The 72,089-nt window shown below is 40.7% G+C and overlaps 1 protein-coding gene and 1 long non-coding RNA gene across 3 annotated transcripts; one reads left to right on the forward strand and one right to left on the reverse strand.

The window, feature by feature from the left end:
- Positions 1-3,728: 3,728 nt before the first annotated feature.
- Positions 3,729-18,228, reverse strand: VLDLR (very low density lipoprotein receptor). 2 transcript variants are annotated; one of them, XM_031610448.2, is made up of 19 exons: positions 17,966-18,122; positions 14,206-14,325; positions 13,134-13,256; positions 12,147-12,269; positions 10,410-10,781; positions 10,195-10,317; positions 9,992-10,114; positions 9,435-9,554; positions 9,234-9,359; positions 8,662-8,833; positions 8,145-8,369; positions 7,857-7,975; positions 7,337-7,476; positions 7,083-7,224; positions 6,612-6,758; positions 5,609-5,698; positions 5,134-5,208; positions 4,875-5,044; positions 3,729-4,389 (listed from the first exon to the last, which is right to left on the reverse strand). In XM_031610448.2, exons 1-19 carry the CDS (start codon positions 18,099-18,101, stop codon positions 4,354-4,356), a joined length of 2,682 nt encoding a protein of 893 aa, XP_031466308.1. In that variant the 5' UTR covers positions 18,102-18,122; the 3' UTR covers positions 3,729-4,353. The 2 variants fall into 2 exon arrangements, with proteins under 2 accessions (XP_031466308.1, XP_031466309.1); XM_031610449.2 differs by lacking the exon at positions 5,609-5,698 and having other exon boundaries at positions 17,966-18,228.
- LOC149913047 (uncharacterized) lies at positions 17,961-21,593 on the forward strand. Its single transcript, XR_016461815.1, has 2 exons — positions 17,961-18,391; positions 19,326-21,593. It is a non-coding gene; the product is annotated as an uncharacterized LOC149913047 (long non-coding RNA).
- Positions 21,594-72,089: the final 50,496 nt, after the last annotated feature.

Consider the following 72,089-nt stretch of genomic DNA (forward strand, 5'->3'; position numbering starts at 1 on the left):
AAACAAAACCTATTAGATCTGTTTTTCCAAATAATTTGACTTTGTGCCCTGTGTTCAAGCAATTCATTATACATGAGGGAGTGTCCTAGTTAACTTTAGGTTTCTGTAATCAGTTCACAGTTTGTGGAATTTAGATTTTTTTCCACAAATTAGGTCCAATTCAGAGCAAGTTTTTATAACTTGGTAGAGGTATGTACATGTCCGGAATAGGACTGTGCAAGGCAGAATCAAGACCAGTATCATTCAACATGCAATCTGTATTTTAGATTTTTAACTGCCTAGATATGCAGCAAACTGTATGATTTCATAGCCTCTCTCTTTCCCTTCTTAAAGGCTTTTTCATTCAATAGGGGAAATCTGAGATTTTTTTTCAAGAAAATAAGAGTGAAAAACAGTAAACCAGGGATGTGTTTTATTTTGCACTTAAATAGAGCAGATCACTTCATGCCTGTTCTTTCAATACTTGGTAATACCAACCACTTGCGTCAACCAAGGCAAGATGAAGAGGAATGTGTTCCTTTACAGACATCCTGTAGCATGCTGGCAGGCCTTCACTCGCACCCAAGGCTATTGAGGGAAGAGTGCTGCTACAGCTGCAAGAATTTTTTCCTTTATCTGAGGCCTCCCACTACATTTCTTCCAGCCTGAGCCTTTGTCTCTACTTTCCATTTTCCCTAAACTAGCAAGATTCAGCACTCATGTAGAAACAGGTAAGTGTGAAGATAAGTGTATTTTCTCTGTATTTCAGCAAAGATTTGGTGAAAAAGACAGATAGGTACTTTCATTAAGAATGTAAGCAAATACAAGTTGGCTTAGAAAAAGGTACACAGCAGCTATTTTTAGAGAAATGGGATAGAAAAGAGGAAGAAGCGAAGCACTGAGCAACTTCAATTCCCTTTATATTCATCTGCTTTTGCTGGTATTAGAGGTATTTTACATTATTGCTCAAAAGCACATCAAATAGCAGGCAAACAAAGCATGGGAGCAGATTCACTATTAAAAGAAATGTGAGCATTTGTAAGGGAAAGAAAAAAAAGCCTAAAAGTTAGTTCTGCACTCGTACTGGTTAGCAGACACTGAACATAAAATGTATTCAGAACCAGAGGGCTTTGAGTTCAGGTAGGAATCAAGAATTAGACCATTTAAATACTACTTCAATAACCAACTGAAATCATTTATGCATCTGTTGGCAACACATTCTTCAGGAGCCATAGGAAGCCAAGTTATCCGTGAAATCTGACCAAAGACATTGTTAATATCACATTGCTCTGGAAGCCCTTGAGACCACAGCTGGGGAGCTCAGGCAAAGATGAGCTCTGAGAATCCATTTAGCAGCCATCAACACAGACACAGTCTGCTGCAGAGGCAGTGCTCAGTGCAGCTACACCACCTTCATTAGGTGCCAAAAGGGTCACATGACAGAGCAATAAAACAGAGCCAAAGACATGCAGATGGCAGGGGGAAAAAATTGTTCAAAGATAGTAAGGCATTTGTCTATGCAAGTTGGAGTGGTTTATACAGAAGGAATCCCTGACTACTTTACAAGCCTGCAGTAGAAATAAACAATTTCAAAACACACAAAAATGAAGAGGGCAGGGCAGAAAAACCTATGTGAGAGAAAGAGCCAAAAATCATCTGTAATTAAGAGCAGACCATTTTATGCATCCTTAGACCATGTTATGTAACTGGCCGTTATACTCCTTTCCCTCCTCCCTCCAGCTATTTGAAGGTAAAAAGAGTCAGGCCTCCAATGGACTAAGTGTGTGTAAGTACTGTTCTGACAACTTTGTTCAGTATACTGAAATCAAATCAGAAGATAAATCCCTAGAGCTTACAACTCCTGTTTCAGATTCTGAAAAAAGGATTTAAGTTTCAATTTCTACTGAATGTTAACATCAGGAGTAAGTGCCTTTATTGATTATTCCATGTGGTATTTGGTACAACACCAGTGACAGCAAAGAATTTTAGCAAAAAAAAAAAAAGTGGAATTAAACATATTCTGTACAAAGACTGAAAAGGCAAAGCTTTTTGCTTCCATTAGCTGCTGGCTGAGAATTCAGCTTTAGATTTTGTCACATTTCAGCACGCCTACTTCATAGCATTCTGAGTTAGACAGCTAACAGGAAAAACCAAACAACAACAAAAAAAACAAAACAAACGAAGAAACAAAGCCTAACTAATGATTCTCACATATTAGGCTGAAATTAAAGGCACTTTATCTTGCTGAGTAGTTTCTGGGATAAAGATTATTCTTAACCAAAAAACTTCAAAAGTGTCCTTGCACTCCATTATTTGCAAGTCCTCATCTGTCAAGACATACACAGAACAGCATCAAGAAGAGCAGGCCCTGAATGTAAGTGCAGTGAGAATAGGCATTAGAACCAAATCCAGGAACTAATCCAAGTCCTGTCTTGATTTTTATGGTTATTATTTTAGAGTATAATTGATGGAGAATTCTTAACAAGTCATTACTAAAGCAAGACCAAGAAATGTTAGCTTCTTCCAGACCGTGTCTTCTCCTCAAACCTTTATCCCAGCAGAAATAATTTCTTCACCCTGGGAGAGAAGTTAACCATTTCATCACACCTGTATTAAGTTTAGCCACAACAAAGTAGATAACAGTTCATGGGAGTGACAATTCAAGACCAAGATCCAATAAAATGAATTTGGCATGAAGAAAATGACTGAGTAGAAGATGACATCCCTAGCCAGAAGTTGGATTTTACTAAAGTAGTCATAGCATAAACATCAAAATCTTCGTATTTCTTGACTCCATACTTAATCACAGAACAAAATACTTGAACCACAGAACCTGCAAGGTAATTCAGTTGTAGTTCCTTATTGCACTAGTATACTAGATTTGGTGCCACTAAATTGAACACACAAACCAAATGCACTAGACAGCTGCTAGGGGGATGAATTCCACCTTCTAAGGAGTCAGAACAGTTGTAGAGTTTATTATTAATTCTTGTGGTCACCCAGGAGAAAGGCTCCAGCAGTGAAGGTGATCAGAGCCACTACTATAAACTGACAATCTAAGGTGAATTGTTAACTCAGCTTGCATTTTAAGTTAAATTTCCCAAGGTACAAGCAAGTGGGAAAAGCTCAGGAGATTCACCTACTTCATCTGTTGAAGGCAGAGCACCAAAAGTCATAAAGTACAAGGGTCAGCATCACTCACATAATGCCTCAGTTCCTCCCCTCCTACTCCAAATCAGACAGTGCCCTTGCTCCAGAAGGGAAGGGAACACTACCTCACATGTGTAGCAACATGGGCTTTTTGACCCTGAGACTCCCAGAGCAGGCTGCCATGGTGAACAACGAAGCTATCTCTCTGCCATTCCTTCACACAAACATAGGCACTAAGATGCCACCTGCACTGTAGCTGCCATCAAGAATTAGGACTAGTAACTCACATCACTGCTAGCTTGTACTATGCAAGGCATTTACCTGATCACTGCTTTGATACCCACCTCTGGGATGTAGTATCTGTCAATACTACCTCTTACGCATGGAAGTGTAGTTGAGGACTGATAGTAGCTATAAAATACTACTCCAGTTGTGCAGCTGGACTAATAGAAGACAATGTCAGCTGACAGGTCAGGACTGCCTTTACAGTCTAGGTACTTCTGAAATAACTTCAGCCAGCACTTCACACTGACTGACTCTGGAGATAATATGTTCCACTGCAGTAGGAGGAGAATAATGGAGACCAATACTTTGCTTAGTTTTTTTGTTGTTTTTTGTTTTTATTTTCTCCCCCTTCTCTGAATTTCAGATTTACAGTGGTTTCCCCAAAGAGCATTCATACCTGTAGAGCTCTATGAGGTAACAGACAAGATTGTTTCAGTCATACATACAAAATTACTTATGCTTACAAATTTTTGGCAATCATAGTAACCCGTTTTTTCCTATTGCCATTGCCCCAACCATTGAAAAAGAGTGTACAATAATTTACATTTTAAGTATTTCAAAGTGCTTGATAGTGATTTTCCAGAAATATTTACAAGTGGTATATACACATATGTACAGCTGTTATACTATAGCACAAGTTGTGGCTGGAATATGGCTTTCTATGGAAAGTGCTTTGTATTTGGCCAGTGGTGTTACTGACTGACCAATTCAAAGGTTACTGATAAAACAATAACCTCTAAAAGCTGAATTGTTGTGGACAGGTATTTACAGAGTTGATTGTTAAGCTGTATAAAACAGCTAATTATGTAAGTGTTCCATACACAGAGAAAGTTTCTTCATTCTTCCAAGAATGGAGGAAGTCTTTCAGCCACAAGCATGTTAATCATCCCCGTAAGTGTAAAACACAAAGTAAACAGAAAGTGATTGCTGATCCAGTGCTCACAGCATATCATCATCTGTGCTTACAACAGATATCTGTAAAAAGAAAAGCAGTGTGTTAACTACAATTTTACCAATAAAGGACAAAAAAAAAAACCAACAACGCAAATCTTTGCTATAGGGCTGTCTGAAGTAGGTGCTAGTTCTGCAGGCTAGAAACCATACTCAGTACTGGTTTACTCCACCCGAGTAATACAGCAGAAGTTGCCTACAACTTAAATCTTGATTAAAAGTATGAATCTCAGTTGATTCAGCCCAGTAGTTTCTGTGCAGTCAGTATGTCTCTGCTTTCCAAAACAGACACCTCTCCCAATTTACAGAATCATAGAATCCTTAGAGTTGGAAGGGGCCTTTAAAGGTCATCTAGTCCAACTGCCCTGCAATGAACAGGGATATGCACAGCTAGATCAGGTTGCTCAGGGTCTGATCCAGCCTCATCTTGAAAGTCAACTGGCAGTTCTCTGCTACATCCACTCTGAGGACTAGCCTGGAACCTTAGGCATGTCAATCAGTTTACTTACTGCAGGGTAGGTGTGTCCAACTGAACCACCATGTCTGCCAATATCAATTGTGAGATCCTCTTCTGTAGTTTTCAGATAGACGGGATTATCAAAATTCATGCTTTTCATGTTCTTGTGCTGCCAATTACGCCACATGAAGTAGCCAGCCACTGCAGCCATCACTAGCAATACTATAGGAAGAGACATACATTTTAAGTATAGAGTAGCATCAAGTCAAGATGTTATCCCACCAAAAGGGATCTCAACAAATGGTACTCACAGATAGGAATAACAGCCCAAGCTCCTGCTGCTCCTCTTGCAGCTACTTCAGACACCACACTACTGATGTTGAATCCTGCACAAGAATTTATAAAGTAGTGAGCCTGCTTAATCACAAACTAGCAGATTTTTTTCAGATTTCTTACTAAGACATTAAGCCCAAAAGTTGCTCCAACGTTATTAAGTTAATGTTCTACAAGAACAGTGCTAAGAGGCTTCATCTTATCTTAACAGTAAGTTTTTTTGCTACCTTTCTTTGAGCACTCTTGGCATTTCATGGAACCTATAGGTTCCATACAGTCATAAATAAACAAATTCTGTTTATCACATACTCCAGCTGTTGCACTTCTACTACATACATGAAGTAGCTTGTTTTTTCTACTTGCATGCAAAGGAGAAGATTTCAAGTATGCTAGTAGGTCAGTTTGCATTTCTCTTATATTTTGTTTAGCAATCTGAGTTATTGGGACCAGTACCTCCAGGAACTAGTCCAACAGTTGGAGATTTTTCAGTTGTGCTGGTATCTTTAGCCTCAGTGTAAGCCACAGTTGTTCCAGTACCTGAAACTAATTATAGATCAAGAACCCAGTTAATCCTGAAGTTCTGCAATGGCTTAACTATGACAGCCATGGCAGCGAATGTTTAGCAGATGGCAGAATGGTCATGCAGCTTGTTAGCTTTATTGGAAACACTGACATTAGTTATTTCATTAAGTACAGCTTCCAATGAAGGTGTTGATCAAAAGTGATTCCATGAACCAAGTAAGCCAGTTAAACAGGCATAAGCTCTATTTGAATTAACTGAAAATAAGCCACCCTTCTCCTCCTTTCAGGCCCTCTGTATAATATTTGGTTCCATAAAGTCTGCAGGTCAAATACAGCCTTTGACATTCATAGTTATCCTATACAGCAGCCACTACATTCAGCCAATGGAGAACCACGTCCTCACATTCACTGCTTTGACTGGAGCAGTCAATTGACATGCAATTTATTAAGAGACACCTTGGAGATTCTACTGCCACTAGGCTGGACAAGCAAGCCTGCCACACAGCCAGCACTCAGTGTACTAGCAGCAGCAGGTTTGCTTGGAACTGGAAAGGAGGTACATAAACTCAGCATGATTAATCCATGAGCATTTCAAGATAGTGGATTCACTGTAGAGCAATGTTAGTTCATACCCCCTAGTTTTCTAACAAAGGGACCAGATATGCTTTGTGCACATGCCTGCTGTCTGCAGAAAGCTGTGGAAGCACAAGGTCTTATCGCAAACGATGATGATACAGAAGCCAGGCATGGACTTTGAACAGTACCTGCAGACTTGGAGGGCAGCTTAATGCATGCTAGAAGACCACCCTCTCCAAGATATCAGATTTACTCATGCAAATTGTCAGTTTGCACTGTCATGTTTGCCTCTTACAGGTTTAGTATCCTGATTCCCAATTCTTCCCCCATCCATCCTGAAAGAAGTTTGTTACCATACCTGCACATCTCAGACCATCCTCCTGCAAGAAATATCCAGCCGGACATGCACAAGTATACTTCGGAGAGTGTTCATTTATCTGAGGAGCAGGCAGGCACAGGTAGCTACAGCCTCCATTTACCATGTTCTCTTCACACCAGTTCCTGCCTGTTGGAACAGGTTCATTTTAAGTGATTGACAGGATGAGCTTTCATGCTCCAGAAGTACAGCATAATTTTTTTGCTCAATAGTTGCTTTAGTGCGTTGTTTATCTCAGCAGGTTATATCTGCTCTGCCCAAGCAAGAAAAATTGCAACTAGAAAAAAAAAAATTGCAACTCAAACCCAGTGGGGATGCTAGGCTAGCTGAAAGCTTCAAGTGGCAAGTATCAGAATTAGATAGCTATACGGGGGTAGGATACCATTTGCTAACACACAATCACGGCAGGCTTCATGCAAGTATGTTGATTTAACTATAAACTGTAGTAGTTACCTGAAGGCTGAACAAGTTCATGATAAACAATGATGTCCTGTGCATCATTGAGGTTGTTTACTAGGGTGACCAATTCAGCTCCAGTAAATTTGTTGGCACCATAGACTGCCTCATTCTCTCCATCAATCCAGAATACACGATCCTAGAAAACAGTAATTACCTCCCATTATCTCTGTGTTTCTTTCAGCATCATAATTGCTAGCCACGTACTAGGAAGAAGAGCTCTGATAAGTACTGCAGCAAGCCATTCTTACCTCAAATATTGTTAGAGCAAGAGGATGAGGAAGGAACATATGAGACTTTAGCACAAGTCTACGATCCTGGCCATTCAGATCCACACTTGACAGCATATGTAGCTTGGAATCAACCCAATACAGACGGCTTTTTACAAGATCTAGGAGAGGAAAAGAAATACCAACCACCACCACTTATTGGCAACATGGACAAGACTGCCAGTTTCCTGCAAAAGCTGCAACCCCCACAGGCTCAACAATAGTTGCAGTGCTACCATATCATTTCTTATTATATGGGAATACAAAAAACTGCTGCAGTGCTGCCTAAGTGCACTGTGCCTCAGCTAGGATACAGAACAGTGCAGGAAAGGTTACCACTTCAGCATCTGAAGTGCTGCACCTGTTTGTAGCGTCTCTAGGCATGCAAGAACTTCCCAATATCAAAAGCTGAAAATAGTTTTCTGAAGGATGACCTTGGCTTCTGTAGCCGAGGCTGCTAAAGCTCCACACTACCTCTAGCACAGAGACAAACTCAGCATACCTAGAGCAATTCCATTAGGCCACTGGATTTCTGTTGTCACAAGCTGCTGTCTGTCAAATCCATTCATTCCTGCTTTTTCAATTTTTGCTGGCTCACCCCAGTCTGACCAGTACATAAAGCTGTAAAGCAGAATTTATGTTATATAACACAATATAGTACTGTGTGGTATCACTTAAATTGACATTTGCTAACAAGTAGCTAGACAAAGGCTGTGTAAGTCAGCTATCGGAATACACATGGATTAGATAGTAGATTTGTTCTATCCAGAGAACTAGGACAAATACTCACCCAGACAGAGGATCCACAGCAATAGAAGCTGGCTCTCTCAGCTCAGAAAGAAATAAAACCTTTCTTCTCTTGCCATTCAGGCTGGCCACTGAAATGGTCTTTGCAGATGAATCAGTCCAGTAGATATTCTTATAAATCCAATCAACAGCAATTCCTGCAGGGCTGTATACGTTGTCTAGGATTCTAGTGTGTGTACCAACTTTATCACGGGTATCAATAGAGGCACTGGAAAACAAAAATTACTTGCTTTTACTCCTCTTCGTCCCCACAGACTACAGCTTTGCACACTTCAGCAAATGCTGTATGCCCAGGAGCTGCATGCATTCTATAAGATGTACTTGTAAAACAGACACCTTATAAAAAGTCACAAACCTGATACAAGGAAGTGCTACAAGTATACACATGCTAGCTCCAGGAGATTGTACCTGTTCCACTTAGTCATGGACATCAGGAAAATCTTGGGTAAAATGCAGGATGCTAAGGGTAACACTAAGAGTTAGAGGCTAAGTCCATTTACCTGAAAATTGCTTTTTGGCTGAAATCAGCCCAATAAAGCTTTTGTTCAGCAATATCAGCATCTAAAGCAACTGTGTTTCTTAGCTGCTCTACTAGTTGAATGTATTCTTTTCTCTCAAGGCCAATCTTCCTGATATCCCGTCGGTTGGTGAAAATTAGACATGGTTCTTTCCCTGCAGAAAAGAGTATATATTATCTATATTTCTAGACATCAAGTCACATACCAATGGCCTTTAAGACAGTTTTAATGAGTTGTTAATTTAGTATCTGCCATTCCACACCTGGAAATGAATGCTGACAAACATCTTAGCTGTCTCATACCCCATTCTTTTCTTCCTTTATGATAGACACCCTCCTCCCCTGGGAAAAAGTCTGTGAGGTAGACATGGTAGCTTTAAGTGCTGTGTCATAGCATTATTCAGAATGCTAGGACTGCCCAGGCCTGTACAATTTACGTTGTTAAGAGCACAGCCAGTGTCATAACAACAGCAGCATGAAAATGTACATCACTTACTGCCTCACTTCAAAGCAATGACTTCAGGCCTAGGGATATTGTCTTATGCCAATACTTACCCACAGCCTTGCACACTCCTGTAGCAAGATCCATCTGATAGCCACGGCTACATTCACACTTGTAACCCCCTTTCAGGTTGATACAGATTTGGCTACAGATACCAGGATTCTGACATTCATCAATATCTGTAAAGAGAAATTAGTTTTGTTCTCATCTACAGTACTACTAGTAGGTTTACTATTAACTTATTTGATACTTGCCTCCACAGGTTCTCCTGTCTACAAGTTCAAACCCAGCTGGACAGTCACATTCATAGCCAATAACAAGATCTCTGCAGATGTGAGAGCATCCACCATTGTTGACTAAACATTCATTTATGTCTAGAAGAGAAGAATTGGTCATTTCTTAAACAGCATATATATGTAGTCCTGAAAACTTAAGTCATGGAGTGCTGTATCAGATACTCATCTGCTTTCTCACAAGGAGAAAAATCACAGTGGTACTAGAAGTCATTTGCAAGAAAACCACCTCAAGACCACATATGCTCAGCTACCAGCATGCTGCTTGTGTTATAAGTAGGCAGCAGCAGAGTAAGACTGAGGATCCTGTAACCTTCAGAGTTTAATGGACTCATGTATCTTCAGGTCACAAAGTCATTCCAATAGTCAGTTTGGCTATGATAAAGACAGTCCTATTAACTGGGTTACTCTTGTTTATTTTTGCTACTAAGTAAATACACATAAGTATTTCAGCCCAACTTCTGACAGCTGAGAAAGCATTTAGTAGTCAGCATTGCATAAGAAGTTCGTTCACTTACTACATTCCTTGAGAGGCTCATCACTCCAGTCCTTGCAGTCTCCCTGACGGTTACACACTTTATTTATATCTATGCATTCTCCGCTTCTGCACTTGAATTTGCCAGGTCCAGAACACTGAATAACTGAGATAATGAAGACTATGAGGAGGCTGCCAGCTTCAGCATCTCTGCAAGTCTTCAGTCTTACTTAATTGCACGCTTACCATTGTTACAGTTTGCTTCATCAGTGCCATCCAGACAGTCTCTCACACCATTGCACTGCCTAGTCCCATGGATGCAGTTCCCATCTTCACACCTGAACTGGTCTGGTCTGCAGGTCCGAGAAGCTGCGGGGACAGCCATTAAACAGTTTGACTCCTGAAGTCTACCAAAGGAAAAACGGGCCAACTCCTATAGAAGAAGGACCAAGTTAACTTACGGCAGTTGATTTCATCACTTCCATCTTTGCAGTCAGGATCTCCATCACAGCGCCACTTCTTGTGGATACATTCACCCGAGCCACACTGCACCTCACTGGTAGAGCACTTCACAGGAGGTGCAGGCTGTCGGCCACATTGCTCCAAAGACTCATCGGAGTGGTCAGAGCAGTCAGCATCATCATCACACACCCAGCTGATAGGGATACAAGTTGAGCTCTTGCACTGGAACTCATGAACACCACATGTTGGAGGTGCACACTCCAACTCATCACTACCATCACTGCAGTCATCTTGACCATTGCAGACAAAGCTCTTGGAAATACACTGTCCACTACTGCACGTGAACTCTGCTGCACTACAAGTCACATTGCCTGGAGTAACAGGAGTGAAAAATGTTAGCAGGTTATCACAAGGAAGACATTTGAATGAACATGTTTTGCTTTTCAGTTTCTTTGCTCCATCAGCTGTAAGCTGACAGTAGGTCAACATCCTGTACAAAGGCAGCTCTAGGATAACCTGACTGACCACCTACAAGGCACATGCAACATATAAACTGCTGTCCTTGCCTTAAGCATAAGAAGTGAGAAACATCAGTTCTGAGCTACTGAGTGAAAATAACCTCCCTCTGAAGCAGTGAGTTTGTTCTGCTTTAGCATGCTAGCCTTTAGGAAAACAGGCTCAGAACCTGTGAACCAGAGACAGAAGGTAAGAGAATTGCTAACTCTGGAATACAGTCTAAGGTATTGGTAGCCAGATGGTCAGCATGCACTGTAGTTTGAAATTGAAGTGTTTTGTGCAGATCCCCAGGATAGTAGTGGCCCATTTACCTGGGCCACTGAAGATAAGCTGATGAAGATCTTGCAAAAGTTGGTCCTGTGACATTAAGCAGTCACAGAACTTCCATTGGTACAGATAACACTGGTTTTATAGTAATGTAGCTAGCAGCTCAGTATGCCTAGGCTGATAGTTCTATCAACTTTATTAGAAATGCTGTCTGTAGATATACTTGTCAGATTAAATCATTTGCTTGCTGAAAAAGACAGCTACCCCACAGATGCAGAGCACAAGTCCAAAGATACATCGCTCATTAAGCCATCCAGACAAGGTAGCTGTAGTAGAAGCAAGCCCTGTAACTCTGCTTACAGCAAATTTGTCTCAGGACACCTCAGGCAACTCACTTGCAGCAAAAACATTAGAACAAGCCACAAACACTGCACTCTAACTGGCAGCTTTGGCTTCACTTATGGACTGGCTTGAAGTTGCCCCTTAATGCTTGAAACCCAGCTTCCCTAATCTACACTTTGAAATAAGTGTGCAAAATACTGTAAAACAGGGCAATGTAGTAGATTAGCTGCCTCCTTGGCCACAAATCCCAGCTACATTATTAGGAGACAAACTTAATATAAGAAGCAACTAGAGTTACCTGTTAAGAAACCCTGAAAAGAAAAAGTTCTGATGATTTGTCTGACATGTAACACGAGCCTACAGCTTGAGCCAAAACTAGCCAGAGAAAAAAAAAAACAGATGCTGAATAGCTTACACTGTCCTACTTCTTAACTTCAAAGCGTAGAGGACTGTTAGAACGGTCTGCTTTATTAAGTGGGTTGCAATACAGATTAAGTTTAAGGAAATAGTGATATAAAAAAATTTATCTTCCCAGGTATACTGTCCAGCTAGCTCCTTTTCAGACAAGTCAATTTCAAATAGAGTTATGCAGCCACCATTTCACCCCTTACCACAATTCTCTTCATCTTCTCCACTGTCACAGTCTTTTTCACCATCACATTTCCAGGACACTGGGATACATTGGGTTGACTGAGGACCACAGCTGATTTCATTTACCCGGCATGTTCTCATATCTATTGAAAAAAGTTTAAGTTCAATTTAAGAGTTCTAAAATTTAAGAGCTATTGATCTTGGATTTTAGTAGTTGTCCTCAAAGTTGAGTCTGAAATGTTTCTGCTCTAAACACAGCCAGCATCCAATGAAATCATTGGCTCTACCATGGCTCTTCCTCTTGTTATATTAGTCTATAGTATTCAGTTAAAAAAAAAAAAGAACTGGAAGCATCTTTTGCAAGTATCTCTGTCACAGTAGTTTCTGTGATTGAACATCACAAACTGTTAAACTGTGGAAGACTATGCAATACACAGTAGTAGGCAAGAGTAAATACAAAGTGAAGTTAAACTCAGGGCTGAAATACAGTGATTGCACCTTAGCATAGGCCCTACTGATAAAGAATGAGGCTTCATAGGTCCCACAGACCTGTATCCCTTGATTAGGACTGTACTTAGGACCAAGGCTGCTAATCTCATAGTCAGAGATTAATACTTCTGCATCTGTCCCCCCAGCTCAAAGTCAATCGCTCAGTTCCTAAGGCTAGCCCTGGTTAACTCGCAAAGTAGCTGACTTGGAGGATGATGATCACTCCGAACAAGACACAGGCCTGCAATCCTGTGCTTAGCATCTCTAATTGTAACAGAAATATTTGCTATCTTTAGCCAAATACAAGTGCAGACTTCCTAGTTCTGAATCCTTTTAATCAGCAGTAAGTCTTGTCAAGACCTTGATGTAGCCAAAGCCAAGCTAGTCCTTATAGAGGTGCATCTCCAAGACAAGTGAAACTTTTTTTTTGTAGGAAGCAAGCCAGGTGACAAGCAAGCAAGAAGTCAAATGGCTACAACCTGCTGGCTTGCTTGCACTGATGGGCAAGGCACACTTACGGCACAGTTCAGCACTCTCGTCAGACCCATCCTCACAGTCTGGATCCCCATCACACTGCCATCTGTTCGGCACACACTGACCACTGTTACACACAAAGTCAGATTCAGCACATGTCTTCTTCACTGAAAGGGAAAATGACAGGCACTTTTTTTATACCAGATCTCAGATTTTCTGTAGGTAGCTAGAGATTAGCTACCTCACCCCCAGGAAACCTGTGCAATAACCTTAGTTCTTGGATGTCTGGTGTTTCCCTCCACCAGTCTACCACCACTATTTGACACTTCCCAGAGAGCTATACAGAACACAGAAACACACTCCCAAAAGCAGACATTGAAGGACTGCTAGTGTTAAAGAAGAGTAGCTAGGTAGGTAGAAAAGCCACGATTTCTTTACACATGAGTTAAATTGAAGTCTGTTAACAGCTATTCTCAGATATTGAACTTTATGCTCATTATCAAGGCATTTGATTTGCGGTGCCATTACAGAAGCCTGGTACTATGTAACCTAACTGCATAACTCAAGCAGACCAGCAGTCCAGCCATACCAATGCTGGATATGAAGTCTGTTCTGCCTTGTCTCCAAGTACGTCTAGTCATCTGCCCTGGCCTTCATGTCAACAAAAAACCATCAAGTTGGCAGCCAGAGATAGAATCAGTGTTTACATGAAATGCAGCAGAACTGCTTTCACACATAACAGGACTTCTAACCTTGCAATAGCCACCAGCTGCATACTAACAGCAACAAGCTTCTATTGAGTTTTCAAGCAAAAACTGAAAAGAGCGTTGCATTCTAGGCAATTGCCACCCCAGCAAATAAAGTTTCAGTCATGAGCCATTCTCTCAATTTCAGAAGACTTCCAGAAACTAGGAAAATTCAGCTGCATCATACTGATACAGGACATCCAGATAGTCCCCCAGCTTTTCTATGCAATTTTTCCTCTTCTCTGTATTAGAGATGTAAGATCTGCTGGTCAGAATAAACATCTCTCCAGTTACCCACTTTCTGCTGTTAACTCCTACTGCAAACTACTGAATATACCTGCAGAGGGACTACTGCTGCTTGACTACTTACCACAAGCACTTTCATCACTGCCATCTGAACAGTCTTCATCACCATCACATTTCCAGAGTAAAGGAATACAGCGTCCATTACTACACGGGAACTGGGATTCCTCACATTTTGTTTTTGCACCTTCAATGAAAAGAAAAGAAGGTGAGCCCCTGTGCTACTTAGCACTATTTCCTTTGTTTCATCCCAAACTCAATAAACAGATGTTTTCATGCTTATGTCAAGTTCTTAATTATTTTACTGTTGTCACCTTTGTGAATCACAACAGTAGAACCAGAAGCTTTCCTTCACCATACAACTGCAGATGTTAAGCAGTATAACAATTTACCTGTCAGATAGAAGTAAACCAGTCCAATGTTCACAATACTGAGCTTTCATTTTTAAGGCAGGGTCAAGTTTGCAAGGCAAAGCGATGCTCATGAACAGGCTCCTGCTGCCCACAGCCTATCACTGTATTCTAAAAACTCCACAGACTTTAAGCAAGCTGCTTTTGAACATGACTAAATTTCAAACTGGACTGGCATTCCAGTACTCTGAAGCTAATGTAGCTAACGTTTGTAAAGGTGGCTCAGATATCAGCTCTATAACTGAACAACGTTTTTTCATCATGTAAGTTACTTCAGTAATAGCCCCAAAAGTCACAAAAATGACAATAATGGACAGAGTTAGTTCCCACCATCTGACTGTTAACATAGTCCCCACAAACAAGGGCCCATAGCAGCATTCCTTGGTAGACACAAAAGGAAGTGCGATGACATATCCAGATTTTTTCTCATTATTAAAGCTAGGTCAAGCGTAATGCTACGAGAGCAAGATAATTTATCACTTCTTTCTGGAATTAAGTCTCTTGTCTCCAAACTGTTAAGTCTGATTATTAATATGCTTAAGTCAGATACTCTTTTGTGCATGATGCTTGAAGTGAACTCTCCAGAATATCTTCCATCCTGAAATGGTATGTCCCTGTCCCTCAAGGGAATATGCTTTGTCTTGAAGCTCTGCTATAACTGTCAGTGAAAGCAACAGCATGCCTCTTCAGCAGAGAAGCCAGAGCTGTTCCATGTAATGCTTGCAGGCAAGTGTGTGAGTATATGCATGAGTTTTGGCTGCACATGTCTATGGCATGATGCAAAACTCCTGCTCCTCCTTGATCTACTGTAATGGTGCTCCGTTTCAGCCTTCCACGGCTTTGAGAGGGCATCTAATTTTAGTAGAACTCAACTTGCTATTTTATATCTTCTGTGTATGACATGCAATATGCAAGACAGTCTCCAAATGCAGGGAAGCCAATCCACTTTCTAAAACAGATCCATTTCACATTATATTGTGAGCTCTCAGGCATTAGAAAACAGCAAGCACTGGACAGAGCATAAGCAAGGAGAACAAGGGCAGTTTTACTTGCCAACTGTATAATGTAAATTCATGCTGTAAGTAAATGATTTGAAATAGCAGCTTATTGAGCTCTGCTGATGTTTCAGCAGTCTTACTAGTTAAGTAAAACACTGACAGAGTCAAGCTGTAACAATTTGTTTTGTGGGAACTGTTTAAAGAGTGCCAGGACAACTGAACATGGGCACATACACTCTGTACTTCCCTCACTCCTTTTCAGAGTGGGAGTAATACCAGCAGGCAGTTTTTCAACATTAACACTGCTTGGTCAACAGCTGTCAAACAAGCAGCTTGCCTAGTAGTGCCAGAGGGGAGACCTCAGCCAGCTGAGTGGGTATAGAGGCCACAGCTATCAGCTTGCTATTAGTTGGCATCACTCTACTGTCCAATTGCTTCTAACAGAAGTAGACATCTGCTCGCCTGGTCACACAGCATTCTAGTTATTTCTGTATTACTAGCTAAAACATAAAGTGACTGACTCCTGCTAGTTCTGAGACGTTCTTATCCAAGCTTTCGGAGTGGGAACAGCCAACCCTTCCCAAAATAGCACACTAGAGCTATTAGACTAAGCCTGCCACTCAGGAGATCCCAAAATAACTCCCACAGTCTTTAGTTATGCTATTTCAAGCTAGAATAACTTAGTAAAGGCTTGCACAGTATATTGTGACTTACAGTGTAACACCACTTTGACCAAAAACAACAGGGGAGCTACCCACAAAGCTAAATGGAACAAGAGCTGAGCTGGGAGTTAAAGCTATAACTTTACAATCACTACAAGGAGGCATCCCAAAGAGGTGCCATTTCTCCTGCAGCTGATCTACCAAAGCAACTACTTTTCTCAGTCTGTGAACAAATAAGGAATTGTTAGCACCAAACACTCAGCCACCAAGGTTATCATCTGTTGCTACTCCTTTAAGACAGCTCTCGAGTTCTGAAGGCCACACTCAGCAAGCTCCAGCTGATCACGACCTTCAGTCCCATCCTGCACTAAGCACAGTTCTGCAATGCCAGGCAGACATTTAAGCAAGACACTACCACTCTAATTCACCATTCTTTGAAGCAGCCTCATAGCTTGGCTGCTGCTTCTGTCACTAGCCATCTAGTGATTTGCAGATTGATATCAAACAACCATTAATTCAAAAGCTGTTCTGCATGTGCTGGTCATACATCAGAAGCACCTTCATACCTTTCATCCTCTTTAGGATAAGTCTTGGATGGAAGAAGAAGACAAGTAACTACACAGGCCAAGTGTAAGAAACGTCACTGTACTGTTTCCCAGGTTACCCACTTCTGAGGAACTAACTTACAAGCAGGGCGAAGGAACAGCTACCATTACCAACTAAGTTAAAGCATCCAAAGCTTTTTTTCTTAGCTCTGCCTTAACCACTTGTCTCCACTCCTCAAGCAGATAGTCAGTTTGCTTCTCTGAGGCCAGCTAGACATGTGACAGTTGTGTGCTGTCATATGACACCAACTACCAGAAAAGCTTGCAATCGTGATTGGGAAACCCGCACACAGAGGAACAAGCAGAGCCAGCTGCTTTAGGAGGCCACTACCTCAAACTGAATGAAGAAACTCAGAGGACTAGAGCTGCCTGCAATGCCTGACCCCTCTTTCCCGGAGAAAGAGAGAAGTCCGTTCATTAATTATCCCTCCAGCCAAAGGGAAAATGATTTTAATTAACCATGCAGCTAGCTTAACGTTTAAGTTCCACTGCTGCAGAGGTAACCACATCGACACCGGCAACAATCTCCGTCTGAGCTACCTGCGAGGGCCCGCTCCGCGAGGGCTTCAGCGCGGGCAAGGCTCAACCTCGCCGCCAGGTGGAGATCCCCCACGGTGGTTCCAGCTGGCCCGAAGCGAGCCACGCCAGCGCCGCTGGATGCCACCAAGCCAAAGTTGCCGAGTAGTTTGACAACCCCTCCGGCACGGCGGGCCGTCCCGGAGCTTCGCTCCTCGCAGCCCAGCGCGGAGACCCTCTCTCACCGCCGGGCATCGCCAAACCTCCCGCAGCAGCGGCGGCACCGCGGCGCTCCCGGCAGAGCCGCTCCGGGGCGGGGAGGGGCGAGCCGGCCGCGGGCTCGGGCCCACCCGCAGCGCCCCGTGCGTGCTCCGTCCGCCCGTGGAAGCGGTGCCTCGCGGCGGAGGGTGGCGGCGGCAGGCAGAGCCCGAAGGCCCCGCGCTCCCCCTCCTCTCCGCGGAGCCCCAGTCCCCCCCGCACAAAAGAAAAAGCACACCCCAACCAGACAACGCGCGCACACACAAAAAAAGCCAGACACAAAAACAACCGAAAGGGGTGAAGGGGAAGAAGCAATCGCGGGGAGCGGCGGGAGCAGCCCCGGCGGTGCGCTCCCCAGCCCCCCCGCCCCGCACTCACCGTTGGCGGCAGTCAGCAGGCAGCCGAGGGCGAGCAGCAGGCAGAGCGCACCGCAGCGCGGGAGCGCCCACCGCCGCACCCCACACCCGCCGCCGGCCACCGCGCTCCGGTCTCCACGCTGTCGGCTCGACCGCATCGCCGCGCCGAGGGGACAGAGAGAGGGAGGGAGGAGAGGCGGGGAGGGCGGGCGTGCAGACGCCGCGGTCAGAACGGCGACGAGCAGAGGAGGGAGCCGGAGACATGCACGGGGGGAGGGTGTCCCCGCGGCGCTCTTATACCAGCTGCCCGGCCGCCCTGCGCGGCCGTGGTGACTCACGGCGCCGCGCCGGGCCCCGGTTGGCTCGCCAGCGCCGCCCGCCCCCGCTTCCTCCTCCGCGGCACCTGCGGCCGCGTCGGCGTGCCCGCACACCGGCTCGGATCGGCGCGGTGAGTGGCGGCGCGGTGCGCGCCGCGGGCTGAGCTTCCCCCCCTCCCGGGCTTCGTCCTGCGGGCAGAGGCGCGCGGATCCGCTGCCAGCTCCTGCGCGTGGCCGGCGGTGGGGGCAGCCCCGGTGGGAGCGGGCCGTGCCGGGCAGCGGCTTGCGGCGGCTTTGTTCCCGCACGCGCCGATCCCGCGCCCCGCCGCAGGGAGGGGGTGTTGCTGGGCTCTCCGTGCTGGGCAGCACCGCGAGGCGTGCCGGAACACGCGCCGAGGGATGGCTGTTGCCAAAAGAGTATTTGTTGACTTTGGTGTCCCTTCGCCGCGTGCTCGCCTGCGTGTTTCCTCCCTCCCGCAGCAGAAGTTGGCTTAAACGAAGCAGGCGCTGCTTTTTGAGGAGGAGAGTCGCTACTTCTGCATTCTGAGATCAGGGATTGTAGTTAGTAATTGCACGAAATGGTATGCCAAAGTCGTGTGTATTACAAGCTTAACCTTTTATTTCAAGAAGGAGAATTGGTGGTTTTGTTCTGCATGTGTAACCTTTTGAACATCCAGTTATGTCTTGGTGAATGAAAGAAAGAAAGGATGGATCCTTAAAAAGCAAATGTGATTTTGTCCACGGCACTATTAAAATTTACAACTGAGTCCTAGTGATTCTGCTTCGTATTTACTTTTGTAGTCGTGCTATTTCACATTGATAGTGTGTTCTATGCTCTTAGTATCTTGGTGGCAACGCAAGCTTCAGCGAGCTTCTTCATCCAAAAATGATTAAGGAGCAGGCTGTGCTTTTATTCCTTGGAAGGGAAGTCTTGAATTAAACTGATGTTAGTGTGGGTTAGTTGTTGGTCACTTTCAGTTATGGAATGGTTCCTGTAATGAAGCGCTGTTTGCTGTTCCATACTGCTTAAATGTCATAACGTGGTTCTTTATATGTTGTTTGCAGATGGAGCCCTATTTGAGTCATATCCAGTTGTGTCGTGATTCCACTGGAGCCAAATCACACCACAGCATTAATGACTTTGGAGTGGATTATCTCGCATTCGCATGTAACTAGTGATCATCCAGGCCATCCAAATGAGCAAGTTGATGTTGCAGAGACTTATTAAAAAAGGGAAAGATTTAATTTCACGGAGTACACCTGGAAATTATATTTCTAATGTGTTGATAAATGCGAAGAGAGCACGTCCTTATGTTTACCTTCCTACAGCCCTCCCTCCTTGTGGCCTCGGGGGCAGGGTGGAAAAGCCTCTGCTTTCTTATTCTGCCTTGGATGTGGCATTGGCTGCTATAGCCACGTCCTTGCAAACAAAATGCTGCTTCAAACAAGAAAAATACATTATGTACAAGTGGGTTGAGTGGGGTCCTCAAAAAGATGGCTTAGTTTAAGCAGTACTCTGAAAACATAGTTCTCTTTGCAGAACTTCTGCATGACAAATTGCCTTCAGTCAGGTGCTCACTGTTGCATGGTCTGCTGTACTCCAGTCTGAACTTCATTTTCACAAATGCCCTGTTACTATTACAGAAATATTTCATGAGCTGAGTGCAGCAACACACAGCAAGACCCCAGTTCCACAGCAGTACACAGTTAGATGTAATTTAGTATATGCTAGAGGTTGATGGTCTTTCTTATTTGTCTGTGGGAGGTATAGATTCACTTGAGGGGAGAAGAGTGTCCCCTGCATTATCCATCCCATTCTACATCTAACCATTTGGATGTCTAAAGCAGAAATTTGGTGTTCTCTCCAGAAGAGGATCTTGGACTGAGGAGGTCTCTCCCCTCCTTAGCATCCTCACAGGATCCCTGCCTGTTTAAGGAGGGGCATGGAGCCAGCCACCCTTTATATAGTGACCTCTATGCCCTGGGAGCCAGGGAACGTCTGCATGGAGGTTCTGTGCCTTGGCACAGCCATAGCCTTGCAGAGGCAGTGTGGCAGTGAAAAGGTCTGTGGTGCATTCTGTGAGCAATGTGTGGCTTTGGCCATGCATGAGTATTCAAGCCCAGACAGATCTATACAAGAGAAGCAGAATAAAACAGTTCCTATTGCAAATACACACACCTGTGAGAAAAGCAGCCCTTCTCTGCTACTGATAATGGAAGGGCAAAGCACCCAGGGGAGCCTGAAGTTCAGAAAGGGTGCTGAAGCTTGCGGGGAGTATGAGATGGCTTTTTTAGTACTGAGACCTTTCATCATCTGCCTGAGAAATGCATGAACACTGCTTTGTTTCTGTGTGTAGCTCTGAGTCTCTTTCAGTTCTTGCTGCATCTGTTTAAGTGGAACTTCATCAGCTATCAAGAGGTCAGGCAGCCACAGGTGCAAGGTGGGTGAAAAGGTGGGAGCACAGGGTGGCATCGAGATGGAGAGCTGGCATTGCCACCGTTGTTCTGAAAGGTCCTGTAGCCAAGAGCAGTCTCAGAGAGCACTCCCCTTGCTCATGTAACCAGCATATGTCTGTCAGCTGTTACTCACGTTGCTACGTATCTGCTATGATGTTATTAATTGCGCACTAAAAATACACATGATGTGCAGAGCATAGGGCTAATGTTTCCAAAAGCTTTTAGGCATTACCCAGGGCTAACATCAGACTGTCTGAGAGACCAGAGAAAAGCATTCAGAAAATTTATTTCTAGCTGTGGCTTCTCCTGCAATACTGAGCAGGAGTTTCAGTGGGGCTTCACCAGATAGGATATTTTTTGTCACAGTTTCATCATTTGGGATGAGTGGACGTGCTGTCTTTGTGGGGTATTCTACAAATGATGTATGTGCAAGGAACTGTAAAGAGTCAAGTGGTACTTGGTACTGAATTTTATAAATAACAGTTTTATAGTTGCTTCTTTTAGACAGGTCTTCACATCTCCATTTTGTTTCATGTGCTATTACTGACAAACATTTATGAATATTTGGTGATGTCCATTTGAAAAAAAAGCTGGAAAAGATTGCCAAGAAGCTTTGTGAACCAGCCAGGCATTGCCTTTGCCTTGGAAAGTGACCCCAGTAAGTGGAAGTGGCATCACATTAACTTACCTTTTGTGAATTCTGATGGATTTAAGGACCTAGAAACTTTGCAACATCAATTCACCTAAAAATGCCTTTGGACTTACAGTAGGCCTGGATTCTTTGGGATAGTTGGCTGTTTTTATTATAGAGTGTAAAATCAAAAGAGAAAATAAAGGACATGAAAGGGCCTTCTGGAGTTGATATAATCTGTGTGAACTCAGTGTGTTTGGTGTTTCTTTATCTTTTTGCCTTAAAGACCTTATAGTCTCTCTTCCAAACGAGTTCCTGAAGCACTGGGATTACTAGTTCACCCTCAGGTCTTAAATCAATGAGACTTTTGCCTCCAGTTCCTTTGCTGAAGGACACAAAGTGAGGATATGTCTGCAGCAGTAACTTAATCTAATAAACAAAAAGAAAGTCTCACAGGGAGAGGAAGTAACAGCTATGTATCATGGGATAGCATCCTGCCATAGGATCACTTGCAAAAATATTGTCTTCAGAAATGTGCTGCTATCAAAGATATCACTTGCTCATAAGATCGTTGTATGCCTGAATTGACAGTAATCGAAGGAACTGTTCTTGTGGCTGCATTTTTTGAAGTGCAGAGCCAGGATCTATATAACTGACCTTAGTGGAGCTGTACACAGCCTAAGAGAGACAGAATGCATCCTTAGGGAATAATACAAAATAGGTATGTGCATGAATCCCTCTGCCCCACATCATTCCATGCCTGTGTCTGAGGGACGAATGGGCCTTTTTTTTTTTTCCTTCTTTTTTTATTGTTTAATTTTTTTGCTATTGCTGCAAGGTTTCTCAGCAAATTATATAGAAGCCTTTATCAGTGTTAAAAATGCTACCCAGGTCTGTGTTGTGTGTTTTCTGTGCAGCTTGAGAAAATATAGTGATAATAACAAAACTTCGCACTTACAATACACCATTCCCATGTTTTTCTTCAGATACCTAACAAATAGGAATATAAGACTCACAAGCATATTCCCCTACCCTTGCTATTAACGTCATCTGAGTTGTAAAGATGAAGCAGACAACTGATGTGTTGATCTTGATTTTAATACAATTTCAGTACTTTATCATTAGGGGTACAAGAAAGTTGGGAGGATGTTAGGATATGCTTGTCTCTATTGAATGCATCCTTCAACATTGGATACAATGTTTGGCCATCATGAAGTGAAATTTCCTGATTTCTTTGAGGACATTTTTTTTTCCTCTGTGCTGTGGATTACCCATTTTCTCTGTGCAGGGTTTTCTCTGCCTGTAAGGCTGTAGCATGTGTAACATGAACAATGACACATTTTATTTAGTATTACAGCATTGGAGGATGTCAAAGCAGTTGAAGTGCTAATGTGCTTTGCATATTTTTTACGAAAAATGTCACCTGTTCGATCCAAAATTTCCTTTTTTTTTTTTTTTTTTTTTTTTACCCACTAGAACACAGTAACACTTCAGTTATGGTGGGAAAAAGGGATGTGGGACACAGTGTGGCTTCAAAATACAGCCCAGCTTACTTGGCAGCTGTGTCAGTACTTGAAGTTTTATATTTATCTTTGGAAATAAGATATTCTTTCATAATTTCCTCATGTGACATGCAATGTGGATTCCAGTAATAAGCTAAATAGCTGATACCTCAAAATTTATTTTCAATATACATAAGTTGCTCTGAAGGCTATGCCTCCTATTTATTTCTGTGGACACTACAATGAAGAGCACAATAACACTATTTGATAGAGCAAACTCAGCTACAAATCACTGCTTTTCAACACTCACCACTGTGAGCTGTGTGTTTTCATCAGCTATAAACAAGAGCCTGCATGCTGCTCTTATAACAATCTGCACCAGCAGAAGTGACCCACAGCTGCCACTCCTGAAATGCACCATCCACCGCCTCACTGCTCAGCAAGCATCAATGAATGTCAGTAGGTGCCATTTTTTCTGCACTGAGAGATTCAGCAACACCTCTTTGCTTCATCCACAGTTCCATGTCAGATGCCATTTTGTCAGAGTGCCCCTCTGCTGCCGTCACACGGCAACAACATGCAATGAGACACTGGTGGGAAGGTTCAACCTCTGCTGCCGTATCACCAGCATCTGCCTCTGACATGGTGGACCAACATTATAAAATAGAAACTGAGCTATATTCTGGGGAGTTGTTCCTGTGATAACTACTTCTATTAATAAAGGCGTTCACTAAAATTGATCCAGAAGTAAATATTTGTAAAGTTTTCTGGTGGAAAATAAAGAGAAAATTTAAGTTTGTTTGCATTTTCTTCATGTGTGCTCGTGAGTAATAGTGATTTTGTGGCAGTATATACCATCTGATATCTGTGTTCCAAAACTGTGTTTGGTATGGCAGGATATTAATACTTGGGTTCTTTGGAAAGGATGGAAAATGATGGTGTATATTAAAAATAACAAACAGAAACAATTTATATTTCAGGTTTTGTTGTGCCTGTAGTGTATAGAAAGTATGATGAGGAATAGAAAAAAATGTTACTGAAGAGTTCGCAGTGGACCACTGTGTTCTTGAATACTAACAGGGAGGTTTCTTAAATGCATAATGAGGTGATTAGGGTGTAACTGCAGATACATGAAAAGAAATGTTATATTCCCTTAACACAAACCCAAGAACAGATAATCTGTAACATTCTGGAGACATTCAAATCTGTAGAATAATGTGGAAAAGATTACAGTCTGAATATTGAAAATTCCCAACAGGTCTTTATCTGAACAAACAGTAGCAAGTGTGAAAGAGAACTGTTCCTCTGTAGAAGGGCAAGCAGTGGAGAGCTCTACTGAGGGAGTTCTCTGTGTCGGACAGAGAGGCTGTTCTGCTTGGCAGTGGAAAAGGAGTAAACTAAGGACATGGATAGTGAGACACAGTGGACTCATCAGTTATTCAAAGTGACAGTGGACTGTGTCTTCTATGTCCCATGGTTGCTGCAAAAATTATCTGTTGACACACCATGTGTTTCCTACTCATACTTTAAATGCAGATTTCATTTCTCATCCTTAAGGGATGTTGTAAAGTCTTGCCATTTTCATTGACTAGCTCTTTCTCTTCCCATTGTGTTTGAGTTTCACAGTCTTTTTTTGGATACCATCATCTGAGAGGGGGTGGAGTGTTTGACAGGAAAGTGGTCAAATTTTCTGATGCAGGTGGTGTTTTGCAAGAAGTGGCAGACAGATTTACAAACTGAGGAAGTGCAGGATAATAGCACTTCCTTTAAATTTCAAATTACACTGAAGTTTGTCACCACTGCTGTCTTTGAATTTATATACAAGATATTATTGTTCTACATGTTGAAAAATTGTTTGATTCTGCTTACAAGGGAATTGCTTCTGTGAAATGAAATGATGCCATGAAATCCTGATTCTCTGTTTATTTAGAGGATATAATGTAAATCAGTCTTTTTATAGGAATCGAATGGACTCTAGCTCTCATTCTGCTGATTGAAATTCTGCTTTCTTGAGCCTGGGCTATTTTAGGACATACCTGGACAGGGTAGATATAAATATGTTTTATTCTTGTAAGGTCAATTATTCCCTTGTTGCAAATGTTTTCAAAAGGGGAAGCATCTGTTTATAATATTAGGCAGAAAGCTGGGAGGGAAGGCTAAGTCTAGTCTGGTGTCATGCTGTGGAAGTCATAAGGAAGCCATAAACTGATTGTGCATCATGTTGCAATCCTTCCCAGGATTGTTTGGTGGCAGAGGATTCCCTGATTTTTTATTTTTTTTTATTTTTTCCCTACTTCTTTCCCCAGTGAAGTTTATTGTAAACTTTGTCAAGGTTTACCTGAATGTCTTGCACCTGGGATACCTAATTATTTCCTGCTTTTTACACAAAATTCACTACCCTTGACTGTATAGTCATTATTTCTGTTGAAAAATTTAATCAAGGATTAATGTAGTAATAGAGTTACACTTACAGAATCTTTAATTTTGGTATCATATGCAACACATACATAACATGTTTTCATTTTTATTTATTAGTATATTTGGTGAGCTTTTGATGTAATTCCAAACTCTTTAAAACCCACCAGTTCTCTTAGTTTTTCAATATTTAATGTTTTACAATGGAAAAAATTAATTCTGTGTATCATTTTATTTGTGTTTAAGTGAATCAGCTTATGATCATACAGGTCAGATTTCATCTTCATTTCTGAGCTGAAAAAGTTGATGGAAAAGAAACCTAAAGTTGAACCATAGCAGTATGGGTTATGCTACTTGTCAAGAAATTTACCATCAATCAAATCCAGAAATTGTCAGGATTGACAACTGTCACTAGTATTTGTTCTCTACGTAGAAGTGTAACTCTTTGCTAATAACATGCTGTCCTGACACATCTTTCTCACTTGTAACACTGCAGAGCAGTCTCTATCTGTTTGCTCCAGGAGAGCCCTCTTTTTCCAGGCTTATTTTGATTGAATCAGTTTTTTTTTTTCCCCATCTTTTCCACTGAAGTCTATCACATCATTAGTATGCAAGATTACTATACTATCATAACCATTATCTCTACTTGAGCGCTTTAAAATGTAAGCCCATACCCTTTTAAAGCTGTGCTTTTGCAATTCCATTATGTTACTGTTTTTCTTTGGAGATACATTTTGTCCTAGTCTCTGTAGTCAGTGTTAGTCGTTTCAGCACCAACACAGTGTAGTGTCTTCTGATACATAAAGATATATCTTATTTGCATATAAGGAAAGATTCCTAGGATTTTGCAACTGCAAAATCTGTTTGTTTCTTTGTTTTTTAAAAAATGTAGTGGTGAAGATGCTGAACAAGCAGCTCAGTTGACCTAAGTTCAACTTATGGCCTGGCTCTTTAAAACTCTTTTCAAATATTCTTTGGGCAGCTCCTTTTTTCTATCCCTCTTTGTCCGGTAAAATGAAGACAAAAGTGCTTCACTATGTGTGAAGGCATGTCTGGGGGTTGCACTTTCTAATGATTGGAAGTGCTCAAGTAATTCAGTGGAAACGCTGTGGAAATAGAAACAGTCTACAGCAGTACGTCTTCAGTGTCTGGGTGGCTGAATCTGGAGAACAGCAGTTAATAGATTTTTAGTTATGAGTAGAATGTCAGTAGATTGTGCAACATCCTGCACCTGCACTAGGGCAGTCCCAAGCACAAATACAGATTGGGCAAAGAATGGCTTGAAAGCAGACATGAAGAGAATGGGGGTTATCAGCTGATGAAAGATGGAAATTTGTGCTTGCAGCCCATAAGGCCAACTGTATCCTGGGTTGCATCAAGAGAAACGTGACCAGCAGATTGAGGGAGGTGATTCTGTTCCTCTACTCAGCTCCCATGAGACCTCACCTGGAGCACTGTGTCCAGTTCTGGGGCCTTCAACACAAGAAGGACATGGAGCTGTTGGAGCAGGCCCAGAGGAGGGCCACAAAGAGGGTCAGAGGGCTGGAGCACCTCTTCTAAGGTGGAGCTCCTCTTCTAAGCCTATCTCTCTAAGACAGGCTTAGAAAGAGCTGGGGCCTGGAGAAGAAAAGGCTCTGGAGGGACTTCAGTGGCCAGCGGCCTTCCAGTACCTGACGGGGACCTACAGGAAAGCTGGGGAGGGAATTTTTGTAAGAGCATGTAGCAACAGGATGAGGGGAAATATCTTTAAACTGGAAGAGAGTAGATTTAGACTAGATATCAGGAAGAGATTCTTTACTGTGAGGGTGCTGAGGCACTGAACAGGTTGCCCAGTGAGGTTGTGAATGCCCCCTCCCTGGAAGCACTCAAGACCAGACTGGATGGGGCTTTAATCAACCTTATCTAGAGGGAGGTGTCCCTGCCTATAGCAAGGGAGTAGGAACTAGATGATCTTATAGGTCTTTCCACTCAAACCATTCTATATTTCTATTATTATTTATTTATTTATTTATTTATTGGATAATCTGGCAATTCTATCAATAAGCCAGCAGGTAGTAATAAATGAAATGATTTCACAAAAAAAGGCTGAGAAAATCTATTAAGATTGTTCCCACAGATAGATGGAAGCTTCTATGTTATTTATCCAATCCTAACTGTGCTGTTCTTAATGCTTTCTTTTATTAAAGCCACATTTATTTAATGTATTCAGACTGAACTATTTATACAATAAACTTTGTGGTTGTCTTTCTTAATTTTTATTATTATTGAAGATTTTGGTAATTTTTAGGGAAATATTCTTCATGATTTAAATTTTAAATTCATCTTGATATGTGTAAAAGGGAACCACCTGATAGATAAAAACATGTTTTGTTTTTTTTTTTTAGAATTCATTTTAAGAGTGATGGCCTGTCCCCATGTTTTGCATCATGAGAATGAAGGAAAGACAATATTTGTGACATGCCTCAAATAGTTGGAGCTATACTCTTAAAATTCCATGTTTAAAATGTGTGAATTGCCATTTGAAAACTGTGTTATCAAGGCCTTCATAATCTATCTGTCACTGTCACATAAAGCACACCCGCAATTTCCTAGGTTCATGTAGCTGTAATCTTGCTATGTTTAGAATGGTGAATGAAATCTAGTCCCCGTAATGTTAAAATTGTTTAAAAAATGAGGTAGATACAAAGGTAGTCATGGATGATAACATTAAAGTAGGATATATTGTAGAAAAAGGATGCTCAAAGAGCTGTATCAGATGGGGGACCTGAGAGATTTGTAATAACAGAGTATAAATAATTGCAGCAATGATAGTATAAATGAAATAAGGGAATTATTCACATTCTCAGAAGAAGCAAAGACAAGGTGCAGTGGCATGAAGCTGGAACGGGAAAATCTCAACTCACTAAGAAGGTGTTTCTAACAGTGGTAGTAATCGGACAGTGAAACAGAGAACAGTGCAGCGTCACTGCAGATAGGCTACTGGGACTGAGGGCATTTCTGCAAAGTGGAGCTTGACAGTCTAGGTGACGTAGGCAAGATTTCCAGCTGCTATAGTCATTTTAAGAGTTTGCAAAAGCGAATCTGTTTTTCTACATCATCTTAATTAAATTCCACATCCTTCTACAGCTGCCAGTCACGCTCTTCCTACAAGATATGCTGGAATTCATTCTGCAGCCAGGATTGTGATTGCTGGAGAATTCAGTGAGAAAAGGGTCACACTCACTGCGTGAAATTAATGAAATTGAAATTTATATTGAGTGCATTTTCTGTGTGCTCTTTTTCCCAGCATGTCCTGACTCTCGCTGTGACTGTTGTTTACTCACCCCTTCAAGAGTAGGTTTTCATTATCATCCTTATTGTCATGTTCGAATTTACTGCTTATGTGTAAGCATCAGTGGTGCTGTTGACAAGTTGCTGAGGAATACTCTTCAGTTAAGAAAGACATGAAGTAAAAGATATGTCTTATTAAGACATTTCAGCTCAACAGAACAACTACCCCTCTTTTATCTATGACATTTTAGCTAAGTAGTCATTCCTGTGATGAGTAAAAACCAAAGAAAGTGTGTTTCAGCATGTGTGAGTTCCAGGCTCTCACATGTCATTGTCTCCATGCTATCTGTGGATGATGTTAGGGTAGTTCTTTGTGGCTGTTGCAGTGCTGTGAGTAACCAGTAGTGAGATTTCTTGCCATTAATCCAAAAATTAGCTCATTTGGTCTAGGATTCCAAAGAAATCGCCTCTGTGGGCAATAACAGCTAGGGAATGTGGATGTTTAACAACAAAATGGGAGCATGACTGACTGGTGCTTCATGCTGCTCCACATCTGGAGGTGAAAAGCCAAGGGTTAATATTGGAGCAGGATCCCAACTTTCATCAGCAGACTCATGGTGGCTGGAATCTGCTGTTTCTTATTTAATTTTCAGGAAGCGAATTCTGCGGTTCCTGCTAAAATGCTGTGCTCCACATATATCTATAATTTAAGCTTTACAACAGACAGCCCAGTAGAAGAGCTTGTGCAGAGTAGCCTGAGGGACAGCCCACAGGACTGGTTCAGCAGGAAGGCATTTGCCGTGGTAATCTGTCCTGGTTGTTTACTGACTACATTCTGCCTCACTGCTTGATTCAGTCCTGTCACTGTTTTATTTGTTTTCACTCTGAATGTGATTATTGCCTTAGAGATGGTTCTGGAGGAGTCATCTCCAGGAACTCTGCATCTCAGAGAGGAAGCCTTGGTGGCTAAAAAACAAATCAGCTTTAGTGTAAGTACATAGATTTTCATAGAATCACAGAATGGTTTGGGTTGGAACAGACCTTAAGGATCATCCAGTTCCAGCCACCCATACTCACAAGCAGGGACACTTTTCACCAACTGAGATTGCCCAGGGCCCATCCAGCCTGGCCTTGAGCACTTTCCCAGGCACCCTTTGTCAAACTCAAGTATTTCTACAGCTGGGACCAAACCCCCACTCCAGGTCCTGAAAGCTCTGATGGTGAATTTCTCCTGTGCTGATGTGAATCACACTTTCTAACCAAGCTCCTAACTTAAGTTTTACCTGAACCTGAGTTTAAAGAAAAGTAGATATGAGTAGTCTCTATGCAGTTTCTGGCCTGCTTTTTGCCAATTAAATTTTAAAACCAGTTATTTAATGAAGTAAATATTTTTTATGTCTGTTCTTAACACTGGGCTTTAAGTACTATATTTGGACTGTCAGTAGAAATATCTCATTGCTCACTTCAACAGTTGAGGAATTTCGTGTGTCTAAGTCTAGGCCCCTGGTTCAGCAAAAGTGTCTATTTTTCACTTTCTTCACTGGAGTAACAGTGACAAAAACAACTCCTAATTGATTGTTTAGTAGCACCTTGCTGAATGCATGCTGGGCAGCTGCCTGGGCGTAGCTAACTGCTGTGATTCTGCTGCTCCTGTGGATATAAATGTAGCAACACACTTTCTCCCCAAGCTTCTGCTGTCTGTATGGGGAAAGTACATAAATGAGTGTATTGTATAATGTGGAGGTGGGTCAGCCCAAGCAAAAATAAGTGCTTCTAAAAGAAATATTTGTAAAGGTACAGTGTAGCTGCTGTTTAGACACCTAAAGTCTAATGCTGTAAGTGAGTAGAGAATTGTAACTCTGACACAGTTAACTCTTAGTATTTGTTATTATTTTATGACAGTTTTAAGAACTGGTGATAACAGTACATAAAATCATAAAATCTTCACCTAGCTTTTTCTTGGGTCCAGTGACACTATTACCAGACTTGCAGGTAAGCAAAGATTGGCACTAGCATTTGCCTCTATGAACTGGCATCTGGGTAAGTGCAGCTGGAGGTAAGTAGTTCAAGGCAGACTTCTAGAAAAACTGAGTTAGAAGGGCCTCTCCAGAGTCATCTGATCCACCTGCTTCCTTTAGGGAAGGCTGTGATATTCCCATGTCATTCTTGACAGATGTTTGCCTAATGTCTTTTTAAAGCCTTGCAACAATGGAGACTCCAATCTTTCTCCTGCAACTAAATACTATTGACTCTTTAGTTTACCCACAGTTTTCTTCCCTGTATTTAAGAGGAATTAAGCTTTACTGGAAGCAAATTAACAGTATTCTAAGCATGCTACATTTAGTTGGTCATACTTGGAGAGGAATGAGAGGCTCTGAGTCCATCTTTGCCAATTTAAATTACGCAGTTTCATTCTTGGTTAAACAAGCCAAATGTTCCACGGAGCTTGCTTATCTTAATGTATGGAGCAGTTTTCAAGGACACTTAGCAGAGAGCTGGAAACTTCATCTTACAGCTGCTCTGTGAGGCAGAAGCAGCCCTAGGATTACGAGCAAATTCATCTTAAGAATTGATCTAAATGTGACCTGGCCAAAAAGTCATGCTGAAAGTCAAAGGATCCAGTCCCTTGGATCTCGGTGCCCAGCGTGTGCACTGTGGGCTGAGCTCTGTGCACATACAAGTCATGGCGCAGGTAGGTGATGAAATCTGCTACCAGAGGGCAGCGGATAGGATTGCTGCCAGCAGCTTGCTTTTTCCCTGTGTGCTCAGGTGCTGGGGCTCATCTATACAATGGTCCCACTGTAGGTGGAGGGGCTGGGTCCTATCCAAGCTCCTGCCTGTCTCCTGCAATTGCTTCCATTGCCATTTTACATGAAATGATACTTTTTCACTAGCAGGTAATAGGAACAATAGCAAAATAAACCAGCAAATACTTTTGCCACTCCGCAGGATCTCAACAATTATTTTCAAGTGGATGATTCACCGGTAACATACCCAGGCCTGGACAGCAAATCCCCTCTGCACTGTCTTGGTTCTACAGAATATATGGACATCTCTCTTCCTCCTCACTCCCACCTTTTGCAGGTGGTGTGTCCAGCAAGTTCATTAAGAAAACAAGATTTTTGCCATGGAAACTTGAACATTTTGTGGTGTGTGTGCAGGTACAGTGTGGTAATACTGAGCTCCAGACAAATTTGCTCCTGTGTAGAAGAGTTCTTTCTTCTTATCTATTCCAGTGGTGAGCCTCATACCTCCAGTTTGAATGGCCACACTGGGTAGTTCTTGGTAGAGTTTGCATCACCAGAAAGATGCCTGAGATTGTTGTCTTCAGTGTTAATTGAATAAGGAAGTATTTATCTGAGCACCTGCTTTTCTAAAGTATATGATTTCTTTGTATTTGCTTTCATTAGATGACTTGACATAAAGATAAAGCATTCTGCTTCAGCCTGGATTCCTGGAGCTGAATTGTTATCAGAAGCAGAATTGCATAGGAATGTACATGGTAGAAGAACAATAGATCCATTATGACCTACTAACATTGTAATCTAATTTAGGTTTTGCAAAGACCTACATATTAACATCCAGCATGTTTGAATAGCTGAATGTGATTTTATAATACCCCCCCCAAAAAAATCCTCCACTACCAACAAAAAAAAAAAAAAAAAACCAAACCAAAAAAACACAGTTTGAATAGATCTTTCTTAGTTATACTGCTTAGCCAAGATTTGTTTTATTTTGATTTATTTATTTATTTATTTATTTATTTATTTTCTTGTTTAAGGTTAAAAAGATTTAAAAGCATACAATGATGAAAAATGTCTTTTTAATTTAGGAATGCCTCCACAGTATTTTTCTTGAAGCACTGAAGACATAGAAGAGCCTTAATTTATTCATAATGGCCTAGATTAAGGGTAATGGTGTAACTGCAGTGATCAGTCATGTCCTATATCACAAGCTGAACAGCTCACAATCTCTAATGCATTTCCCAACACGGATGCAATAAGAGGTAGGATGCTCTATTTTGCTTCTATTTTACAGGTCTGGGGACCTGAAGGCACAGCTTAAATAACCTTCCAAATGCCCTGGCAGGATTTCTGTGACAGAGCAAACAGTTTGGGCAACTGAAGCTGTGTTCCTCTCTTTCCCAGTCATATGACTGAAATCCTGTAGGGAATTGGTGCACTTGCACATATGGGCTAGATTATCCATACTGTGCTCTCACCCTCCTTGGAGGTGGTGGGAATCAGTACTTTTATGTATCAGGTTCCTCACTGTTCTCACAGATTTCTCTCCTTTCCTGTTGAAGATGTCTCCTATGGGTATACTTTCTAAGGTACTTAAGTGAGTTAGAATAAAGGTACCCAGAGGAGATTCAAAGATCAAGTTCACTTTGCTTGTTTAACTCTTGTTTAAATGAGCAACATAGATTCCTAAGTCAGACAGACAATTTAATAACACTCCTTGCTCATTGTAATGAAAATCTGAAAACTGGTCCTTCAGACAGATCTCTGTTATGTATGCATTGTGACAGCTGGTTCTTTCTTCCTTTCCAGAAAGGGGGAAGTATTGATTGTTTTTTGCTTTTGTTTTTTTTTGCTATTGGATTCTGGGTAGATGAGGTGTCTCCTAATTTCATTGTGCCAGTTGATATGCTTTAATCCATTTTTTGTGCCAGCAGTCATTCCAGCTGTTTAAAGACACATCAATAATGATACCTTTTACGTAAGTTTTGCTTTCACAGTGTCCAGTGTCAAAATTCTTAATGCAATTTTAAACAAGCGTTATGAATACTGAGGAGGTTGCAATAAAATTAATGACAAAAAATCTGGGCAGTTTTGAAAAAGAAAGAAGAAATTGTTCATGACCAAATATGTATGAAATTAAATAGGCCCTAGCATCAGATCTTAATGTTAGCCACTCTTAACACAGGTGGATGTTAGATGATAAAGGCACAGAATTATTTCATGATGTGGTCAGAAAAGTCCTTGAATTTCTTGTTGTTATATTAGATGTCTTAGTTATACACTTCCACTACACAAGGAAAATCCAACATTTCATGCAGATGCTTGTGGGCCAGACCTAAATTGCCAGAATATCTGCCTAGGTACATGATATGGTGTGCCTTTTCTTCACTGGAAGTACCACACTTCAATTATTACCCAATTACTCAATAGTGGACCTAATTTCCCTCTTCGGCATTGATTTTTAGATTTGCCTTTCCTGCTCTAAGTACTTTCTAACATCGAACAGCTGTCTTTTTCTGCTTTGCATTTTGTATAATCTATTACTCTTCTGTATAGAGCTTGGGTTTGCTCTTCAGTTTGGTTTTCCACACTTATTTTGCTTTTCATTTGCATGACTTTCATGTCCTCAGAGGTATAGAGCATTATGACATTCAGCTTTGTCTTTAATTTTATATAGAGAAGAGAGAGGGTGAGAAGGAGTGAAAGAGTAAATTTAAGATCCAATTGTAGACACAAAACTATGCAAGTAATAAAAATTCTTACTTTCATGTATTGTGATAAATAACTGCCGCAGCCCTTCTGAAGTGCATAAAAGAACTGGTACTACCTATAATCATCAAATTAGAAAATATGTTAGGTTTTTGGGTGGCTTTTCTTTTCATCTTCAGTTATGATTGTAGTAAAATGAACTAAAACAATTGTTAATCATGTAATATGGTCAAAATGTGTATAGATTTACCAATGCCTTAGAAGACAAGCTTTACTGAGCAAGCCTTCTGTAGTTCACAGACATTCATATCAAGTTTGTACAAGAAAAGTGAGTAGACTTTGGCTCTGTGAGAGATGGCAGTTACAAAACTGGAACACATTTAACAATGTTTCATATGCCCTGCAAAACCAAATTAACTATAGGAATGTTCCTTAAAACATGGGGAAATTAGTGGTTCCTGCAATAAGAGACTCCATATAGATCCTACGAAATTGGAACTGGTAGGAGTAAGTAATGCCAGAAGATAATAGTAATAGTTAGTTTGTTGGGGTAATGCAAAAGGTCTCCACTTGTTCAGAAGGGAAAATTATGTGAAATGCAGTGCATGCATTTGGAATTGGAGGTCTTTTGGAGACAAGGCATAGCCTTTCGCCTGATGATACTGAACTGTGTCTACATGGTTAGTTGCAGTCATGCACAAATTCCCTCTGAGTGTACATTCAGCCACCTGGACACATGCCAGCTCCAGTTAAAAAGCGTATTTGTGAAGCCCAGCCCAGATCACTCTGGCTCTGAGCACAGCATATTAGCTTGAGCACAGTGTCACCCTAACAAGGTCACAAGAGTTTTCAGTTTGGAGCTGGCTGGAGGCCCATTAGATTGGTGTGCTGGCAAAGGGAGTTCATATCTGCTTATTGTAGCTTGCTTGTGTGCATCCAGCACAAGTTAGCAGGGTGCCAGAACTGGATAAGCATCCAGTTGCTGAATGTTGCTGCTCAGGAACAGGGTATTCTGAACTTCTTTTAAATTGAAGCGCTTTAATTAAACAAGTTTGTGAATTACTTGTGAACTGAATCATTCAAATAGCTTTAAAGGTCATGGAAATGGAAGTTGATAGCTTTTAAGTACTTAAAGGAAGGTTACCATATACTTAGGGTATTGCCAAGCCAGCCTTTCAAAGTGTAGAGTGAGCAGTCACATCTCACCTGCAGGACAGTTTTACAAGGGCTGCTCTGGAAGTAATGTCTCCTGTTTTATGATGCTGGCCAGTGATGCCAGAGGCAGATGTTTGTGGTATGGCAGTAAAGGTTGAACCTTCCCACCATAACCCACCACACGTTGCTGCCATGTGACAGATGGTAGCAGAGGGGCACTCTGACAAATGATGTCTGACATGGAGTGTGAATGAAGCAAAGTTGTGTTGCTGAATTCCTCCATTGTCATTTACAACCACTGATATTCATTGACTTGCTGAAGTATTATAGAGACCAAACAGGGGATGTGAGCACAGTGAGGTGGTGGGTGGTGCATTTCAGGAGCGATGACAGTGACAGTGGGTCACCTTCACTGGTGAATTTTTTTAAAAGAGCAGCATGCAGGCATTTGCTCATTGCTGATGAAAACGCATAGCTACCGGTGGTGACTCTATCAAAAACTAGTGCTTTGAAGCTGAGAGAGTGTTCTATTAAATATTATTATTGTGCTCTTTTTATCTGTTGTATCTGTTTCCATGGAAACAAGTAGTAAGCATTATTTTTGGAGCAATCTATGTACCACTCAGTCCCCACTGAGCTGCCTCTGACACTATCCTTGCATTCCTTGTGGCTCAGCATCAAATAACTACACATTTCCTAAGGAGCAGCACAATTCAGGTGTTGTTCCTCAGCTCACTGCTTTTGAGTCCCCACCTATCTTAAGCATTGGTCTGGAACAAATAGAAGTCTCTTGGACCTGAGCTGAGTAACACCACAATTTATCTTGACATTACCCGTTACTTTTTTTTAACTTAATTTTGTGTGGCAGATGTGCATTTTTGCTTCTTCATTTCACTTTTCCTGTTCTGAGGTTCTGACAGCCACGTAAAACCTTTCACAAAAACTGAATATTGAGTACTGTGGTATGAAATCTTTTGAGTGGAAATGACCTTGATGCTTTCCAGACATGTTAGCATGAGGAGTTTTCTCTCAGCTCACTTTAGTAAAATAAAGAAGGGGAGTGTATCTACAAATCTACCTTTGACATTTGACATTGTAGAAGAGAATGAAGATTGACTAATGGGAAGGAGCTCCACGTTTTCCAGCTTTCATACCTCATCAGTGCATTTTCTGATAACCTTTAACTTTGACAAATGTTGCTTGCTAAGAAGTCAAAAATAGGGAAGTATAAAATTATTTATCTTATTTTGAGGGGTAATCTGTAAAATTCAGGCAAAACCTTAGCCATGAACTGTGCTTACGGTAACTTAGTAGTTAGGAAAAAAAAGACTATCCTCCAGTGTAGGATAGTCTGCTACCCCAGCTATGACGCAGACGCTGCATATGGCCACTTTCAGAATTACTATTATGGAGTAGCATTTTGTCCTTCAGCAAGAAATATTCCTTGAGGAGCAGAAGATGAGGCAAGACTAGAATTCACATAATTTTAAGTTACACATTTTTCTATAAATAGAGTGCCAATTAAAATGAAAAAAAAAAATAGAGCACCTATTAAATCTGCCATGGAATTCAATGGGAACAGAAGTGGGTCATAGGTCTGCGTAGAAACCATCCAAAATAATGAAATTTTATGCATGATAGTGCCAGCACAATGCCCCAGATTCTCCAGCAGGTTTTGTAATGTTCTTTTTCCACATAGATTTGAGTTCCTGCAGTGACTCTTGATACAATAATGTTCGTATTTATAATACATTTCAGCAAAAAGTCTTGATTAGCCTTGTGTTCTGGATATTGGCCTGCCTCTGTGACAAACTTTATGAGCTTATATTATTTATGTCTTACCTACAAGCACAGAAGTTGTATAGTAACTAACACTCATTGACAAGTTTACTGTGAATCACTGCAGCATAGTGAAAGTGACAAAAGATGCACTTAAGTTCTGTCAAATTAAATGTAAATTAAATGTACAGCTTTTACATTAAGGTCTTTTATGTTGCCAGTGCATTGGATCATGGAGGGATAAAGGAATCGTGCCTACATCCACATGAGAGTAGAAGGAGTGGTATTACCAGCTAGTTAGAGTGGCTAAGATGTTGAATGAATGAAGAGCCAGAAGCTGATCTGCTAAACTCCATATACCACACTTTGGCAGAAGTTTCTTCTATAAAACAAAGCTCAGGACCCAGTTCTGGAGTATCCAGTTTTGCTCTTTATTGTTTTTTCATCATAATAATTTGTTCCAGACAGGATTAATTAGTAAACATTTTGTGATGCAACCAGAAGCACAGGTTATGTTTCACATCCCAATATATATGTTTGTAAATTACATACAGCCTACACACAAAGTAAAGTGGACTTAGGTTGAAACAGTGACGTTCTCCACTAAAAGTGAGAGCATTCAAATTTGATTAGGGCACTCAGAAGTTGTGAAAGCTTATTACAAGATTTGAAGATATTATAATAAGTCTTACAGAATTCTTTCAATCTACTCAGTTCTCATGATCACATACAGGTATTATTGCTGTGGTAGCTTGATAGAAAATGACTATAATTCAATTAATTAATATCTAAAAATTTTAGGTTACAAAGGCCTCACAGAAAAATCATTATTCTGAATTAATACCTAGGATAAAATACTATAAATATAAAGCTGTGAGCAGCATTAAAGTGTATTGTTGCCTTGGAGATACAGGAACATATGGGTTGACATGCCAGATCATGTTATTGATTCCAGTTATCATTAGCAGCTATAATCAATATTTTAGGTTTAAGACAGCTGCTGTTGTCTGTATCTAATCAATTGCACAACAAGACTACATCACAGAGAAAACTCTTTCCGTAAATAATCCATTTATGCCTATAAATGAGATTTTACTAACCTTCTCTTGCTTGTTTGCATGAACAATACAGTTTTCAATTTTATATTACCTCTTCCAAATGACAGAAAAATGCTGACTGAAACACATAAGACGGGAAAAAATTTAAATGTATGTATGCCAAAGTATGTTTTGTGCTATTTTTTTGTCACTATATATGAATAGAAGTAATACCTGTCATATATATGAGGCCTATTTCAGTTATAACTAACGCTACTGGGAGACCTTTCATCAGTGTGTGAAATTTCCCACACACTAGGCTGCATTGAACAGATCCAAGAGATTAAACAAAACAGACCTTCTTCCTAACCTTGAAAGCACTCAAAAATGAAAGAATACAAAATATTTTCTTTTTCCGATTTTTTGATGTGATTTTTGTTTGTGGTTCTATTTTGTTGCCTTTGCAACAGCATCTGCTAATAGTTTGGAAGTTCTGGATATTTTAACAGCGTTCATCTGTAGGTCAACTATCAGCCATTGCAGTTGGCTTCAGTAACCCTGTAAATGTAGTAGGCTGGGAAAAACATGAGGAGGAGTAATCATGGGAAAAAGGAAATGGAAATTTCCCTTGTATTTGAAAAAGCTTTGTGCCATCTGTTTGACCTGCTATACAAATGCCTCATTTTAATTTAAACGGGAAATATTTCTGTCTCCTGTATGCCATATTTTAATTCTCTGTGACTTTTCATTTTACTAAATCTGACAAGTGGAATTTTACCAAGTTTATTTTATCATGAGTTGTTCATTTGCCCATAGAACTTGTTGTCTTGCTGTACACCGTGGCTCTGAAGAACTGTTTTTATGCCCCTCGAGCCCATGGATGACATGACTCCTCTGCTAGATGTACAGTAAGAACAATCTCCAGAAAATAAATTTGCTTTTGAGGCAGGAAAAATGTTAAATATTTTGGTTCAGATTTCCATCAAAATCCAAGGTTGCTTTCATTCATAAAGTTAAGGACTTCTCTGTTGCACTGTTGATTTCATGTCAGTTGTATCATTTCTACTGATGATGAAACATCACTTGTATGTATTGCCACTTTTGTCCATGATGACTTGGTGTATTTCATATAGCGTGTTTTTGGGATGGAGTTAACTTTCCTCATGGCAGCTTGTCGTGCTTTGTGTTTGTGGTTAGGCAGTTTTGTCTGCACCTGAGCAGTGCTTGCACAGTGTCAAGACTGCATCTCCAAACCAACCTCAGCGCTCAGCCAGTAGGCTGGGAGTGAGCAAGCTGTGGGAGGTACACTGCCAGGTCAGCTGACTCCAATATACCAAAGGGATGTTCCTTACAATGAAATGTTATGCTCAGCAGTAAAATTTGGAGGAAAGGAGAAGAATGCAAAGACATTCATGGGTATGGTGTTTGTCTTCCCAAGCAACCTTTATGCATATTGAGGCCCTATTTCCCAGGAGGTGGCTGGACATCTACCTGTTGACAGAAAGTTGGCAAATAAATTCCTATTTTTGCTTTGCATTCATGAACACCTTTTCCTTTTCTTGTTAAACTGCCTTTATGACAACTCATTAGCTTACATTTTCCCTCTCTCCTGTTAAGGAAGGGGGTTGAGAGATCAACTGGTGGACATCTGGAAACCAGCCAAGGTCATCTCACCACAGCTGTCTTAAATAAGATATAATTTAAGATAGGACCAGCCTAACTGATCTCAATGAGTGTATTTGGTGTGCTTAGTTTTACAAAGTTCAAATCATCCTTCAAGTGTAAGTACTTAGGCACCAGAGTAGCCTGTGTTCATGCAGATGATCAGTACATGTGTAGGATTATCTGAATGTGATGCCCATTTGTGTAGGATACATCAATAAGGAAATGGTGCTTTTTCAATTGATGACTGTCTCTGGTTTGCAAAACAAAAATGAAAGATTTGATTTATGTCTCAAACAGTATAATTACTAGGTCTTCACATTTTTCTTTTCCACACATCCTGTTTTCACAGTGACTCAGGGGCCCACGAGCTGTTAACACAACGAATAATCAGAAGGGTTGCTTGCTTTGCTGCCAGCAGATTAGTTTATGTCCATACAAAACTGAATTTCATACTGTATTTTCTGCAAAAACACAGAAGCAGGGAATTGTGAAAAACTACACAAGAAGCATATAGGAAACAAGAAGCAAATGTTAATTTGATGTTCTTAATGAAGAGTTTTTCCCTGTTGCTAGGAGCATAGTACATGACAAAGCAAGATAGAATATTGGTGGATGTTATGAGTAAATGTAACTCTACAGCCAAGCCTTTCTTGAATGGTACATTCCTGATTCACTCAACCATGTAAAATTATAATTAGTCATGTCCCAAACTCAGCGCAGACTTGCTGAATAGGTTGTTTATGTAAGATCCCTTGTAGCATATTTAGGAGTCACCATGACATATGAAATGATTGCTAGTATCAAAAATCACCCATCTTCTACCTCAAGCAGCTGTAGCACAACCAAAGTCTTGAAGTACAAACCTGCTGTATGTGTTGCAAGAGTCATAGAAAATTTCAAGATAGAATGTAGATAAATTCTGCCCTTCAATATGGCATCAGTGCACCCTGTACAAAGGGTTCTTCACCATCCAAAAGATGCAGAAGGTGAGGCAGATGAATTCTTGCCTCACCCAAGTAGATGCCTTGTCATGTGTTCAGCAGGATCATAACTTTACTAATCACCGTGGGTAGCAGAAGCTCATGGATCAAGGGAATGCAATTACTTCAAGGTGAGCCCACACCCAACTTATGTGGTGGTGTTGGTGCACAAGCAGTGGTGTGCAGTTGTTTCTTGGAAAAATGATAAGCTTTATAATGAACAGGTGGTAGATTTTGTTCTCAGTGTTTATGAAGCTCTATATGGGAGCATGAAAAGCCTGCCTATAAAATGCACATTTTAGATCTTTTGCCCAGAGTCTGGTGAATATCAGAGCTGGATATTTATCTGGAAACAAACTTAGAAATGTTCTTTGACATTTCTTAAGGAACATTTAAAAAGAAAAGCATTCAAGCGAGTGGCTTAACTTTTTTGCTGGCTGAGTGGATAGTTCAAGCATGCAATGTCACACTTGTCTCTACAGTCACGAATTTTCCTGTTCTGCTTGTATGGAGCAACTTGTACTGGAAGCTGGGAGCAGAAGTAGAGCTGATGTGTGTTAGGATAAAACACATCATAAATACAGTAATAATCAGCAGCAAATGAGAGTGTGGCGCAGAATTTGCTGAGAAGTCTGTTGTAACATCACCCCAGTGCATCATGGCACATAACAAGGAACAAGAGAGCAGTCGGGATTCCTATAATTGAAATTATTTGTGCGTTGTTTCAATTAATTGTTCCAATTAGTCTCTCTTTCTTTTCACTTATGCTTTTCTGTAACAGTGTCATCTGGGATGCCATGAGAAATTGAAAATGCCCTAATGGTCTGATGCTCATCAGTTAAAGAGATTTCTATTTCTAATTAGCTCCCTGAGAAGATTTTACAGTAGTAAGAATGAAAATTTTTATAGGAAGGAACAAGAGGTTTTTTTTTTTATATATAAGAGTCATTCTGCTTTAAGTGATAGCAATATTTCTGTTGGGAAAAAAAAAAAAAAAAAGTCCTTTATAGAGAAGAAAAGAAGGAAACAACTTGTTTGTTTCTACCTAATTCCTGCTCTTAGGAGCTCTCTTTCTCAATGATTTCTTAGGCAGAGTGCAAAGAGCACAACCACCTTAAAGCACACTGTCTTCTCCTCCTTCCACCCCTTTCTCCCTCCCTCCCCCCCCCAAAAAAAAAACCCTCTAATAATCCAAATTAAAATCATTGAAGTATTTTTTTTTAATTCAGATTGTGACTTACCATTCCTGTTTCTTAGTCAACAAATATTTCCAACAAAGACTGAGAAGAAAACAGCCAGGGTCCAATCTCTCTGTTTCTGAGTTTATATTGTGTTTAATATTTTTAAATGGGGAACTGAAGTCTAAAATGCAGTGTCAAAAGGCTGTTTTTCTCCTGATTTTTATTCACACTGGGAGTTCACACGGTGCTGAAAGCAGTTTCTAGCAGTTGTTTCCCCTGAGGCTGACAACGTGAAAGGACAGAAAGCTCTTCCTAGGAGCAGAGCCCAGCAGATGCTTTCTGCCACAGCCTATCACTATCTCCAAATCCAGGTGTAAGTGTCACATATCCTTGATTTGCTAAGAATACCAGTTTTCAAGAAATTTTTAACTGTAGTACACATCCTACACCTTATGCTTGACCTCCAAATCCTACGCTTTAATAAAGGATTCCTTTTTAAGAGCTTATCCACAAATGGAGGTGTTTGTGGCTATCTCTAGGGTTAGCTCATCAATTACTGCACCTTTCTCCATGATTTTCACTCAATAAGAGTGTGAAAGAAGCAGTGGGGTATTTTTCTGCTCAGCCTCCATTAGCAGTGCTGAGACAGATCAAAGTTATTAGGCTGTTAATTTGCTTCACCTGTGGTAATCCAAGGAATTTTGTCATATAAAGATGATAAGAAAGAGAGAAATTCACCATTTTGTATATCAGCTATGTTATGTGGACATCATGTGAAGCCTTCCTCAGCCCTCAAGTTTATTTCAACAGCATGATAACCTAAATGCCTAGTCCTCCTGCCTCATTTCTTGCTTTTGCCTAAGGTAACAACTTAATAGTAGTCACTACAGCTTTGGACTCTGGATTGCTTTATCTCTTTTTCTATTGTAGATTCATATAAATAAGATTCATATAAATAAATGTGTATCTATATATGCAAGTATAAATATATATGTATATATGTATCTATGCATTACATTTATGTAGGTATGGATGTATGCATCTTAACAAAGTTATAAGATAGATGCCACTGGAGTTTTACTTATACTTTCCACATCAAGAAACTGCTGTTAACCAGAACACATAAGGAATAAGTTTTTGCATTCTCAACTTTTTTTTGTCATAGGCTTCTGATACTTTTGGAACCTCTCAGTAAAAATAGGTTAAGCAGCACTTGCATAGTCTGTTTTTGAAACTAATTAAATTCATTTTCTAGAACTACAGCTATTAAGCAGCCTTAAACTAAGTGTTCTTCATACCTGCATATTGACAATGTGATCCATTTGATAAGTTCAAACATAGAAGGGGCATCAAAATCAGTTTTTTGGTAAATTATCCACTCAATACAATATTTTTTTAAGGTAGTGTTTTGTACTTCTGACATAAGTGTTGCTCTAACACTAGTTCCCTCTTATTCAGTCAAATGAATAGAGCAGAGTACCTTATTTGGAAGAGTGCTCAAAAACTGTAATATGAATTTGCTGAGTCCTGTCCTATCAGGAGATATAAACATAGCCACTAATGAACTGTACAGAAATATATGCCATCTTCTTTCCTTTCAGTTTATGCTACTTTCACGTGTTTTGGGGGGAGTAAAAAGAAAGATTACACTAGAACAAAGCAGCTTTTGGCAAATGGCTCTCAAATCACAGCTTCTCAAAAACCAGTCATGCAGCTCTCTATTTATGCAGTGTTCCTGGTGTGACAATACAATGATCCTGTCCATAAGCAGTGTGCAATTTCACAACAGTCTTAACTCCCAGACTGTGCATTCCTGCCATCTCTTTTGTGCTGGCATTAGCAACTACGTGGTGGTACTGTGAAAATGCAGCTTTTATATTTGCTTCTTTTGTGTGTGTGTGTGTGTGGGATAACCATTCAGTTCAGCAACACTAGTGAGTATTCCACATTGCTCATGCTTATGCTGATTGTGAAACCTGCCACTATCTGGGAGGATAAGAAAAGGATGTGTTTAAAATACAGCAAGCCCATATTTACACTGTTCTTTATCCTCTACTGTGCATGAGAGAAGAAAACCAGTCAGAAGTATATCAGTTAGAAAGGTACATGAGCTGCCCGTGCTACTGGGGTATGCTGTTGCTCTCTGCTCCTCCATTTCCAGTACCTTCTCTCTTGACTGAAGTGCAAGTCATTACATATTTCCAACTAGCACTTCTCAAGTGTCCCTTCTTCTCCAAGTCCATTTTCTGTTTAGCGGCTATTTATTCCTTCTTTGTTTTAATTCTGAAATCCTTAAATTCTTACAATGTCTCTAAGTATCTAACTGCATAAAGTAGGATTGAACAGCAGCTCTTTCAGGGATGATGAAATAACACCATATGCTTTTACTAGTCAACATGCCCTGGTAAAGTTTCTGGTAGCAAGTAAACAAAACTCCATTAAAAATATTAGCTAGTTATGCACATCGTTTCTTGAGGATTTTGAGACATGTTACATGCTGTGATTGGTAAACTTCATTTGTCTTAACCTGATGGATCAAATGCACTTTTTTCTTTTTTGAGAACTACCTATTAGAGATGTGAATGGCAGTACAAAACCAGTCAAAGCTACCTCTGTGTTTTGTAGGATAAATAGCTGGACTGGTACTAGAGACTGACAAGAAGTAGTCAAGTGCAACCCTGGAGGGCACCAATGTTAACACACATTATTTTTAGGAGTGCTGGAAATGATGACATGTCAGGCAATATAAGATACAGCCTGCACATTTGAGTGTGGTAAGCTACAAAATAATATAATGCAACTCTAGACTGTTCATTTCTAGCTTCTCAGACCAGATCCAGGACTCGTCCCAGGGTGATAGGAGACAATAAGAGAGCATCCATTGCTTTAATACTTATCATCTGCTGATGAGCTGTGAGGTCCTACTGTCCAAATGGCTATTAAAAAGCAGCAAAGCATGTTTTAAAAAATAGTATAAGATAGGCAACGTAGGTTTAATTAAAATCATCACAAAATTTTTGAACTGTAGGCTGCTGAGTTCTACTGCACTGTACTAAGTTATTTAAACCTACTGATGGTTGTTCAGTTCTAGTATTCACAGTGATTGTAGGGCATTGACCAGGAACTGATTATAAAAATGCTTTTATCTTAATGATTCAGCTATAAAATGTTTATCTTCTCAGATGATACACTGCAAGCCTTCAGCACCAGGAGCTATAGATTATCAACTTCTGGTAAAAAATGGTTTAAAATATATGGTTGAAAGAAACAATACTGAGATACTGACAAAACAGATGATCAGCCAAGAGGCTGTGAGACATTTGCTGATCTCCGTATCTTAGGTGCCTTTCTTTATCCAACTCTTTATCAGATCCTGTAAAGTCAATATCTATAGCACTATCTTCTTTTTGTTATTTCTCTCGTGATGCAGCTATGTGGAAATAAAATTTGCAGGACAGCAAGCCCTTGAAGAAGAGTAAATTTGGATGGTTTGGAGCTAGCAGATAACACTAATAGTTTCCCAAAAATTACTCAGCAGTCAGGGTAAGAAGTAGCAACTGGGGAAATTTAGCCAGAGTGCAGCAATTTCTAGCAATTCTGGGCTGAAATCCATAGTGAAACTGAAACAACATCAGAGTTTCTCTCACTTTTACCAAAAGCTAAGGACAAGTCTACAACAACCTGGATGGAGAAAAACTAAAACCGAGGAGAGAATATAAACTGTGACTTCTGACCTCCTGGGTGTGCCCAGGAAACCACAGCTGCGTCTGGAAGCTGAAGCAGAGCGTGGGGCTTTTCTTCTAATGTGTACAAACAGCTGAGCTACAGAGTTAAAAGTTAGTGCACTTGAGAATCAGACATAAACAAACCCATCCAGAAACTTTGAAAAGGTACCCTGTATCTTCATATCTTTGTTTCTTTCTGTTTCCTTTTTTTTACAGTGGCATATAATCTGATTTGTGATGGCCAGTTTGTTAAAGTAGTTGCTAACAATGATTAGAGCTAATTTGAGGGAAAACATACTAGTTCGTTTTCCATTTTGTAAGGTTTGCATTACATAGATTGCTTTTAATATAATTCTAACTGGTGGGATAAATTAATTCAGTAATTAAGTACCTCTCTGGAACAAGTGGACCTATGAGTATTCCCAAAGCATATGATTCAAATTAGTGCTGATCAAGTCATAGTATCTGCACTTGCCTCACGTAGTGGCACTTCTAATCACCCAGAGCATGGTTCAGTGCCTACACCATACAGCTTATCTTGCTGGATATCTTCTAAAAGCAGCTGAAAATACCATTGAGAATAATTAGCTAACACTACTGGCTCCATCCATTTTTAGGGTCTTTGTGTTTAATTCTCTGTCAGCAGACTGGAGACAGCATTTCTTGTGGATATGGAGTTAAACAAGCTTCAAGGCTCATAATGATAGCAGACACTTCTCTACTTTAGTCATTAGTTTTGATTTTCCTTCCTCCAAAGCTGCAAAGGGAAGTGCTATTTTCTGTGCTTTAAGCAGCCAGGATCTTCACCCCACTGGTTTAGATCACTTAGATTACCAGCTGCTCCTGATCTCTTCAGCCCAAGGATTCAAGCCTAGGCTGTGGTGAGACATCTTTGCTTAACAGTAGTGCAGTGCTGGGAAGTCAATCTACAGCTGCATTGCTAAGAAAAATTGTAGTTTGTATAGAGAGTATTGATCCTCCAAGAGAAAAATCCTTTCTGATTTCAGTAGTATGAGATAAAAGAATGTAGGCAGAGAGTCAAAATAAGCAGAGATGTATGAATGGTCTTTACTATTATTAAGCTTTTTATTTCTGTAAAAGAAATAGAAGTGCTATTTACTGTGTCTTGAAGGATATCTCCCTGCAGCTGAATGAAGGTGCTGCTACAATGCTGTGAAAGTTTATCTGTGCTAGATATAGCATGGATAATGCTTTGTAATCTCTATGCTAGAGTAATAAAAGCAGGGCACACCCAGTGGCATGGCTCTAATGTGTGATAGCAGGTCAGATGTAAACTGTTCAAGGAACTGTGCTGTTCATTCTCTCCAAACTGTAGCCCATTAAGTTGCTTGCTAAATGCATAAGTGATAGCACTTGTTAGCTGTAAATATTCTTTATATCCTTTGGGAGTGAGATAGCAGCACGCAGAGTTTTGAATATCCATGTAGAGGAACAGCAAGTCAGTCAGGCCTAGAAGGATCTGTCTTGCTTTTGACTTGGTTAATTTATTTGGTAGGCACTTAATAATCAAGTATTTGTGACTAAGCAGGAACTGTACCTGAAGGTCTGCTTCCAGTTTAATTAAACTGAAAGATTTTTGATATTAATCACCGATATTAAACTCCAAAGCATTTGGTGGAGTAACTAACATCTACAGCACTTTTGAAGCAAAGTGTGAATGTTTGCAGTATAATTGCTTTCTGATAACACTCTAGCAACTTAAAACAGCACACAACCACAATTGTCTTTGATCCTTATCTTTCCCAAAATTAACACAGCAACTCCAGTCCTTTTGGTCACAGGGCATTGTGTCTCTTGGTTCAGGATGTCTGCTGAAGTTCCCAGCATAGACCAAGTAGGAATCTGAGTACCAAAGAAAGTTTTGCTGCTTGTTGTGTATTCTCATGATGTGGAACAAGCATCTCTATTTAGTAGTATCTGCTGCTGACTTGTTGCACAGCATTTTCAACTTGCTTTTTAAATACGCAAAGGACATTCACAGGCCACACATTTCAAATGTTTTAAACGGGTAGAAAGACAAAGAAAACCTGAAAACAGCCAAGGTTTACCCACATAAATCAGGTTTTTAAAGTCAACAGGAGAAAATACTAAGAAATACTAAGTTGAAAAGGTAGTAAGCACTTTATTCTTGGAAATGCTACTATAAGCTCCTATAGCATGATACCATTTCTAAGAATGAGGAATTCACAGAGTGATTCAAAAGTGATGCTTTTGAATTTTTTTTCTCAGATAAGAAATGAGGTTTTAAATCAAAATGGGTTTTGGAAGCTGGGAAGAAAGAGATTGCTTCTGCACTCAAAAACTTTACACATTTAAGGTGACATTCTCAGCCTGTGACCTCATAATGTAGCATCTGACACTTGCAAACAAGAGGGTGAAGAGGAGATGAGTACTTTGCAGGGGACCTATTTGCATACATGGCCAAGGACATGATGGACATTGCTCGCTCCGTGAGGACAGTCAGAGATACAGACAGTCTTGATCTTATTTTCTTATTTTGAGAAAATACCAGGAAGCGAGTTCTCAGATTACAAATGAAAAATAAGACGTTCACAGGCAGTGAGCAGGCAGTGTTTGTCACTTGCTTGAAGTCTCCAAAATCAAGAACTGCTGTGTATATTTCTATGTGAATAAATGATGTGTGGTAAGTGAAGCCTACCCTCTCAGAAGATATCTATCCTATATACACATTAGCCAAAGGAGGTTATTTTTATGGACAAATTTCTGACTTCATTATAAATTCATTTGTGCAGCAAATGGAGATCCTGGAGCTCACCCCAATGAAACCTGTAAATCTATAGCTTGAGGCAACAACCAGTCATGGGCTAGTCCTGCCAGATGCTGTGTGCCCTTGCCTTGCAGGTCATAGCACTGTTGGACTGAGTTATCTGGTAGAAAATCTGTCATTGTGCTTCAGCCTGTTACATTCCTGCTTGTAAAAATCTGCTCTGGATCCTCAGAAAGTGAGGTTTTCTTCTCTAAACTCATCTGGTCCAACACCTACTCAAGCAGGGCTGCCAAGACAAGGCTGCTCAGGACCATGTCTATGTGATGTTTGAAGATCGTCAAGGAGGAGATTTGACAACATCTGTGCAGCTTGTGCCAGTTCTCCGTCTACCATTTTTGCAGAAACAAAGTGCTTTCTGCTGTTCAGAGGGAGCCACCTGTGTTTCGGTTTGTGACCAGTGACTCTTGTTCAGGCTCTGTACAACACTGAAAATGTTATGGCTTCATCCTCTTTGTGCTCACTCTTCAGGTGTTCACAGGCATTGATGAGACACTCCTGAGCCTCCTCCAGGCTGAACAGTCTCAACAAATACTTCTCATTTGAGCAAAATAATTCCACTTCTGTGCACAGAGGTGGCTTTAGCACTGGGTGAACAAACTCTCCCAAACTCTGGAAAGGGCTGTGAAATCTTGATGATAAGTTGCTCCTCATTTATATACAAAATATCCCCAGCACTGACAGAATAGGGAATATTCTTAATGAGTTTTTTAAAATTTCCTAAAAGCTACGAGACTCTGCATTTAACAATATTTATGTAGTGTCTTGTTCCAGATGAGGGTGCCCGGTTGAGTGTCTTTTGTTTTCATTTGTCCAATGCCTGTATAGGGCTGCATTGCCTTGAGAAATTGTCTAGGCAGATGGTGGACTGACAAATATCTTCTCAGGCATGCTTGTTCTTTATAAATTGTTTGGTCCACATACTAGCTGTGAGCCATACAAGGAGCAAAGCTGTAAACTGGATTCTGAAAGTGACTGGAGTTCAGCAGATAAAACTGAGCAAGATCTTTGTTTACTACTTACATCTTGAGAAACAGAATAGTTTGATATGGTCTGTGTTGAGCCTTGGATAAATGAATTAAAGTAATCCAGCTCAGAAGTTCTCGTGGTGGGGTCATTGTGACCATTGTTTATCTGGGGAGGAGGGTTGACTCTTGCTTGGCTGGAGATGATAAAAGGCCTTCTTTCAGACTTAATATAAGCAGCCTGAGGGTTTAACTTGGTGTACTTTGAAAGATGCTGTATGGAGGATAAGGCCTGTCATTTGAATAGTTCTTCAAAGGACTTCTACCTACTAATCAGCAGTACCTCAGCTGGCTCCTCTTAAGATCAGCCTTGAAGGCGTACTGAAGTCTTATGGGAGATTACTGGTGATGAATACACTTTAGTATTTGCTGTCAGCAGCAATAGATCCTGTTGAGCTCCATTATTGAAAGGCCTGAAGCAATCCTGGCTGTGCTCCCTCTGGGGCTAGTATTTAGGTCTTTGCATACAAGGGCAGTATCTGTCTACATGACAGTTACGTTGCTCAAAATCTGAGTTATGTTCCCAGGCAGGCTGTTGGTCATCTGCATGGAACTGAGAAGGTAGTCACAGCCAGCAGCAAAATGATGCTCCCTGCAGCAAAGGAGAACTAAGGCTATTAATGCTCTTGAGGCCTGGCTTTTTCCTGTCACATCTGTTCCAGGAGATGCACATATCTATTCCTAGCACAGCTTGAGAAAATCCAGCACTGCAAGATACATGGTAGTTTTCTTCTCATCATTCATCATTTACCTTTCAGGTTCCCCATACTGCTCTCATTGGTCAGCCTGGAGGTCCAAGGGGAGTCCTGTGTATGTACAGACCTCTGACATCCTGCAACTGCAGCTCTCACCATGTGCATGGCATTTATTGCCAACAGGTCCTGTCATAGGATTTTGGGTTTTTTTTTCAGCATATATTTATTTACTGGACAGCCATTTCCTCTGCTATGTGAGGCAGCATTTTCTCTCCACATCAAAGTTCTGGGAATGGAAACAGCAGCTCCATCATATACTGCTCTCCCTTTTCCTGTACTGTTCAGAGGCACAGGGCCAAAGGTGGCTTACCTCATTTCTAAGCAATAACAGGCTTTATCAGCCAGCCTGAGCAGCTGGACAGAACAGGGGATGGTACACATAGGCTTAATCATGTAAATTAACTTAATTCTGAAAAAAAAAAAAAAAGGGATGTTAATTGTTAAAATATTTTCATCACTTCATGCAGCAAATCGGTATAGCAGGGAGAATGACTTTTAAATTAAATGTTTTCAATTCTTTCCCAAATATTTAACAATCCAATCAACGTTTTTTGAAGAAACATTGTCTATTCTTGCAGGGGGAGCGGCATTTGTTCAGCTTCTTCTGGCTGTGAACAGTGAACTAAACATACCACACAACTCTGATAATTTTAACATAGTATATTGATTGCTACAGTGCCAGTATGCGTGGAAGAGGGGCAGTGTTTTGTTTAGCATACAGATGATTCCTACTGCAGGTATCTGTAAGGCAGTAGAAATGTCCTTGGTGTGCAGTGTGATTTTCCTGTGTGAAAATCTCCTGGGGATCTAAGAATAGACTTCTGTATTTTGCAAATATGAACGAACAGCAGTGCACATTTCTCACCTTAAAATTGACAGGAGAAGAAGAGGAGGAAATTAGATGAAGTGCTTTCCCTCTGCAGTTATGTTCAGATGAAAAGGTGTATTTTAGTTAGTATCTTTCCAGTTAAGTTCCACAAAGACTATATGGGATCTTTCTGTATGGAAGAAAATGCATACTTCAAAATAATTATTGCGTATAAAAAGGAAAATAATTCACTATGAAGGAGTTGGAAAGACAAATGAATACATATGACCATTTTTTAGTTTTGACAATCTTCTTCGAGTTTCACTTGCTTTATTTTCTAAGATGAGTTATGTTCACTTCAGAATATCTAACATAGCCTTGCTCCTCCCAATCAACTGAGGTGATCAATACAAAATAAGCTGAGAAGTAAGAAATAGCACACTAAATGCAAATACTCTAACTTTTGTTAAAGGCTATGGCATTTATTTTAAACTTCTTGAATGGTTCAGGATACTTTCAACAGAATATGTGTCAACCACAACTTGGGCTCACTAGACTCCAGTGGAAACCACTTAAGGAGAGATTTGTGTTATTCACCTTATTAGTATTTTGTGAGACCTTCTGGTCTCAAATGTTTGAGAAACATTATTAAACATAGCTGGAATTCTACCCTATATCAGTCTTTGCATTTACTCATTCCTCAAGACAGGCATAAAAGGGCATTTTCATTATTACAGCTCAAGGAATTCCTTCTTTAAGTATAGCTGAATGAACACAGGTTTTGCATGTAGCCATTGTGTTAGCCAGTTACAGTAGTTTGAAAAAGAGAAATGTACAAATGCACTGGTTATTTTTATCCCATTCAGAATCTGATAGCTCTCAATACATGGAGATCATAAAGGGATTTTTGGACTGATGATCAAAACTCCTGAACCTGAAAGGGGTGAGAGGAAAAAAAAAAAATCATATGGGAATGGGAAAGATTTGCCAAGATAGAAAAAATGGTAGCTCCTTTCAGAGAGAAAGAAGCTCTGCCAGTTCTCAGTGGCGCTTCTCTGTTCTGAGTGTTAAATAGAAGTGTGTATTTATGCTTAGCAAGGTAGGAATTGGCAAACCACAATTAACAAAGCAGGATTATTTGGGAGCAAAACCTTACAAGGTATGTGAAGCTGAGGATAGGCTACTAGATACCATTTGTTGGCCTGAGTGGACTTTCTGTATTGAGTAAGTTTTCTTATTTCTACTCTTTTGTGTGCTAATTTTTTTATTTCATGGTTGACAGTATGGTTTCAAAGTAGACTCTTCAATGATTTTGAAGTCATTCTTATAAGACTGATAAAATAGAATAATTAATTGGTCATGGTGGCTCTAGACATTTTGAGATAAGTCTGGTCTGCTTAACAAAGAAGACAAGACAGAGGAACTGCAGACTTGATTAAAGAAAGCATGAGATCCCTCAGGGATGAATAGGTCATTTGGTGATTATGTAAATGTTGCTTGCAGAAGATCTGTGTGAGTAAGGTGGTGTATTGAACTGATAGTTTCTCCCAACAATCTAGCATGGAGAAGGAGGAAGGAAAATAGGAATACCAACTCCATTAGCTAAATGACTATTGAAGGACAGTTGAATGACCAAGGATATGATCTGTGTGAAGCCAAAAAAAATTGCTCAGCATAGAATAGATTGATCCAGATTACCCCCTTCCCATAAGAGAAATGAAAATACAGTACAAATCCTAGAAGAGTATTTAGGCAATTTTCTCCCTCTCTAATTCTCTGTGAATTCCCAAAGCTGTTTCAGGCTGAGGCAGATAGTGGAGCTGCAGTTCACTCTGACCCAGTGAGATGGGCAGATTGTGTTATCATAGCACCAGCAGTACCTGTGCTGGGGCAAACAAAGTCCTCTGCCAACAGATAGCAGAGCTCAAGACAGTGCAGGGTCTTTCTGTGAGGGTGGAGGAAGATCCTGCTTCCAGACTTTGTGATCCACTTCTTTTCCTGTCACTTTCTTCTCTCCACGTACACAGACATCAGTTATGGCATCTGGTTAAGCAGGCCAATGTTTTAACCAGTTCACACTTTAAGTAATTTCTTTTCGGGAAAACTACACTCAGACTGAGGGTATGAAGACAAGGCATTCAATCCAAACTTGTTATATCGCTGTATAAGCTCCCATTCTGGTGTAACCTATTATTAGTTTGTAGCCGCTTTCTCCAGCTTGGGGAAAGGATAAATTACCGTAATCAAAACTATACAGTAGTAAATGGGAGTCCTCACCCAGGGTGAAGGGTTAATGATCTCAATTTATACCCTAAACTAATATATAACAGAGTCACTGTGTGGCAAACATATATCAAATGCCACAGTGAGGTCTGATTGAAGTTTTTTGTTGTTATTTTTTTTTTTTTTGTAGTGATGCTCACTGAAGAGAAAAAAAATCCCATCTTCCCTGCTCAGTTTGGGTGACTGAGTCAGGTGCTTTTTACCCCCAGCCCCTATGCTCCCCAGCAGTCTGGGAGTAAATCAGTCCTGAGCTGGCACAGGAACATTTTGGCATGAAAATACACATTTTTAATGGAAAAACTGCACAACATTTTCATCTGATTCTTTTTAACATTCAGCTTAGCTGCTGTTTTGTGTCATGTAACACATTTTCCATTCTCCTCAGTCCAGCCCTCCACACATGAATGAAGTGGTGTCAGTGCACAATCCCAGCCCTGGATTTGCACACTTTTTGCCCTGATGACTGGTCTGTATTTTGGTGACTTGAGACACAGCACCAGAGGTATCTTTCTCTTTTGTGTGTGTGTCCCCCAGTTCTGTTAGTCTACACATGGAATGTGTGAGGCAGCTGAATATAAAGATCCTACTGGTTGTAGGGTCAGGGTGAAAGGTGTACAGTTTCTTTGGGAGGCATTTAAGTATGCACAGACTAAAAACTTCTATAGTAAACCCAGAGGCACTGTCTCAGGATTTCCTTTTGTGCCTATTCATTTGAAATTAAGTTTGTTTACATGATTTAATATCTTTAATTGGACTACATTGTTGCTGAACTGCTACTGTAGTTTGCATTACAATTGTTCTTTGAGATTTGTAACAGAATATATTTTCATCAAGCATTTACCACTGATTGCATTTTGTTCTTTTTTTTTTTTTTAATGTCAACATTTCATGGTTCTCTATGTAAAAATATTGGCTTTTGATTGGGCTCAGCAGGCATTCCTTGGCCGGTCTGACCAGCTGAATTCCTTGTCTTTCTTTTGTGTTCACAGACCAGACTTACCTCACAGAAACAAATACCGCCATGTGGTTTGTATTAATAATGTGCTGAAAGCTGTATCCACATCTGATGTTTCTAACCGTTCTTGTGGAAAAGGATTACTGAATGTTCTTTTAGTTCCTCCTGTTGGATTGGTCTTAAGGGCTCTTGAGGTACTTGAAGACTTACAGGAATGTAAGTGGGCCTTTCTAAAAGAAAAAAAGACTCCTTTTTTTTCTATTAGTTCCAAAGGAGCATATCTCCTGAGGTGAAGGAATCCTAGCCAGATATAAGAGATCAAGAATAGCTAGCTATGTTGTGGATTAAAAATGGATATTATATTCAGCTAAATTAGCCAGGACTGTGCAGAATTGTTTCCTTCTGTGTCCTACTCTTCCAACTTATTTCCCAGACTATCTCATCCACAAAGTGGAGGTCAGCAGGTTTTAAAGATGCTTTGTTGCTCTCTAAATTACACTCCCTCTTTGAACACCTGAGTCACTGAGTCAACCATATCCAAACTCCTCTACTGGGCTCCTCACTACCTCTGCACTGATCCTACATCTTTCCATCTGTGACCAGGAGCGAAGTATCCGCACATCCAGTTCAGTGCACGAACAGTAACGAGTGGTGACACACACTCAGTTTGGAGCTGCACAGACAGCAATCATGACATGGCACGCAGGGTTGTTTGAAATCCTGACCAGCTCTATTGATGGCCTACACAGCAAATGAATGACAAACGTTACTTACTTAGGATCTTCTTTTCCCAAAGTCTTCAGTTTTTTCACAGTGTGTCGACTGGCACAGTTACCAATGGAAATGTTGGGAGCATCTTATCCCCCAACTATACCAGACTAAACCTGATAGCGCTCTCTCCTGACAACTGGAAGACGTGGCTGTAAGCTGGTATCAGGAGTTGTGCTCTACGCGCTAAAGAAACACTGTGGTGAGAGTTAGTGTATCTTCAAGTCGCATAATGTCAGTCTTCCTTTCTGTCTGCTGATAAATCCATGCTTAAGGCACTGTGGTCATCCTCACGGACTTACTGTGAAAGATTCTGGGCTACTTCACTACTAACAAGTGATTATTAGCTTACTTGTTTTTGTTTGTTTGTTTTCAAACAAAATATTTTACTTTCTGCTTTAGTTTCTTCTCTTCGGTCTTTCTCCATTTCACCTACCCTCACTGAAGTGATAGATGTGATGAATATCAGTATTAGCTGCATACATCTTGTCATTTCCAGCCAATATTGCAAATGTTATGCCACATTCTGGATCTGATATGCTTCTTACGACATCTGTCTCTGTAAGTTCTCAGAAGACAAATTCACTGGTTCAGGTAATTATCTTGAGCTTCTATTTTGTCTGTCAATTTCCAGTCCATTTGGCAGCACTCATTTCCAAATCTGTTTCCATATAGAGTGCTTTATAATTTCTAAATGTTTAAAGATCAAAATAAAAATGAGATCTGTTATGGCTCATGAAATTCTATCCTAGAATGTAGGCAAAAAGTAGGGTGTTCATTAATTGGTTTTAATGGCAATGAGTGGTTGATAGACTAACCGTTTCAAACCTGACATTGCAGACTGACCCTGCAGAAACTGATAAGCATTTGAAGACCACATCAAAGAAGGGAACAGACTATTTGTTGATTTTATGTATGAGACACCAGCAGTTCTTAAACGTCTAAAGCTGTACTCTGGAAAGACCTGTGAAAATAAAAGGTTTTTTGTACTGAAGAGAAAATTGTAAGAGGTGAATGAGAGCCAATACATTCTTCAGATAGTCAAATATGTTGTTTTTTTTTTTTATATGAGTAGATTACTATACTAGTGTATTTATGGGTTGGTGTCTGACTAGGACGATGATTTTGAGAATGACTTGTCAGCCTCAGAAGTAGTGGAATACTAAACAAAAGAAGTTTGAAACCATGGCTTTAGTGGAATTTATTTTGCAAGACCATTGCCATGCTCCAAGACCACATCCTTATCTCTAAATTGGAGAGATATGAGTTTAAAGAGTGGACTATTCAATGGATAAAGAATTGATCAGATGGTCACAGCCAGAGAGTTGTGATCAACACCTCTTTGTCCAGGTGAGGCCAGTGATGTGTGAAGTCACCCAGGAGTCCATCTTGGGCCACAGGAATTCCTTAACATCTTTATCAATGATATAGACAGTGTGATCAAATGCATCCTCAACAAGTTTGCTGATGACTAAGACAAAAGGTTCATTTAAAGTGACAGAAGAAAGGGATGCCTTCCAAAGGAACCTGGACAAGCTTGAGAAATGGGCCATGTGAACCTACCTTCAGTAAAGCCAAGTGCAAGTTGCTGGCAATCCCAGATATGAGCGTAGATGTAATCATTGAGAGTTCAATGATTTTTCTCTTCTTCTGAAGAGAAGGACTTGGGGGTCTTGATGGATGAAAAGCTGTATGCAAACCAACCTTGGGCTCTTGCAACCTGCAAGGCCAACAGGATCCTGGATTGCATCAAAAAGGAGGCCAGCAGGAAGAGGTAGGTGACTGCTTCCTTTTATTCTGCCCTTGTGAGGACCCATTTATAGTATTGCAAACAGGTTTGGGGCCTCTAGCACAAGGAAGATGTAGAGTTGCTGGAGTGGATCCAGAGGGCCACAGAAATGATCAAAAGGTTGAAACATCTCTCCTATGATGAAAGTTGAGTGAGTTTGATTGAGGCTGAATGAGGTTGAGTGAGAATGGATCATTCCTGAGTCCTGAGGGAATTGGCTGATGTAGTTGCCATGCCATTCTCAATAATATTTGAGAAGTCATGGCAGACAGGTGAATTCCCTGGTTACAGGTAAAATGCAACATCATTTGTAAGAACAGTAATAAGGATGGACCCAAGAACTACTGACCAGTCAGTCTCACCTCTGTGCTGGGAAAGATAGTGGAGCAGATCCTCCTGGAAGGTATGCTAAGGCACATGGAAGGCAGGGAGGTGATATGGGAGAACCAGCATGGCTTCACCAAGTGCAAATATTGCTTGACTAATCTAGCAACCTTTTCTAATGGTGTAACTGCATCAGTAGAAAAGGGAAGAGCCACTGAGGTAATCTATCTGGACTTCAGTAAGGCCTTTGGCATAATACCCCACAACATTCTTCTCTCCAAATTGGAAAAATATGGATTTGATGGCTGAACTGCTCAGTGGATGAAGAATTGGCTGGAGAACTGAATCCAAAGAGTGATGATAAATGGCTCAATATCTGGATGGAAATCAGTGATGAGTGGGTTCCCCAAGGGCCAATGCTGGGGCTGATACTCTTTAATACCTTCATCAGTGATGTTGACAGTGGGGTTGAGTGCAGGTATATAGATTACACCAAGCTGTTGGTGTGGCTGACATGTTCAAGGGACGGGATGCCATCCAGAGGGACTCAGACAGTCTTGAACAATGGGCTCAGGAGAATCTAATGAGATTCAATTCAATAAGTCCAAGTGCAAGGTCTTGTTCCTGGGTCAAGGCAACGGCCAATACCAACTGGGGATGGGGATGAAAGGATTGAGCACAGCGCTGCTAGAAAGGACCTGGGAGCACTGGTGGATGGGAAGCTGGACATGAGCCAGCAATGTGCCCTCACAGCCCAGAAGGCCAACCATACCCTGGGCTGCTTCAAAGTTAGTGTAGCCAGAAGGGCATGGATGGCGATCCTGCCTCTCTCTGCACTGGTGAGACCTCATCTGGAGTACTGCATCCAGATATGGAGTTCTCAATCAATCCAGATATGGAGACCTGTTGGAATGCATCCAGAGAGAGGCTGCAAAAATCATTCAAGGGATAGAACATCTCTCCTACAGGACAGACTGAGAGAGCTGGGGCTGTTCAGCCTGGAGAAGAGAAGATTCGGGGGAGACCTGACAGCAGCCTTTCAGTATCTAAAGGGAGATACAGGAAAGAAGGGGACAGACTGTTTAGTAGGGTCCGTAGTAATAGAACAAGGGGAAATGGTTTCAGACTTAAGGGGAAGATTCAGGTTGGGTATAAGGAAAAAGACTTTTACAGAATTACTGAATCACAGAAGGGACCTCGTTGGAAGGGACCTCAAGGATCATGAATCTCCAACCCCCACATGCAGAGCCACATGCAGGGCCACCAACCTCCCCATTTAATACTAGACCAGGCTACCCAGGGCCCCATCCAACCTGGCCTTGAACACCTCCAGGGACAAGGCATCCACAACCTCTCTGGGCAGCCTGTTCCAGCACCTTACCGCTCTCGTAGTAAAAAATTTTCCCCTGATATCCAACCTAAATCGTCCCTCCCTCAACTTAAAACCATTTCCCCTTGTCCTGCTGTTATCTACCCTTTCAAAGAGTTGACTCTCCTCCTGTTTATAGGCTCCCTTTAGGTAATGGAAGCTGCAATTTCTTTTCTCCAGGCTAAGAAAGCCTAGCTCCCTCAGCCTGTCTTCGTAGGGGAGGTGCTTCAGCCCACTGATCATCTTTGTGGCTCTCCCCTGGACCCTCTCCAACAGCTCTCTGTCTTTCTTGTACTGGGCATTCCAGACCTGGATGTAGTACTCCAGATGGGGCCCCACAAGAGCAGAGTGGAGAGGACAACTACCTCCCTACCCCTGCTGGCCACTTCTGTTCTGGAGGAGTCCAGGATACTATTTGCTTTCTGAGCTGCAAGAGCACACTGCTTGCTCACGTTAACTTTTTCATCCACCAAGGCCCCCACGTTCCTTCTCTGCAGGGCTGCTCTCAAGGATTGCTTTTTCCAGTCTGTATAAATGCCTGGGATTCCTGTGGTCCAAGTGCAAAACTCTGCACTTTGCTGTGTTGAACCTCATTAGGTTCTCCTGGACCCATCTTTCAAATCTGTTGAGGTCAGAGTCACCCTTTTAGAGTGAGGGTCGTGAGGCACTGGAACAGGTTGCCCAGAGAGGCAGTGGATGTGAGAGAGACAGATGCAAGCAGTGGGTGGAGTCCTTGGGCTGGAGACCCCATGATGAAATACAAGGAAGATGAAAGGAGATGAACTAGTTCTTGTGTTGATGGGACAAGAGATTAGCAGTGAGACTGGGGCACTGCAGGTTTTGTGTAGTGACAGATATGAAGAAGAGAGATGGGAAGCTGAATGTATATTCAGAAAACTGAATGGAGGAGGAGTTAATCTGGAGAAGTTAGGAAGCATGGAGGAAAGTGAGTTTCAACATTTAGGGAGGTTGTGTCTGGAAAAGCAAATGTATTCTGGTATGGTGAAAGATAAAGTAATGAATGTATGCATTGAAGTGATGATGATTTGCATCATTGAATACATCAAGAGTTCTTCTGGTCTATAAATACAAGAGAAAATCAATTGCTGAGGAGCTAAGTGAAAATACATGTGTTTTGGTTTTGGTAAGGTGTGATTATTAGTTTCCCACTACATCCCTTTACTGTGATAAAGAAATGCAATTTTTACACATAATTGTTCAGTACAATATAAACCCTACTGTGGGAAAGCAACTTTTAGCGTTGTCAGAATAGTTTGCTACAAGGAGACAGATCTTAAAGGAAAACACCTTTACTTTCATGGGAAAAGGGAAAAGAGAAGGTGAATTATCAAGTGTAACATTTAGACTATCAATTCTCTGCTCCATTCAGTGCTGATAACGCCTGCTCTGCAGAAGGACACTGCACAAGGCCAGGGCCCGCTTTGAAGATACAAGTGGTGTGTGAACCTTGTGTTGGTCCTTTGCATACAGCTATATTTTAGCCTTCAGGCAGAGTTTGTGCTCAGGCTGAGTTCCAATGCAATCGTGTGTTCATAGGTGATCAGGGTTTCCAAGAAGATGGAGTTCCCAGCGACTGCTTTTACAGAGTTTACTCTTTGAACAGAACTTCTCTTAATAATGAGATTATTTCTGTAGCAAGACAAGGATGCTTCACTTCTTAAGAAATTGATGTATCTACCAAATTTTGCAATTGTGCAGTTTAAGTATCAAGGCAATGAATGTCACTTATACTCCTGCAAGTTAATAGAAAGGGTATGCTTATTAAATCATCATCAGGAAGACCAGGTAAAATGAGGAGATTCAGTTTCTTTTTACGCTTACTCTAAAACAACCATAAAATGGATTATACAAATCAGTGCCAAAACTCATGGATAATAAGATCACATTAGACTTTTATATCCAGTGCCCTATAGTGTCTCTGTTATAAGGTGCTCTAAGACATTCTAGAGGATGTTTCCCAAGATTTCATGAGATTTCATGCTTGTGAAACAGCAAACTGGGTGAGCAGATTCATAATTACAAAATATATTAACAATTATCCCTTCTCTGTAATCTTCTTTCTTTAAAAAAGCTGTCCACCATAACAGTGGCATTAGCAATAGATAAAAATACAAGACTGAAAATGGCCTAGGGATGAACACTTGAGATAAAGAAGGAATAGAAATGATGCTTGTGTGTGTGCCTGCTCTGACTTATGTTAGTATTCTGTGTACACCTGAAGGCAGGTGTAAGTACAGTGTTTTGTCAACATGCAGTCAAGCTAATGAGCTCCAATGCTTAGGTAGTGGATGTGAATATAGCTTAGCACTGAACAACACAGGATGTGAGTTTTGTCATCTGAAATGATGTTTCTAGATCTTTTGCTATTAAAATCTTTGGGAATCCTATGCGGGAAGGATATCTCTAAGTGTTGTCACTCAATTTCATTGTGTCCCAATCTGTAAAAATGTTCTAGGATGTGGATGCATTTCTGGGCACAATTTAGAAGGTTGAACTGGAGCCAGAAAAAGCATACTGTCCTCCCTGTTAGCATTTTTATTGAGAAAGACCAATTATGTCAAATATGTACTGGTTCATTTAGAGAAAGGACGAGTGGACTAATTTAGAGATTAGATGAGTGGAACATGAACCATAAAATACAGCACTGGGAACTCCTACAGAACAAGCATCTTCTCAGGTTCTGTAGATGGGAGCTGTGAACCAACTGAATCTGCTTCTCTCTGATATAGGTGTCCAGAAACACTGGCAAAGCAGGCAGTGGTGAAAGGTATTGCTGAAAAAGCGATTCTTATTTTTCTTTCTTTTCAGTAGTGTCATTGTGTGGCAAATGAATGGAAGAATCTGCTCCATGCCAAAAGGCAGTGCTGGATCACCTGGTGACAGAAAGAAATACTCAAGTACATAAAACTGGCAACACATATTTCTAGACTAGTAAAAGATAAATGCATCAGAATGTAATACCTTGCTCCTATGCAGGATTCTCTAACTGCTCTGACTGATTAAGCACAATACAGTCTGGGCAGAGAATGGCTTGAGAGCAGCTCTGAGAAGAAGGATTTGGGAGTGTCTGATTATGAAAGACTCAACATGAGCACTTGCAGCCCAGAAAGCCAACCATGCTGGGTTACATCAAGAGAAGTGTGACCAGCAGATCAAGGGAGTGATTCTTCCCCTCTACTCTGCTCTCATGAGAACCCAGCTGGAGTACATCATCCAGTTCTGGAGTACACAACACAAGAAAGACATGGAGCTGTTGGAGCAGGTCCAGAGGAGGGCTACAAAGATGATCAGAGAGCTGGGGCACCTCTCTTATGAGAACAGGCTGAGAGAACTGGTGGAGAAGAGGAGGCTCTGGGGGGCATTTTATAGTGGCCTGAAGGGGGCTTACAGGAAAGCTGGGGAGGGACTTTTTATAAGAGCATGTAGCAACAGGACAAGGGGAAATGTCTTTAAACTGGAAGAGAGTAGATTTAGACTAGATATTAGGAAAAAATTCTTTACTGTGAGAGTGATGAGACATTAGAAAATGTTGTCCAGTGAGGTTGTGGATGCCACCCAATCCCGGAAGACCATTCAAGACCAGGCTGGAGGGGTCTTTGAGCAACCTGATCTTGAGGGAAGTATCCCTGCCTGTAGCAGGGGGTTAGATCTAAGTGATCTTAACAGACCCTTCCAACAAAAACCATTCTATGATTCTGTGATGTAAGGGACCCTTAAAATTTGCTGAAAATTGATCACAAAATACATGTTAATACATTGTTGCTTTTCTTACAGCAACTGTCTTACATACTGCTTTTAAGCATCTTAAATAAAAAGAGTAGAGGCAATGAATAATTCTTCTAAATTGAAATGATAAATCTTAACTGGACCAGATCAGTTTTCCCCAAGTTGTTGTGGTTTGATAAAGTGTAGGCAAAGTGAAAAAGCTTATATGGTAGCTACTCCAAATAGGTAAGTAGCTTTGTTCATGAAGGGTGGTCTTTGCATGTTCTTCTATGTCAATATTATCAACACCAGAAAGACATGTAGATCACCGTGAAAATAGTGCCTCCTATTTATTTCCATGGAAACAACAGAAACAAAGAGCAAATTCTCAGCGACTGTGAAGCTACTTCTGAATGATTTTATATATGCAAATGATAATTTGCAAAATTATTTCTCATGTTAAGAGGAACTTGTGCACCTTTCAAAGTCTGTGAAGAAACAGCTGGTTTAAATAAAGTACACAGTATCCCCATGACAGAGTTATACCAACACTGTGCTTATAATTCTATATGCTGTGCATGTGCAGGACAACTCAGAGAGCTTCCTTTCATGTCTTCCATTATTTAATTGTTGTAGTCAGATATTGGATATTCTTCCAGATATCGAACAGAGGATGAACAGTATCAATCACTGTTTCTTAGCCTTCATTTATGTATGTGTTTACTCATGCAGGTACAAGCTGGACTTCCAGAAAATTACCCCTGCAAGATTTACTAAGGATGAGCTGCTTGTAGAACAACTACATAGAGTCTCTTACATGTGAATGCTAATCGAAGTCTGAGCTTTCCAAAACAATTCTGAGTGGAACAAACCAAGTTTGTTTGTTCAACAGATTCTCAGCATTTATTTTTGGCTGCAGAAAAGCAATGTTATTCTGTTGCTGCACTGAACTAAGTACCTTATATGGAGCTATGAACATAATTCAAGTTCAAGTAGGGATATTCAACAGTACCACAGCAAATATTCCTGTTTCAAGTGCCCAATTATTGTTTACACCTTAAGTACTGTGATTTTGACACTTTTCTGAATTTTTCTATGTCAATACTTTGAAAGGATAAAAAAAAGAAAATGCAGTGATTTTGTGTATTGAGACCTTCCCTGAGCACTCTGACTCTGCACAGCAGACACTTATCCTGGGATCTGAGATAACCATGTGAATCAGTGCAACCAGGGAGATGCCACAAATGGCATTTTGCAAGCCTTTGCATGAGTACATTAGAATGATTCATACCTACTTTGTCTGCATCAACTCAGTGCATTGTCAAAGTGATACCACTTCATTTCTCTGGACTTCAAGTGTAAAATCACAGCTGAGCATTGCAGGGGGAATGGAAAATGACACTGAAATTCTTCAAATGGAGAAAAATGCTTGAGTGCAATAAAAACTAAGAAACACAGTAAAAAAAATCTCAATGCCTTGCATATCTGATAAACAAACAAACAAAACGCGAAACAGATTTTTCATTACATTGCTGCTTTTGTTTGCTGCTCCTTTCTCTGTTCCTTGTCTCCCCTCCATACTTGAACCTCTACAAAAAACAGCAAGGTTTGGATGGACATCCATCTCTAGTGAGCAGAATACTAGTGGCTGTAATTTGTGTGTAATGAGAGCTGATGACTGGTGGGACTGGACCTGGCATAACCTGGATATCCTGTGGTTTGCCTCCATCCTCTGTTGACAGTGATGAAAAGTCGTTCTTGATGATGACTTTTCAGTAGTCGGAGAGATAATCAGGTACTTTCAGGCTGTTCCTTATCACTCAATTGGCTTGAGAGTAAAATGACTACTTCAGAGAACCACCCCTTGGCAGACTTCTAGGCTCAAATGTGGAGAAAATAAACACTGCCTTGATGCTTTGAAGGCTGCTTTTTAAGGTCAGGAATGAATGTGCACTTGGAATAGCATAGATGACCTCTCTTTTTACTTGTTTCAAACACTCAGATACTACAATCAGTCAAAAGTGGTGAATAAAAGAGAACATTTCAAACATCCTATCTTGAATGTATAGTAAGGAATGACACACACACACACACACACAAAAAAAAAGTGAGTAACACCATAACTGCCTATTGTTGCTTCTGTACTTAAATAAAAAAATAGTGGGGAGGATGGCAAGCTATGATTGCACAGAAACTGTAATCATAATTTGCCAATATTTACTAATCTAAACATTTGTGGCAGTACCTTGAAATAAAACCACTGGGTCTGCGTTGTTTGCCTATCCTCACACCAGGAAGGTCCTTCCCTCCTGGCAAAATCTCAGTACGTCTTTTGCACTGTGACATACCCCCTAAAAATCAGTTGTACTTAGTGCCAGTGCCATGTCACACTACCAAACAGTAGGCTTCCCTAGGCATTTATAGTGAATTGAGACAGAAAATAAACTAATCACCATCTTTATTTACACAGCTGGGAATTAAGACACAGATTACAGATAAGATTAAAGATTTTGAAGAGTGCTAAACCTAAGATCTCAAAATCTTTAAGAAAGTAAAAGGCCTTTCCTTTCTACCCAGACTCTCACAAGACCCTTTAAGGTTGATAGCATTACCAAGACAAATCTGTGTAGAGCATTACAATAGAAATGAACAATAGCATAGTGGAATGAATGGGCATGTGTGCCTGTTAGAGCTCCAGAAAGAGCAAAGAGGAGGAGAAAGGCTATAAGAGTAGTTTGTGTTGGTTGATGGCACCTAGATTATCATGACACCCAGACTCCATCACCAGCATATCCAGCTTCTTGTGGTATGTATTGTGAGGAGTGAAAGAAACTCTAAAATAATGAAGATCCTACTCCCAGGCTAGAATAATACAGACTTAATACATTCAAAGATCGTGATAGAAGGCAGAAGATGGAATAGAAGCCAAAAGACACCTGAATAAATAAGAAGAATAATGAGAAAATTATAATGATCCACAGAGATGGAGCAGGCTGGAGAGGAACTCCAACCATCCTCCCTGACATTGCAAAGAGTCCTGGGCTGACATCTTGATGCAGACAGTTTGATGCCTGCCTGCTGGCAAGCCACTCTGACACAGTTGTCATACTAATCATGAGGCAAGGGATGTAAGAGTAAAATTGCATTTGCTTCAGTACTATTTTAAAGTAAAAATCTCTGAACAACCTATGTGGTCTTGTGCTGAGATTTGCTATTAGGCTCATGCAACAGCGCAGCACCATTTCTTACATGCAAGGCCTTGATTTTGCCTGTTCAGTGTACAAATCTGCACGTAAATATTATAGAGTTTGCCTTTGCCAAAGGTCAGCAAGGAACACCAGTCTTCTTGGCCGTGGACCAGCTGGATTAATGTGAGTCTTGGCTGTTTGCTTTCCAAAAACCGTGAAGAGCTGTATGTTTCCGGATGTGAAGTCTTTGGAATTTCTTCTTCCCTGGAACTCTTGGAGAGAAACCTGTGGATTATCTTTGTTAAAAACAAAACACTTTTTCTAGTCTGACAGGTTTGAATATTATGAAGACATTGACTATGAATTTGAAAAGTTTTGTTACCAAAAGGACTGGATTGTACTTAGAAGGTGGAACAGCTTTTCATCAGCATATTTTGCTCCCTAGTTTCAAGGCAGCTGCACACTCAGGATAGTTTATTTTTACTTTGTGTGGGGAAATAATTAAGTTGTAAGAACTAATCAGCTCTCTAAGTCCAGGTATGGTCTTTTAGGGAACAGAAGTGCTGCCTTGTCTTGTACAAAGCTTCACTTTTTGCAGGGCAAAGAATAATGTTTTTCTGCAGTTGCAGAGCCAGGAGCAATCTTTGCTGTAATGACCTTTGCCAAGAAATACTGTGTAAAGTATGATGGCTATTACTGCAGTTCTCGGGTGTCTGCTGCTGTAAGTAAAGAGAAGCAGAATAACAGTTATTCCAAGAAACTTCATCTCATCTGTGAAAGGATTCCTATACGTGTCTTTTGTTTCCATCTTTACCTCCCACTCTCCACACTCTTCATTGCATTCACAGTGCATCTTATCAGCCTTGTTTTTTCAGCACTGACAATGGCCCTTGCATGAGCAAAGAGCAATGACGTATGAATGTGCCAGCCTGACCTGTAGGTTCACTGACCCATGTCACTGATGCAGTAGAGCAGACAGTGTGTGCAAAAGCAGGTACCCACACGCTTTTCCCACATTCTGATAGGATGTTGAGAATTTGAAAGGATGCAACATCAGCTCCAGCTTAGAAAGTCTGCAGGTGATTTTGCTTCCTCTCACATTTCTCTATGTTTTCTTTTTGGAAGTAGGAGGAAAATTGCCATATCACACTGCATCTACAGAAGGATCTGCCCTGTGTGATTATCTGGTCTACAGAATCAGAGAATCATAGAATCACCAAGGTTGGAAAAGATCTCCAAGATTATCCATTCCAACTGTCCATCTACCTCTACCACCAATACTTTCCCACTAAATCACATCCCTTAATACAACCTCTAAATGTTTCTTGAATACTTCCATATTTTATATTCAGCCCAGCTCAACAGCTGAATGCAGACTGCCCCACAATCCACAGTAGCTCAGTGATCAGGTAAGAATAAAGCATGGTCTGGGCCTTTGACTAAGTCTAAAAGATCTGTCTGTCCAAGGTACTCTCCTCTGTTAGGTCATTCATCTCCCAGTAATGCTGCCTACTTCTGAAGACACATATTGCCAATTCATATTCAATTAAGATGTTACCCAGCGTACAAAGAGTTTGTGCATCATCTAGCCAGTTATAAGTCTTTATGTAGAGATAAAAGCTAGCAGTATTAGCAGGAAATGTGCCCTTCCCCCCCAGCCCTGTATGTGCACAGGAAGAATAGCATCCTTGCTCTGCAGCCCTTAGTGAGCATTTCTGCAAAGGTGCAAAGTATTATGAAAATCGTGGTGCTCATATGGTACTGGCCTGGCAGGACTGCTGTCTAAAGAAAAACAGATGCAGTCTCTTGCCTGTCTCCATAACCATCAGGACAATGCTCTGCTCATGGGTAATTTCTAGGATGTCATTCTGTACACGGTGTTGTATAGATTGTATTAAGTAAGGAATTTTTTTTTTTTTTTCTGTAGAAGATATTCTGGTGCCCCCAATGAGCGCTGAATTGTAGATCACATGGGCTTTATTTGTAGAAACAACAGACACAGTTTTTCAGATACTCCCTTTGCTGAGAATCCAGAAAAAATGCTCTGAACTTGTTTTTTTATGGGTCTTCTCCCTTCCTCTCATTATTCCTTGTCATGCTAAAACAGTTTAGCCAAGGGTTTTCTGAGCTGTCTGTTGCATTATACATGTTCACAGCTTGAGAGAAGCTTGCATGCTTTGCTGCAAAGCAGTTTTTTATTTGTTTTTGTTTTGTTTCTAAGATAAGAACAGGATACTGTGCCACATACAAATTCCTTTTTTGTCCTGAAGCACTTCACTTGCTTTTAAAATAGAATCTTGTGCTCTGAACTCTGAATCCCCTTGCTCTAGGCTAGACCAAGGATTGCTCCTACTGAACTGTCCTCTGGCTACCCTCCTATAGCAAGAGTCAAAGGACGGTTCATGGTAATTGGTCCAACAGCAAAAAGAAGTATGAGCAAAACTCCGCTGAAATAATAAGAACTCTGTTCTTGTGGATTGGACCCAGAAAAGGTGTAGTGAGTGCTGGTAAGCTTAAAGTCTTCCCAAACCCTGCTGCAGTGATGGAGCACTTATAAGGTTCTGCATTCTCCCTGGCAATTATATGGTCAGCTAACAACAGTACTTAACCTGAAGAGGGTACTGTACAGTCCCTGAAGGAGAAGGGTAATGGAGAGAGAAAGCTGAATTTGCATTAACTTCTGATCTGTTATGGAACTATAGTCAACAAAGTCACTTGTGTTCTATAATAAAGAGAAATGTCCTGGCCTCAGTGGTAGCTGGTATATCCATATTCAGCTGCTCAGCAGAAAGAGAAAAGAGTATTTACTTTTATGTAATGCCTACACAGTGTTCTTAAGTGTTACCAGGCAGTTCTGAGAGATCTCTCCTGAGACTGGGAGAGTAAGTAAGCCACAACATTTCTAATGCACTTGATCTTGGAAAGGTACTTGCTTCAACCACTATTCAAATGTTACTGGCTGCACACCTCCATGGATCACGTATTTTATATAAGTGTTGTTATGGGAGACTAGGATAGTCCAGAACAATAATGTTTCCTGAACACATTGAGAATCATAGCAGGTGTACAAATTATCTGCCAGCACAGTAGATGTTAGTTGTAATGCAAACATCAGAGTTTGTAGCAATTAATTTAATCCTGTGTTGTATGCATTTCCACCCTTTATGTATGCTTAGATGTACTGCAAGGGATGAAGCTGCCCGACAATCCAATGGCTTATCTCCTTCCTCAAACCCACCATTCTATTGCCACAAAAATAATTGTATTAGGATCCAGTTCTCCTAGGACTAAAGTCAGCTGTGGTGCTTGTTAGCTCATACAGCCTTAAATGTACACATGGTTACTGGTGTCACAGTTTCATATGCTGTCTCTTTTATCTACAGAGTAGAGATGGCACTCAGGGCGCCAGGCTGAACAGCTGCATATTGCAAAGCCTTGAACTAACAAAGTGTGGGATGTGGTAAGATGTGGAATGTGGCTTTCATTTCCCCAGGGATTTTTTAAATATGCCATTTCTGATGCAGGGATCAAAACATACTAGCTCTGATAGTTTTAGGTGGCCATTTTTTATATCACTGAATCAGGAAGATTGCTTTCCCTTTGTTTGCCATACCAAAAAAAAAATAAATAAATAAATAAAAGGAATTTTAGATAACTGATTTATGTCTCCAGCTGAGATAAACTTTCCTACAGAGATGGAAGGAGGAGGAAGAATGTACTGCTAGCCCTTCCTCTTACTGTGCTCTGAGTGCAGAATGACCTTCACTGCAAGAACATGAGGCAGATGAACAATGTCTCACTGCTGTCCAAACAGAAGTTGTGAATATAGTCACTGACAAGAACAGAAGTAATTCTGTTGAACACTGAACAAAATATTGAACAACGTTGAGCACGAAACAAAATAGGTATTTCAAACTTTGACAAAACGTGCCAAGTGGGCAGATTGTCTTCTAGGGGTTTTGACCAAATTTCCTTTGAAGCACAGAGCAAGTACACAGATCACATCTCTGTGAAGGCTTTTAGAGCATACTTTCTCTAGTAGAAAAGAAGGGTTCCTTTTCATGGTAAGAAAGAGCTTTCTGGCTAGGTGCTTGGCTAGGACCCCTTGAGGGTGCTGTCAGCTTTGGTGGTGTCTGGTGATGAGTTCTGACAGCATTTTGTGCCTCTGCCTTGCACACAGAGAACATGGACCAACTTGTCATTGTTTCCACCCCTCAGTTAGTCTCCTTGCTGGTGCCAGCACTGTCATACTGGGGTGTGAGCTGACTCCTGCATGCAGCTTCTAGCCCCGCTGTCATCTTTTTGCAGAAACAAATCTAGCACTGCACCTCAAATCTGAAAACTGCAATGTTTCTGCTCTTGAAGAGAAGCGTGGGCATTGAAGCCCTTGTCTGGCACTCTGATAACATTTCAAGGACATGCTGCTGTCTTCTATAAAATAAGATTCAATCATGAAATCTCTGTTAATATTCACGCACCAGTACACTTGTTTAGTTCTTAGAATCTATGTTTTATACCTAGGCTGTCCTTATGACATTTTAAATGAACTAATGCTTGAAGCAAAGCTGACTTCTGTGGGCTAAAACTGTGACTGCATTCCTGAAACTTCAGGAACATTCTGATAAAGTTATATTGTAAAGAAAATATGGGACAAAGGCCTTGAGCACTGCTAAGAAACTGAGCACAGAATTCAATCAGTCCTCTGCTCTTTATTTGCTTTTTGCTTGTAGAAATAAATTTTCTAATATATTAAACATAGAAGGATGCGCTCTGCAAATCCAATAGAAAGCAAGACTCATATCCAGATCAGTAATTGCTTCAAAGAGATCTATTTAAAGGAAATGAGGTAAGAATGCCAGAGATAGTGAAGAAAGCAGGAAATGCTAGGATTTAATTTCAAAAGTTTGGATTTTAACTATGTTCAGAAATGCTCATAATAATCCTGTTCATGCCTAAACAGTGCAGTTCTTTTTCAACAGCACTTGTTTAACAGGACTTGTTTTTTTCCTCAGAAAGTGCGCATCTCTGTGTTGGAAGACCGATACTTTCAGAAAACCAACCATAAAGACCCAACTTAAATAAGACTACATTTCTTGTAATTCTAGGCTTCATTTTGCCGCAGTGTGCACCAATGACTTGGCATGCTAGAGCAAGTAATGATTAGATGTAAAGCCGTGTCACAACAGCTGGGAACAGAGCAGGAGACACAGCAGGCCTTTTTGCTGTTCAGACTCTGACCTGCTTAAGGTGTTTTCTCTTGAGTGCTTTGGTCTCTGCAGAAGGTTGCCTCAGATACACTACAGTTGAGCTAACTTGAAATAAGAGATTGATAATGAGGCAGAAGAAATTCCTGTCAGCAGAATGGTTCTGCTCCGTGTGCACGAGGCACTACATTTCTCAGGAAGAATGTTACTGCTGCATAGGCAAAATCCTGAAGGATTTATTCTTCAAATGTTAAATCTTTACCTGTTCGGTCTGTGTCAGTTTTCCTTCTACAGGCCTCACTCAGTTCCTGCTCATGTAGGTGCTGGCTTTTTTTCTAAGTGTGTATTTAATTATCAGTGTGCTATCAAGTTCATTAAATGAACTCTCATATTTTCTTATGCCAAGAGGCTCAGCAGGCACAGATTTACTGAATTTAGCAATGTAATATCCTTTCAGAGTAGAATGCCTTCTGAGATTGCTACGTTTTAAAGTCTTGTGTTGGTTGTTTTTTTTCCTGGAGAATTACTCATCCAAGATCCAGTTAAGCTTTTTGACAATGGACAAGTTCAGTGCCTGGTGGGTATGCTAACACAGACACTGAGTAATAAAAATTGCAGATTAGACACTAAAAACAGCTTGTAGACTTTATAGAGCATTTTAATGCAATAAGTGGTTTCCTGGCAATCAAGCAACATTTACTAACAGTCTAAATAGCTGAGTGTGCTCTTTCTAAAAGAGGTGTTAAAAGCTGAGTAGTTCAAACAATTTTTTTTCTAGATTATATATGAAGAATAAAAGGTTTGTTATGGAGACGGAATGAATTTGTACTAGAGACTAGCCAAGAGCTGAAATCTCAAACTGCCAGAGAACATCTGTTTGGGTAATGAAACCCACACCTGGCAATAAGGTTTGCAGATTGAATCCCTTTATTACACAGCCACAGGACAGAATACAACATGAACACACGTGGTCTCTGTAGAAACTCCAGTACATCTATAGCACTTACACTGCTGAACTGTGAGCCAGGGACTTCCTTGTAAAGAGCAGCAAACCTGTGAAGAATGAGACAAATTGTACTGCTGGGGCAGAATCCCTTTAACATGCCATTTAATGCTGTTGCTCATTAGGGAGGCCTGTCAGTGTCAATATCTGCCTATGTACATTTTGCTGGGACCAAGAAACAAAGATTAAAGGCAAACCAATATCAGGTATTACAGAAGAGTACCTACAGAAAAATCTTGTGCCAACTTTCCTGCTTCCAAGGCATGTAAAAGTACTGCCTGCAACAGAACTTAGAAATTTGCATAAGGTCACTTTGTCACTGAAATTTTCCTTTTAGATGACGTAGTCTGACGAACAGTAAATTCGAAGCATGCATTTGGCATAGTTCTTTTGTTTGTTTTTTTTTTTTTTTTTTGCCATTCATACAAGTACACTGCTAGTACTTCAAAAGAAAGCATGATGTTTGAATCAGTGAACTGAACTTTTGGCGGATGTGCAAACCGTATTTTAAAGTAGCTCTATATTTGGAAACTGCATAGGCCACTGAATTGATTCCAAGTCTCATTTTATGAAATG

Source organism: Phasianus colchicus, chromosome Z (genome assembly GCF_987193195.1).
Source record: "Phasianus colchicus chromosome Z, bPhaCol1.hap1.1, whole genome shotgun sequence".
NCBI classification, from domain to species: Eukaryota; Metazoa; Chordata; class Aves; order Galliformes; family Phasianidae; genus Phasianus; species Phasianus colchicus.

What these genes read in the sequence shown, in the direction of transcription:
- VLDLR (XM_031610448.2), bottom strand. Translation starts at nt 18,101, where the DNA reads ATGCGGTCGAGCCGACAGCGTGGAGACCGGAGCGCGGTGGCCGGCGGC. An exon ending in TGAGCCTCTCAAGGAATGTA is followed by an intron (nt 9,555 to 9,991) that starts GTAAGTGAACGA and finishes CTTCTCTTCTAG; the next exon opens with ACATAAATGAATGTTTAGTC. An exon ending in AGACAGGAGAACCTGTGGAG is followed by an intron (nt 9,360 to 9,434) that starts GCAAGTATCAAA and finishes TTCTCTTTACAG; the next exon opens with ATATTGATGAATGTCAGAAT.